At 39.8% G+C, this 55,237-nt stretch overlaps 3 protein-coding genes, 1 long non-coding RNA gene and 1 pseudogene across 4 annotated transcripts; 3 read left to right on the top strand and 2 right to left on the bottom strand.

Moving 5' to 3' along the window:
- Positions 1 to 2,807: 2,807 nt before the first annotated feature.
- Positions 2,808 to 14,388, top strand: LOC119723004 (annotated as a pseudogene).
- LOC119723005 lies at positions 13,657 to 32,809 on the bottom strand. Its single transcript, XR_005270507.1, has 3 exons — positions 32,678 to 32,809; positions 25,401 to 25,504; positions 13,657 to 13,743 (listed from the first exon to the last, which is right to left on the bottom strand). It is a non-coding gene; the product is annotated as an uncharacterized LOC119723005 (long non-coding RNA).
- Positions 15,989 to 34,797, top strand: LOC119723003 (integrin beta-1-like). Its single transcript, XM_038193458.1, has 24 exons — positions 15,989 to 16,248; positions 18,804 to 18,931; positions 23,067 to 23,185; positions 23,616 to 23,723; positions 24,024 to 24,108; positions 25,034 to 25,165; positions 25,421 to 25,517; positions 25,886 to 25,970; positions 26,265 to 26,354; positions 26,600 to 26,683; positions 26,828 to 26,908; positions 27,301 to 27,396; positions 27,634 to 27,723; positions 28,648 to 28,835; positions 29,177 to 29,261; positions 29,489 to 29,637; positions 29,878 to 29,959; positions 30,151 to 30,232; positions 30,385 to 30,512; positions 30,882 to 30,968; positions 31,975 to 32,101; positions 32,425 to 32,550; positions 32,695 to 32,918; positions 33,420 to 34,797. Exons 2-24 carry the CDS (start codon positions 18,847 to 18,849, stop codon positions 33,480 to 33,482), a joined length of 2,493 nt encoding a protein of 830 aa, XP_038049386.1. The 5' UTR covers positions 15,989 to 16,248; positions 18,804 to 18,846; the 3' UTR covers positions 33,483 to 34,797.
- Positions 34,798 to 39,975: 5,178 nt separating this feature from the next.
- Positions 39,976 to 43,469, top strand: LOC119723002 (protein PLANT CADMIUM RESISTANCE 3-like). The gene is made up of 3 exons (XM_038193457.1): positions 39,976 to 40,491; positions 41,609 to 41,677; positions 42,351 to 43,469. The coding sequence occupies exons 1-3, from the start codon at positions 40,279 to 40,281 to the stop codon at positions 42,390 to 42,392; spliced, it is 324 nt and encodes a 107-aa protein (XP_038049385.1). The 5' UTR covers positions 39,976 to 40,278; the 3' UTR covers positions 42,393 to 43,469.
- Positions 43,470 to 47,546: 4,077 nt separating this feature from the next.
- On the bottom strand, positions 47,547 to 53,486 carry LOC119723001 (nuclease EXOG, mitochondrial-like). Its single transcript, XM_038193456.1, is given in 6 exon segments — positions 47,547 to 47,709; positions 47,712 to 48,078; positions 48,308 to 48,499; positions 49,607 to 49,746; positions 51,985 to 52,152; positions 53,131 to 53,486. Coding segments are annotated over 6 exon segments (1,065 nt in total). The 5' UTR covers positions 53,204 to 53,486; the 3' UTR covers positions 47,547 to 47,584.
- Between the last annotated feature and the right edge of the window lie 1,751 nt (positions 53,487 to 55,237).

The following is a 55,237-nucleotide window of genomic DNA, read 5'->3' as shown; positions in this document are numbered from 1 at the left end:
ATGAACGAAGCACTTTTCCTAACACTGCGCGTGCTGACTGCAAGCACACACAGGCTTGGTACGGAGGAAGTAGGATCTATTTTATTGTTCTGTATCATTTTCGGATTAGAACCATAATCTCTGCCGACATCGTCAGACAAGAACACTCACATCGACGAGGCATTCTAGCGAGGTTTTTTTCAAGTTGGGAATTAGGCAAGAATTTGTAAAGTCGCTAGAACAAGACCACGCGAAGTGACAGAGGAATCAAAACGGTAACTTTGGCGCTACCACAATAGTCTCCATCGGCGGTTAAAGGTAGGTGATAGATTGTCTTGCTCAGTATCAAGTATTGTTATACCTCCGTCTTGAATACTGTATTTTCATTGGCCTAGAACGATCTAGTGTTTAGTTTATAAAAAGTCATAGCACACTCCCTGTGGGATATCACGTACGTGGTCTTACTAATGGAGATCAATGGATATTCCACAGGGAGTGTGCTATGACCATTGATCTCCATATGGAGATCAATGGCTATGACTTTGTGCGAACGGTACGTACGCGTACGCGTTTCACACGTAAAACGCAGCGAACTTGCAGACTATCAGCTGTTTCGAGCACGCGACATGCATGTGAGTTGACGTCGTATCATAGTCGTGATTTTTACGTCAAAAAAAGAAAGAAAGCAAGACATAGGTATAACAAGGGGCGCATAGCACCCTCGGCTTCGCCTCAGGTGCTATGCGCCCCTTGGGTATTCGAAACGTCCATTGATCTCCATATGGAGATCAATGGAAACGTCATATCCCACATCACACTAGTCAACAACTGTTAAATGTGCTCATGTTCATGCAGTTACTTTGTTCTGTGAAATTAAGTTATTTATGGTACAGTACGATTTCCTCTTCAGGTTTCCTGAAACTAAATATCTCTGTACACAGTATATCCAGCGAACGAGTGCACGGAATTGCGTAAATCTATATTGTGATCGCTTTGTCGATAATTTGTGTATAAACACACGTTCGATCACACATACAATCTTACAAATTATACACAGCAACCCAGTTTGTGTAGCAGCACGCTAAACCACTGTGGACAATGGATTAATGTCCCACTGCACAAACCTATGTAGCATTACTGTGCAAAAGGCCGGTGGATACAGAAAGTGAGAGGATATATGTGATTGAGGAAATGAACGATTTTACATGTAGCAATGAATTCATTCTCGAATATTGACAAACAACTACCCATCCAAGACTATGATATTCTTTGGGTGAACAATAATGGTTTCCAGAACAAAGTCCGTTCCTCTATACGGCAAAATGGTGCTTCAGTGAGCACCTTAAGTTTATACCATTAACTACTCCTGATCAAAAATGATCACTTTTTCGGCTAATTAATACACTGGATTTCGCGTAAAAGAAAAAAAATTGAGAGTAGACGTGAGTGAGGGTGGACAACTTGAAATAAATGCATGCTAAAATGTAGAAGTCATTTGCTTCCTTGATGAACTTCCAAGTGGGCTTACAGTTTCCGGAGCATCCGGTTGAAGTGGATCCAGGAATTTAAGGCCAAAAGAACCAACCACGATTTTCCTTTCCTCTGTCCTTAAACTTCTTCATGATGAACAGGATCTGGGAGCGCGGTTTTTGGTTCACGTGAATTGATCGTGTTTAGTATAATAACATGTACTGCTGTACGCATCGTAGCTTTCGGTGCATCTTGCTATCGACTGAAGATAAGTGATGAACGACCAGGGGCAGAGTCGCGCACTGTTACGCTCGCTAAATAAAAATAACAGGTAACCATTGGAATGTCGTCTTTTAGGTGGAAGGGGTCTTGTCTTACTGAGACACTTGCTTCATAAATTGTCATAAACTCTAAGACTATAAGGCAACAAATTCAGCAATATTTAATTTGAAATTTTGCGATAAGGCATCAAACGCAGCATGCAGCTCTATTTGGATTAACTATGAAACAAAGCATGTTATAGAATGTCAGTTTCACTTCCTTATAAGGACACAGGAGACTAATTAATTAAACAGCCACACAGGCTCAGTTTGTTTTAATGAATATTTTGGGGGGAAAAACCCCGAAACTGCTTTTATTCCAAAAATGTTTGTCCTTTTCGATTAAGTATTATTATTAAATTACTTAAAGGGGACGTTTTGTCGTCATAAATTACACCTTAGGGGGGCACCGGACATTAGGGAGACACTTCATTAATGTCACAGCTCCTATTTAAGGCACAAGTTTACCGTCGCTAATAGGCTAGAGATCGATCGCTCGTGGTCCAAAACGTAAATGTACCCAAATTCGTGGGGTAGGATAAGGTCAATTTGGGGTTAGGTAGCATTAAAGATGTAAACATTTTGTGCACAAGAATATGGGAATGTCTCCCAAATGACCCATTTCCCGTAATAAATATTTATAATAACATGTACATTGTGTATTATTATGATTAGTTCGATCGAAAAAAAATCACAAAAACAAAGATGGGCCAGGGGCAATAAAAGTAAACAAAATGTCCAAAATTTGTCATAGGGTACAAACCGGCTGTATTAAAAAAAGTTCCATAACGATATCAAATATGGAATATAAACATTACTGAACAATGATCGGGCTCCAAAAATAGGACAATAGACTGGAAATATGTACCGAATGGTCCAAAATCTTCAAACCGCGTCTCTATTAACATCCATTCCAGACACCTTCTCTCTCTCTGAATTGTCATTATTTAGGTTCTTTAGCCGAATAGATGAAACTGAACCGCATAATCATTGATGAACATTTTTCCTGTGATTATTTTGACAGTCCCCCGGAGAGAAAAGAACTGCCAGCCAAACTGTCAGCAGACATGGACGGGCGGTACAGATACAGACATTTAAGATGGGCCACCATGGTGCTAATAAGTTTGTTATCAACGATGTGCAATGCACAAGGTGAGATTTTTTTGTAGTCTATAATAGTTGGTTTTAGTCTGTTTTTAGTTAAAGAGCGCTAGCTTACTATCTGTGGAATATCAAAATTTCAAAATTTCTACAAATGTACAAAATTAACTGCCAATTATATAGAAGAATAATATTTCTCTATACAGTGTATTAAACTTGACTTGGATATTATTATTTTTTTTGAAAAAGGTATCAGGAAACAGAAACACAAGTTCCTGATTTTTAAGGAACAAAATCTGGTTTTCTTCCCACGGGACTTTTCTGTTTCATTTCTCCTTTTGTTTTTCCAAATATGGTCCTAGTGAAGTGTAAAAATGACATCATTTTCTTTTATTCGTGTGAACCACCAACTGTAGAAACGTCTCTTAACGCCACAATTGGTAATTAATTTCGATCATCTTGGCTATTTCCTGTTTTTGCAGTTGGCGGACGAATTACTAAAACCTTTTATTTCCAACACACAACACGTCATGTAAAACAAGGAAGCAGAAACACTGTGCTCAAACATACCAAAACCTTGGGATTTTATTTTAAACTTTTGTTTTATTTCCCCCATCAAAATAATACTGACAGGCTCGGCTCTAAACTGCAGAAATTAGATGGTTATATCGGTTACCAAACTTTTAGTGTTGGAGTATCGGTATCGTTCTTGGAATATTGGGAAAATCTAATACTTTCGTTGTTAAAAAAGGAAGAAAACAAAAACCCAATTCCGATATTCAAAAGTTTGCAAATTATTCTTCATACATGACGGCAGAATCTCAGGAAATGCTAGCTGGAAATGATGCGATTCGGGGCTAGGAAAATATGTGCATGTATATGGGGGGAGCATCCCATCCCCGCCCCCGTATAACAAAGCCTTTACCTCTATCCCTTTAATTGTTTATAGGCATATAGGATCATTTGCATTTACCCAAAAGTAACTTAGCAATTTATTATTAAAGATCGTACTGGTACTACACACCCCCGTGAAATTATTTCGTCTGGCTCGCTGTCATTTAGACGAAATCGAGACATGTAGGTGATTTTCAACGATCAGTCAAATAGACTATGGAAATGAAAAATGTAAAAAATATCCTATGGAAATGAAAAAATGTTCTATTGACGAAATCGTGTTTCGTTATCAAAAGCCTGCTGCGGATGTTTTTATCACTGTTTTCTCGAAAGTGTAATATCCACTAAACTGGGCTGAAACTTGAACATGTTTGGTTTTGAGCATTCTCCTTTGGATTGTGAGTGTTTCTATTATTGGAAACGAAAAAAATGCACGAAAATCAAATTATCCTATCTGCCTTCAACCCTTCTTCGCGTTATCTGCATGTTTCGCAATCAAGCATAATTTTGCTCATGGCATTGTTATGTTCATATTTAAAGCAGTTACAGAGCCACCGTCAATCGATCCCCAAGACTTAGAGGATAACATCTGCTCAGCGGCAAGGACTTGCGGGGAGTGTATCGCTCTGGATCCAATGTGTGGCTGGTGCGGGGATCAGGTCCGTGTCTGAAATCCTACACTATTATAACGGTGTTAAATTTACACCATGCAGAATCTTTATTGAAGCTCACCTGTAATAAAGATAGCACGTGGTGTTATTTCGCAGTGCAATTGTACCTCTTTATAGAAGTTTTAAATATCACTTATTGGCAAGCACATCTAGTTGAGGACACGACCGGAGATCTCTTCTCTTTCTTTCTGGAAAAATAAAAATGCAGAGAGATGTAATGGTGTACCAATACGCTATACTGGATTCGAATTTGTGTAGATACCAGCAAAATTGGTATTGCACTACTAAGCACCTGGTCTTGGGTTCGTGGGTTTCTAATAGGCTGTTTTAAGCAGTTCTTTCGGGAAACAAAGGCCTTGTTCATAAAATTTACTTCCTCTCAATGTATTTTCTCTTTTATACATCCTTGTCGTCATCTTTCTTAGGGTTATGCAGAGGAGACGAACTTTCGAAGATGTGATTTACAAGCCAACTTGATGAACAAAACTTGTCAAGATATTACATTCCCTGCAAGCAGTGTAACAGTTGTTCAGGTAAGTTACCCCACCGAGTGATTCAGGCAAATAAGGATTAAATTTTGGTTATTTTGGCAAGACCTGAAAGAAGATCGAGCAATAAGATATTACGAACAGGTCACTATCCGCCGTACGTCTTACTGCGACACAGAGATAGGGGCAGTATATATATTTGTATCAAGCCATTCCACCGATACAGATATTACGTCCACAGTTTGTTGAGAGTACGTTTGTGCGTTATGTGTAGTGTACGGTGTACCAGAGTTTGTTTCTGCATTCCAAAGGGGACGTTGAACAATCGAGGACAGTAGGGTCCCCAATTCCCGAAGGTCCCCAATTTGGCGATCGTGTACAAAACATGGGAGGTCTTCGTGTACAAACAAAAGAGGGAAAACAGGGGTCCCCAATTGAAGGCAAATACACACTTGTCTAAGTTTGTGCAATGTACATGTAAATCTGAATACATTTAATGTTGTTGTTGAATTGGTAACTCCTTCATCACTTATCTACTCCACAGAATGATCCTTTAAGCGACGCCGGTGAAGGGCCATCTAAGGAAGCCGTGCAAGTGGCGCCCCAGAAGATCACGTTGAAATTACGGCCAAGTAAGTTGGGCGCCGTGGCCCGGTCGATCTAAGCAAAACCCTTTTCAACACATTATTGAGCAAATAAGGTTATCTGCCTCTGTTGCATCATCTTCATTTCTACATTATATTCAGTGTTTAACGTATACAAATTGTGAATAATGCGAATAATACTAAACAAATGTTCAAAAACCAACAGTTAAGGCAGAGCGTAAAAAAACATCCAAAAGAGAGCCTCGTGATGCTATTCAGCGGCAAGGGGCACTCAGGGAGACAGCACAAGATGCTCGTGTTTTTGTATCTAGATCTTAAAAGGGGTCGTGACTTATATCTCTCCAATATGTTGTCGAATGTTGATACTGGGCTGTTCGACTTAAATTATTACTGCTGAATAATGAGTTGACCTCAGTGGTTTGAATTGATGCTATACTGTGTATTCGCTGCGTGCAATGTGTGCCCGATTCCTGACGCAATATACAGTGTATCGATGATTTATTGATTGTAACGATTTCTGCATGCATTTTTGTGACATACCAATTTTGTTGTTACAGATGCGATTTTTTTTCACTTATATCAGATTTTGTGCGATAATACACACTGACCGTCGATTTTGTTTTGCCGATTATTGTATTGTTCTCGATCGAGCGAGAATTACTTGATATTGTACTCACGAACGAGATTTGGTCAAATCGACGGTACTAAATTGTGAAACCTCTTTTGAGTTGTATTGTTAAATGAGATGAACCAGTCAGACTCAGTTAATATCGATTTTCCATGTCAATTATTTCGATCATTCGGTTTTGTCCGTTTCGTGTAGAGGAAACAGCCGATTTGACAGTATCGGTACGGCAAGCGAGAGACTACCCAGTGGATCTGTACTACGTCATGGATCTGAGCCGATCCATGCAGGACGACTTGGACAACTTGAAAGAACTGGCTACAACATTAGGTATGGATCCCCGGCATATACGCCCTCAACGGTAACAATGTAACACATTTCTGATAGTGAATTGAAGGACGCTCGTGCGTTCACGCTTATTATGCGCGTTTAGCATTCAACCATGACGCTACAGGCTTAACTTCTGCTGTACATGTAGATTTGTAAGTTAAAAAAAATCTGGTCCTGAATCTACCAAAACTAGACAAACAAATTTAATGTCCACAATTAAACAAGAATATCGACAATTAAACAAGAATGTAAAAAAAAATATCTACCTTTCCTTGGTGTTTTTGCAGCGCAAGAGATCGGGAACATCACAAGAAACTTTCGTCTAGGCTTCGGTTCATTCGTCGAGAAAACGGTGGCGCCCTACGTCGACACTGCAATTAAAAGGTGAATTATGTCCTCTTAAAATAGAGCCTATCATTGCAATTATAATTTAAGATTACGTTTCTAATTACTAGCCTCTTTATGCCCTTCAACTGTAGCTTCTCTTACAAAAATTAACTCATCCAAAATAAGGGTCTTGGATTCGGTTCTATATTCTTTTACATAAACGTGGAAGCAAAACCTCTAGTTTTTCTTCCATTACATTGTCTTCTTCCCTTCTTTAATATTATTCCACAGTCTTATGGAACCATGTCCAGGTTGTGAAGCTCCCTATAACTTCAGAAATCATCTACCCTTAGACATCAACACTGACTTATTCTCGGTGAGAAAATTAGCCCTTGTGCAGTAAGATGCCTTCGTATTTAACTAAATGTTTATATAAGGCCTTAGTAAACGGTTCTGATTATGCTATTTTGATCTTTATATTTATTGATATTTTAGTAACATTAGCAAGCTAAATAAGTCGTGAACCAGCCACACGCACTACAGAACGTGTGACAGTTTTGGCTGGTAAACCGTTTTTGTAAAAAAAAAACCCCACTATTTTTTGTGGTTTTCTTTGGAAAGTTGTTTTGAAATCATGACAAAAATGTGTTCCATTGCTTGTTCAGCAAAGAGTCAACGAAACATCATTCTCCGGTAACTTGGATCTTCCCGAGGCTGGCCTTGACGCCCTCATGCAGGTCACAGTATGCAAAGTAGGTGACGCCACTGAAGGTTATGAATAATCATGCATTATCAAGTGTATAGCTATTAGATTCGACAATTCTCACATCTGAACAAATCAATGACTTCCTAAACTAAAAAGAAATTAATAAGTCCATATTTACCCCGCATTGTTTACCATACACTGTAATAATTGAAAGTGTACCAATTTACAAATCAAATTTACATTGTAAGAGAAATAATTCCTGGTGATGGCATTCATTCTAATTTGCATGCTAGGATCAGATTGGTTGGCTGCCGAGAGCGAGGCACATCGTCGTCTACACTAGCGACGGATCATTCCATTTTGCAGGTGATGGAAAGGTAGGGCATATATATATGTATTTTAAATGTACTGTTGAGGAAAGCAAAAAACGAGTAAACTTTTGTGTGAATCGTGTACAACTAAACTATAACATTTTGTGAACCTTTTCAATGCTTTTTGATTCAGCTTGGCGGCGTTGTACAACCAAATGATGGGAAGTGTCATCTCAACCCAGACACGGGCTACAACACAAAGGCTAATGAATATGTAAGACCATTATTCGTTGTCCATGAGCAAGTCAATTTAACGCAATTGTCTCTGTGTATCTCAGGAAAGCAACATCAATGGGTAGGATGTTCTCTGCAGTTGGGCCGACCATCGTCTTTTTTTGCTTTTTCAAATACTGCCCCCAATTACCAAATTCAGTTATGCACATCTTGTTTGCAATCGGTTACACATCCGTGAACGGGTGCGAGCCAGCTAGTCTGGTTCCCTTACCTTGCAATTAGACTACAATTGTTTTAACTACAAGAATACAGAGCATTTTTCCTTGTTTTTTCCATCTATAAACACACACCTTTAAACAGGTCAGTGTAACAATAATATTTGCTATAAAATGCTAACGCCGAAATCCATCCATTTCTGAAAATTACAGCAAAAGCAAATGTTGTATACCTTTTCATTTGTTTGATAAACAATTATGTTGCTTGTTGCGGTAACCCTCTAACGTTACCAATACTACGCTAAATCTGTATGTAGGCAAAGTGTACAGTTAGGCCTCAGTATCCTTCATGCTAACTTATAGCATTACCCAATGCTCTTTTTCATTTCACGATAGGATTACCCATCTATCGGGCACCTGAACGTCAGAATGAGAGAGCAGAACGTCATTCCAATCTTCGCCGTGACGGCCAAACAAATGAGCTTATATCAGGTAATTATAAGGCAGTTTTTTCCATGTTTACTTTGTACAGACCTGACTTTGCCAACAGTTTTTGGCAAAAACGGGTTCGTTCAAAATCGCTTCATTATCAGGATAGGAGCGGTTAGACCAGAGGGCCCACGGTTCCTATCACCCTCAGTGCTGTGTGAATGTTAACTGATTCATTTTGTGAACTATGCAAACAGTGTAACCAACGCCAAAAGGTAAAACTATATACTACACCAGATATTAATGCGAATCTAAAACGTAGAAGAGACATCTGCTTTAATAACTGAACATTCTAAATTGTTTTTAATTATGTCCTCTTCACGTACAGACTCTCGCTCGGTTTATCGAGGGCTCGACTGTGGACACGCTGGCTCAAGATTCTTCAAATGTTGTCCAATTGATCCAGGACAACTATGAGGTAAAAATGTAAAGCTTAAAAAAGTTTACATATTTGAAAAAGAATACAAGGTTGTGTTTTACAGAGAGATAGTAAGTCATACAAATCAAGTTATATCTCGTGGTCACGTGAGGATACGTCTTAGACCAATGAATTTGTTTCTGATAGTCACGTGAGGGTTAAGTGAACTAATAGAATAATCACGGAAGTTCAAGTACAGTAATACATGTACATGAGTTTGCAGTGTACAAATAGCAACATGTACATCATCAGGATGTGTCAATGTGATAAATCCTGATAACGAAAGGCTATAGTATCCTACAGTGTCCGAGTGTTTAACTAACACCGTCTGGGAATTACACGGAATGGCTGCTCAATATAAAGATCGCACAGTGTTAATCTAACTGTGATCGATTGCCCCAACAGAAAATCACATCGCGGGTGGAGATCGTGGACAATTCCCCGGAGAATCTTGCCGTGAGTTACACCTCACGGTGCCTGGACGAGGCACCGAGACCAAACTCCAAGGTCTGTACGGGGCTACGCCTCGGTGAGACGGTCAGCTTTGATGTCAGCGTGGAGGCTACGAGTTACCCGGACAATAACATACAAAAGTATGCTACAAAGCTCATATTTGTTCAAACTGAGCTGCGAGTAAAGTACAAAGCTGAAGTTTACACTTTTTTCTCTCTTATAGCTATACTTATATAGGTGTTACCGATTACTCTTACCGTTGTACCAAATTCAAAGGAAGTGTACTTTAATTTCGTTCCACCAAATCGTAGGGCTTTATAATTGCCAGTTTCAATGTCAAATTTGTATCAAATGCTTCGGCAAATTCGTCTAATGAAATAGGTGTATGCTTATATTAAAAAGGCCATTCCGTCTTTTGCAATTTAAGTTATTGTCTAAGTATCGACAAAATATATATGTACCCTTTTGTACGTTGAAATTGATTCGATTCATGCCGTATTCCCATTTGGGTCGTTATTCCTAGTTAGGTTCTTCATTGGGCCGATTGGATTCGACGAATCTATAGAGATCACGGTCGAAGTTGCCTGCGAGTGCGAGTGTGAGGCATCAGCGGTAAGAACATCATTGACGCGTTCCAAAATCGAGATTTCACTCGCCAAAAAAACGTTTGTTGGAGTCTCACTATAGGTTACTGTGTTATTTCGCAATCACCTCTTCAGATTGCGAAAGGCCGACATAACACGCATGGAATGAGTAATTCGACACAATGTTTTCTCAAAACAAGGGAATGACTCAAAAATTTGAAATTCCTCTCTCGTCTGCAGGTTCCTAATAGTGAGTACTGTACGAATGGTAACGGCACCTTATCGTGTGGTCAGTGTGCGTGCGATCCTGGACGGTATGGTAAGCAGTGTGAGTGCAGCAGCACTGACGATGCAGGCACGCCATTCAGGGATAAGTACGAGAACGTCGCATCGTGTAGAGCGTAAGTCAATCATCTCTCTTTGGTCTGAAAAAAAAACCTCTTACGCACAGCCTCTTGAGGGCACTCTCACACCACGCATATTGAAATTACAACTTCGGGAGATTACAACTTCGGTGTATTTTCAAACTGCTTGACTTGTTTCCTCATAGGAACACCAATTCGACATCTTCCATCGTGTGCTCGGGCCGAGGTGAATGTATATGCGGGGAGTGTGCCTGTTTCGAACGCCAGGTAAGGTTAACATACACTGAGTGATCTGTGTTCCTACAATACCACCTTGCCCCTAAAGCCCCAATTGGCGAGAGCCTGTGTCAATCATACTGACCAAGTTGAAGCAAATACGTACTCGTCTTTCGAGCCCACATCCCGTGTACTGTTCCCGTGGACTATATCATAATACATCGTTTAGTCAGTTCTTGCTCCGAGGCAAACAAGGGAGGAAATTTATTACGATTTGTTAAATCTGTCTTATATATTTTCAGAATCGCAACGAGATCATTTCGGGACGGTATTGTGAATGCGACAATTTCTCGTGCGAACGATACGATTCAGAATTGTGCGGAGGTAAGCCTTATACATAAAAACCGAAGACGCTTAATGCTAAATGTACCAAAGTTTTATTGAACATTTCCGTGTATTTCAAATATTTCTTATAAATATCACTTATTTAATTGTGGTTCTTGATCGTCTGATTTTTTGCCCGCCATTTTTTTTGACAGGGCCAGATAGAGGCGAGTGTGTGTGTGACGAGAAGAAGAGGCGTAGTGCGTGCAAGTGCAGACCCGGCTACGTTGGTAACGCTTGCGGCTGCGCCACGTCAACAGCTGCATGCATTGCTTCCAATGGGGTGAGTTGAGTATTAACTGGTACCCTGCAATGATTAAATGATACTCTACATTGATGACTGCATGGCACCCTGCTAGCTGACTGGTACCTTGCTGGTTGACTGGTACTATGCTGGTTGACTGGTACCCTCTCTAGTTAACTGGTTCCCTGCCTGAACAACTGCCTGAGAGGCATGATTTGAGTGAGGTTTTTAAGTGACTGGAATTTGTTTTAAAAATCGGAAAGGATTTTGGAAAATTGCATGTTTTCTCTTTGCACAGTATGAGCATCTATAATGTCCTTCTTGGCATGACTCTCTTACAAATTCTACTCAAGAATATAAGTACTTATTCACTTGTCAATCTTCTGTCTTTTCAAAACGTCTTGTTTGATCCTTTGTTTCAGCTTATATGTAATGGGAGAGGACGGTGCAACTGCAACAAGTGTACCTGTGAGTCGCCATTCCAAGGCGAAACGTGTGAAGTCTGTAAGGTTGGTGCCTGGGAGTATCCTTTCTTATATTATTATCCTCCAGAAGTCAATTTGCCTAATGCTTTTGACACGAAAAATGTTCTTGCAATGACTTAAATTTTTCAGAAATTAATCTTTACTCAACCAACGTGTGTCTCTGTGAAAGCCCCTATTTTGCACGAATAAATACAATTCGAAAAACGTTTGTCGTTCCGTGCGTGTGGTGAGATCTTGTTTCTAATAGGTTGTCCATGCATGTGAGTATTTATCAGCTTGGCGTGATTGCTTCTTTGATATAAACTGATTTGAATTTGGTATTAACTGCTTTAGTTTTGGTATAAACTGATTTGATTTTATTATAAGCTGTTTATTTTTGGTATAAACGATTTAGTTTTGGTATCAACTGATTTCATTATGGTATAAACTGATTTGATTTTGGTATAAACAATTTAATGTTGGTATCAACTGATTTCAGTTTGGTAAAAAATGATTTGAGTTTAGTATAAACTGATTTGAGTTTGATATAAACTGATTTTAGTTTGGTATAATCTGATTTGAGTTTGGTATAAACTGATTTGAGTTTGATATAAATTGATTTGAATTTGGTATAAACTGATTTGAGTTGGGCATATTAAATTGATTTGATTTTGGTATAAACTTCCCGATTTAATTTTGTTTATCATTTTCTTCCTAGATTTGTATCGGCAAATGTTCGTCCTACCGACCCTGTGTGGAGTGTCAGGTCTACGGTGTAGATATCTCACCCGCGGATTGTAACAAGTGCAACGTGGCTGTGGTGATCGAGAGGGACTTACCAACGAGTAGGTGGTGGTTTATTTTTTTCAGTGTAGTTGGTGCCTTAGTGTATTTCATCACGGGAAAAAAACATAACTGTTAATGGGTTTATGAACAAAAAATTAATAGAATTGACACAATTAGAATGACACATTTTGCTAGAACTACATTTTGTCTGGCGCAGGATTTTTTCAGATTTCGAACGATAGGAACTTTTCATCATGCATCCGCGTTTCACCTTTACTTTTACAGGACCTTCTGAAACCCATTTTACGTGAGATTTAAAGTGATTGCAAGAAACTATGAGCATCTTTGTAGACAAATAAACGTTGTTTGCGAGTTACAGAGTCATGCATTTCCGATTTGTCATGGTCCCTGAAGTATTCCTTGCAATTCTGCTGGTATGATATTTTCCTACCGTAAATGACTTAAATGTTTCTTGATAAAATCCCAAATGTTACATATCTATACTTTTTCAAAACATTTTTTCAAAAGCTTTTTGATGTTGCAAGTATGTGATTTTTGACATTGTACCGTTTCAATCAATGCTACAGTAAACGGATCCAGTCTGTGCGTGTTCCCTGTACCCGAAAGCCACAGCAAATGCTCCAAGACGTACAGCTTCGTGTACAAGACACTCAGCAACGGCACCATACTAGTTCACTTGGTAGAACCAGGAGGTAAAAAGAAAGTTTTCACAAAAGCTTTAACGTTTCTATAATAATTCCAATTAACAGAATATCACAAGGGTTAAGATAAAAAGAGCTTTATAACACGATAATGGCGGAGTTATTTTACTTACCTTTTTTTAAACCAGAGTGTGGAGGTGATTCTGGGAGTGGAGGAAACGACGGCGATGGCCCTGTTGTTGAGAAAGATGCTTCAGGCAGCGTGATATTTATCTTTGTCATCTGCACAGTAGTTGCCATCGTACTGATAGGCCTTGTACTCCTGGCACTCCTGAGAGCGGCTACTTTCTTGCACGATAAGAGGGAGTTTGCGCGCTTCCAGAAAGAGCAGAAGTCGGCAGTCTGAGATCAGGTAAGGGATAGAATCAAAGATTCATTCACTCGAAATGCAAACTCTTAATAAAGATATAGATAAAAAGGCAAGGCGTGGTTAACGCACAACAGCCAATAAAAATAGGGCATGGTGCGTGCGCGCACTTCACGCAGGCGTCTGGAATTTAGCGCGCGCGTGCATACTCGATTGGTTGTGCACAAATTCGTAGCGTCTGGTGTACATGTGCGAGAGGGCCTGTATAGTTGTATGTATTAATCGTGCTGTACAGTCTTCCTAAATAATTGATAATCTTTTTTATTTTTCGTCAGGCGCAAAACCCTATCTACAAGCCGTCGACGTCTACTTATGTCAACCCATTATATGGGAAATAGCGTGAAGCACGGACACCACCAACCGAGGGTACCATTTAGTGTTAACATAAAGGGTTAGACACGCGCGTTCTACTATGTAAAATTGCTTAGTGATGCAGTTTACCACCGAGTACCTGACTATTTAATTAAGCTCTATGCAGTTCTGAACTAAATTTTGTAAAGAAAAAAGACAATGCTTTTGTATATTAAACCAAAACCGTGAGAGTTATAAACCAACAAAGATTGATTTTACCCTTCAATGGGATACGTGACAAAAGCGACCAATGAGCGAGACATTTTTTTCCACTCATATTTTCTACCCATATTAATCCATGTAAATTATTTGTCCAAGCAAATTATTGTTCTTGCCATGTTAGGTATTTTATTTTAATATTGCTGATGTAGTACTTTGAAATGACTAATGCGTTACAGAAACATGGCATCTAGGCCTACTTCTTGTAAAAATGCTGATACTTCTTTAATCTTTCATTTTTATCGACGGAACCATTTTAAGCTTAGCGCCCTCTTTTGACCTCACGGACAAGTTGTGCACATAATTCAAAACATAAATCTGCAGCAGCATTGTTGAGATGACCAATGGGCCGACCCGAGCCATTCAGCTGAAATAATTATTTGCGTGGTTATGCCTTGATCAACAGAGGGCGCTCTAATGTATATAGCTTTGAGGATACTTTGAAAAGTGTACAGATTTGACCAAAGCGCTTAGTGCCAATATTTTGAGTATTTTGAAGATAGATTGTAGATAATTAGCACAAAAGAACATTGATTAAGAGGAGAGCATATGTGAACTGAAGGAGGAACAACAACAAAACCGTGCACCTTATTGAACTCACGTAATTTAGTGGGTTATACGGAGTCACGATTGTGCGTTAAACAACACCGGGCCAGCCTTCGAAAGCTTTAGCATGTTTGGAGAATAGTTTTTAATAGAGAGCAACGACGCAAGTGTTCAATACATACATGTGCCTAGTTTTAATTGTGTGCGTGAATTGGTGTTGTGATCTATATCTGTTTGTTTGTTTGTTTGCTTGTTTGCTTCTTTGTTCGTGTGTCTTCCTGTTGTCAGTATGACTGTCAGTTTTGTTTAGAGGATTGACAAGGTGAATTGCAATGTCGCAGCGTCCGAAGGTTTTACAAAACACAGACGGTTGTTAAAATGCACGTGGTCACGTGCGCCCACCTCATTGTTCATAATAGAGGGCGTGCTGCGTTGTTGGCGGAATTTGTGTGTGAAACAAACGAAGAGAGCATATATCCCGTAGTTCGAAGACTAATTGTTGCTTTGTTAAATTTTGGATCAACGTAATGTTGACTTTATTTAAATATGTCTATGACGTAGAGGCTTGGGATTTCAGCTGTAATCTAAGCAATTTTAACGAATTGAAATATTACCATTTTAGAGCATCATACACACTTCCAGTGTTTTATGTGGGTTTTAAATGACCGATTCCTCACAACTGATTAATGTAACACATATAGTTAAAACACAATTTATTATTATACCTAATTCCGTTTCGGGGCTTTGTTTCAAGACTGTAATTGTAGTAGTAAATAGCTTTAATCAGTTCTTACTAAAGTCAACATTTCATATTTTATGGATTTTGTACTGTTTAGATTGCTAATTAAAAGATGTTTATACAATCCTGTTTTTATGTGCGTTTTATAATTCAGACCGTGTAACCGTGTACTGGACGAAAAATTATCTAATACTTTGTCACTTTCCTCATCCCCCCTTCCTATCCAGCCTGGCCCCACCCACTCATTCAAGCGTCGGAAACATGTTTCACGTCATGGCTGTGATGTCAGAATCATGTACCAGGTCAAGGGCCGCCAAAACGTAGTCCAGCATACGCTGGAAATAAACGAAGCACTCTTCCTAACACTGCGCATGCTGACTGCAAGCACACACAGGCTTGGTACGGAGGAAGTAGGATCTATTTTATTGTTCTGTATCATTTTCGGATTAGAACCATAATCTCTGCCGACATCGTCAGACAAGAACACTCACATCGACGAGGCAATCTAGCGAGTTTTTTTTAGGCAAGAATTAGTATAGTCGCTAGAACAAGACCACGCGAAGTGACAGAGGAATTAAAACGGTAACTTGGGCGCTACCACAATAGTCTCCATCGGCAGTTAAAGGTAGGTGATAGATTGTCTTGCTCAATATCTATTGTTATACCTCCGTCTTGAATACTGTATTTTCATTGGCCTAGAACGATCAAGTGTTTAGTTTATAAAAAGTCATAGCACACTCCCTGTGGGATATCACGTACGTGGTCTTACTAATGGAGATCAATGGATATTCCACAGGGAGTGTGCTATGACTTTGTGCGAACGGTACGTAAGCGTAAGCGAACTTGCAGACTATCCACTGATCTCTATATAAAGACTGGATAACGGATAAAGCATTGATCTCCATATATACATTGATCTCCTGTGTATATGGAGATCAATGGCTATGACTTTGTGCGAACGGTACGTACGCGTACGCGTACGCGTTTCACACGTAAAACGCAGCGAACTTGCAGACATTCAGCTGTTTCGAGCACGTGACATGCATATGAGTTGACGTCGTGTCATAGTTGTGTTAACTGCTGTTTGTTTTCGTGATTTTTAAGTCAAAAAAAAATGCAAGACATAGGTATAACAAGGGGCGCTCGGGTGCTATGCGCCCCTCGGGTATTCGAAACGTCATATCCCACATCACACTAGTCAACAACTGTTAAATGTGCTCGTGATCATGCAGTTACATTGTTCTGCGTTATTAAGTTATTATGGTACAGTACGATTTCCTCCTCAGGTTTCCTGAAACTAAATATCTCTGTACACAGTATATCCAGCGAACGAGTGCAAGGAATTGCGTAAATCTATACTGTGATCGCTTTGTCGATAATTTGTTTATAAACACACGTCCGATCACTGGTACAATCTTACAGATTATACACAGCAACCCTGTTTGTGTAGAAGCACGCTAAACCACTGTGGTCAATGGATTAATGTCCCACTGCACAAACCTATGTAGCATTACTGGGCAAAAGGCCGTTGGATACAGAAAGTGAGAGGATATATGTGATTGAGGAAATGAATGATTATAGCAATGAATTCATTCTCGAAAACTGACAAACAACTACCCATCCAAGACTATGCTATTCTTTGGGTGAACAATAATGGTTTCCAGAACAAAGTCCGTTCCTCTATACGGCAAAATGGTGCTTCAGTGAGCACCTTAAGTTAACCACTCCTGATCAAAAATAATCACTTTTTCGGCTAATTAATTCACTGGATTTCGCGTAAAAGAAAAAAAATTGAGTGTAGACGTGAGTGAGGGTGGACAACTTGAAATAATTATGTGCATGTTAAAATGTAGAAGTCATTTGCTTCCTTGATGAACTTCCAAGTAGGCTTACAGTTTCCGGAGCATCCGGTTGAAGAGGATCCAAGACTTCAAGGCCAACAGAACCAACCACGATGCCGCATTTTCCTTTCCTCTGTCCTTGAACTTCTTTCTTGCATGATGAACAGGATCTGGGAGCGCGGTTTTGGTTCACATGAATTTATCGTGTTTAGTATAATAACATGTACTGCTGTACGCATCGTAGCTTTCGGTGCATCTTGCTATCGACTGAAGATAAGTGATGAACGACCAGGGGCAGAGTCGCGCACTGTTACGCTTACTACATAAAAATAACAAGTAACCATTGGAATGTCGTCTTTTGGGTGGAAGGGGTCTTGTCTTACTGAGACACTTGCTTCATAAATTGTCATAAACTCTAAGACTAAGGCAACAAATTCAGCAATACTCAATTTGAAATTTTGTGATAAGGCATAAAACGCAGCATGCAGCTCTATTTGGATTAACTATGAAACAAAGCATGTTATAAAATGTCAGTTTCACTTCCTTGTAAGGACACAGGAGACAAAATAGTTAAACAGCCACACAGGTTCAGTTTGTTTTAATGAATAGTTTTGGGGAAAAAACACCCAAAACTGCTTTTATTCCAAAAATGTTTGTCCTTTTCGATTAAGTATTATTATTACATTACTTAAAGGGGACGTTTTGTCGTCATAAATTACACCTTGGGGGGGGGGGTACCGGACATTAGGGAGACACTTCATTAATGTCACAGCTCCTATTTAAGGCAAAATTTTACCGTCGCAAATAGGCTAGAGATCGATCGCTCGTGGTCCAAAACGTAAATGTACCCAAATTCGTGGGGGTAGGATATGGTAAAATTGGGGTTAGGTGACATCAAAGATGGAAACATTTTGTGCACAAGAATATGGGAATGTCTCCCAAATGACCCATTTCTCGTAACAAATATTTATTACATGTATTATTATTAGTTCAACCGGGAAAAAAAATCACAAAAAAACAGAGTTGGGCAACAAAAGTAAAAAAATATGTCAACAATTTGTCGTACTGAATTGGCACAAACCGGCTGGATAAAAAATAGTTCCATAACGATATCAAAATTATATGGAATATAAACATTACTGAACAATGATCGGGCTCCAAATAGGACAATAGACTGGAAATATGTACCGAATGGTCCAAAATCTTCAAACTGCGTCCCTATTAACATCCATTCCAGTCACCTTCTCTCTCTCTCTGAATTGTCATTATTTAGGTTCTTTAGCCGAATAGATGAAACTGAACCGCATAATCATTGATGAACATGTGATTATTTTGACAGTCCCCCGGAGAGAAAGGAACTGCCGGCCAAACTGTCAGCAGACATGGACGGGCGGTACAGATACAGACATTTAAGATGGGCCACCATGGTGCTAATAAGTTTGCTATCAACGATGTGCAGTGTACAAGGTGAGATTTTATGTAGTCTATAATAGTTGGTTTTAGTCTGTTTTTAGCAAGAGCGCTAGCTTACTATCTGTGGAATATCAAAATTTCAAACCAGGATTTAAAATGAAGATACATACATGTATATCTATTCGTTTAAAGTTTCGATATCCTTATATTTTTAGGTTTGGATGGAAAACGATCGATTCGAAATGTGGCTACTTTAGGATTATGGTAGCCTTAAGTTTCATTCTGAAAACGGATTGCCATTTAGAAAGAGTAATATGTAAGTATGTAAATGCATTAAACTTGACTTGGGAATACATTTTCAAAATGTGTCACTGTCAGTAAAGTTCCTGATTTTTGAAGAAAAATCTGGCTTTCGTTCCAAAGGCCGTACATTTCTGGGTTTTTTTTATGGGATTCCTCTATCGGTTTCATAACTCTAGGATTTTTTCAGTTCCACTTTTGTTTTCCAAAAATATGGTCCTATATAGTTTTATAAAATGACATATGTAATTTTAATTCGTAAGAACCAACAACTGAAGAAATATACCACCAAATTATTATGAAATACCTTACTGAACTGTGTTAGTGAATGACAGTATAAAGCTTCCTGCAAAACCAAGGCACCTGGTGTGCTGTTCATTAGAAAAGAGGTATTTTGTATCAATTTTCAACCCTGGTCGCCCGGCCAGCGTTGAAAAATAATACTGTTTTTTTTTTCAAATACTGCCCAAAATTTACCATATTTTGTCAGTCCGCATTTTACTTGCAATCGATTACAAACCTATGAACGGGTACAAGCAAGCTAGACTGGTTCCCTGACCTTACAAAATTCCCCGACGTCTATTGCTCCGTTTCATCTAAAGTGGGGTCAGGGAACCAGACTACAGGAACATGATTCTTTGCTTTGTTTTTCCAGCATCTATGAACACAAAACTTCAAACAAGTCAGTGTAACTTAATATTTACTATAAAATACTAACCCCCGTATCCATCCATTTCTGATAATAAATACAGCAAAAGCAAATGTTGTATTATTCCCTTTCAAGCCGAAAAAAAGGAACATAAATTCGATTTATCTTGGCTATTTCCTGTGTTAGTCAACACAGCAGTTGGCCGACGTAAAAAAATACCATATATTTTCCAACACAAAACACGCCTTGTCACACGAGGAAGCAGGAAACTGCAAACAGACCAAAACAACTTGTACAGGGTGAGTAAAAACAAACAAACAACAAAATCCAAATGTCGGGACCATTGTTTTAGTGAAGTTCTGCATGTAGCACTTTTAAAATATAGGATATAAAAGCCCACTTCATAAGCTTTCTTTTAGTACAAGATTCATTCAAATCACTTATGTACTTTTCAAGTTATACTGAGTTTAACCACACCACTGTTTTAAAGTTCTGTCCACGGATCACAAAAAAGGTGTGTGTGAAATCAGCAAAACGAAAACCATTCACACACATCCTTATTTGATTTGGTTGTTTTTTTCGTTTTCGTTTTGGGTTTCATTTTCTTGACTCACCCTGTATTATAGAAAACAAGTGTATTAGTTTTATATTTCCCCATCCAATCCATGACTTGGCTCTGTAGTACAGAAAGGTAATAGCGGTTATAAAACTTTCATTTTTGGACTATCGGTATTTTCCCGGAAATTTGGAACGTTGATTACTCGCGTGGGGGAAAAAGGCAACCAAAAAAACCCCAAAAACCACCCATTACGACACACCGCCGACATAGGGCTGGATAGCTCAGTTGGCAGAGATCCGGAACGGCAATCCAGAGGTCGCAAGTTCAATTTCCGCTCCGGTCAATGTACAATGTGATTACATTGTTCAACTTTTAAATTATGAACAACATTCCGATAACAAATGATTCTTAATAACAGCAGAATATCAGGAACTGATTAAATTTGGAGGAGCTAGGAATATATGTGCATGTGTTGGGGCGAAGATCCCATCCCCGCCCCCGTATCCGCTCCGTTCACAAGTACCCCCTCATCACCGGCAAAGAAGGAAGAGTTGGGGGTCATGACCGACCGACGCCATCTTGCCTGACTGTAATTCATTTGCCGCGAAGCGCGGCCACTACGTGTAGGTAGCAGACCAGTAAATAAACTTCCATAGACCCCAATGGTAAATGCTCCCACTTCAAAAATTCGGGAAAAATACTCACAACTCTCCAAGGTGCTCGAGACGCACATCAAATTTAAGCTTATTTCATCATCTTTCATTTTCTTTTCAATTTTTGGGGGTCAACTGATGACTTTTAGGGGAAATTTCCATCTGAAGATGATCACCCCTGAAAATAGTACTGAAGCCCATCGCCATTTTGAAAAACGATGCCTACACTCCATTGCAAAATAGAGCGCTTTTAGGGTCCAAATTACATCAAAATTACACAGAACTGCAAGCTCCCAGTCCTGTGCACGGCTTCCACCCATATTTTTTACAAACCCTCAAGTTCATGGCCCAAAGCATGCCCAAATACCGAAGATTTTGAGGGCATGCAAATCGTGATTTGGCCGGCGCAGGCAATTTCGGACCGATTTACTGGTCTGCACCCTATAGAGAAGCGAGGTTTTGAAAAATTTCCCCAAACCACTTGTACGGCACGAGGAAGGATGGATGACTCATATTTCATCCAAAGATTGCAAGAAAAAAATCTCTGACTGCGATTTCTGGCCTGAAAACAAGCCCTCTGTTTGCGGCTTCCTTACTGTAGGGCGTCCCCAACGGGCATTAATTGAGTTTTTGCTCTTTCCGACCCCAAATTCCCCCCCCCCCCTTGTTCGCTCGAAATTGCTGTGATCGGACGACGGTCCATCGGCCCTATTCAGATTTTGGGCGCATTTGTTGCGGAACCGCCATTGGTGACCCGGTTTTGAAACGCTGCCCCCCCCCCCCGGTTCCGCCCCCCTGAAAAAAAAACACTCCGCAAACATTTGACAACAAACGATGGAAGGCGCCATTTTGAAACTACAGGTAGCAGACCAGTAAATAAACTTCCATAGACCCCAATGGTAAATGCTCCCACTTCAAAAATTCGGGAAAAATACTCACAACTCTCCAAGGTGTTCGAGACGCACATCAAATTTAAGCTTATTTCATCATCTTTCATTTTCTTTTCAATTTTCGGGGAGTCAACTGATGACTTTTAGGGGAAATTTCCATCTGAAGATGATCACCCCTGAAAATAGTACTGAAGCCCATCGCCATTTTGAAAAACGATGCCTACACTCCATTGCAAAATAGAGCGCTTTTAGGGTCCAAATTACATCAAAATTACACAGAACTGCAAGCTCCCAGTCCTGTGCACGGCTTCCATCCATATTTTTTACAAACCCTCAAGTTCATGGCCCAAAGCATGCCCAAATACCGAAGATTTTGAGGGCATGCAAATCGTGATTTGGCCGGCGCAGGCAATTTCGGACCGATTTACTGGTCTGCACCCGTAGGCCATTGATCTCCATGAGATCAATGGTGTAGGCCTACAAAGTACAAATCCCCTGGTGTACGTGCGTCACACACAAGGAACGGTGCGCGTCAACCAGCGAAATGTCCCGCCCATGGGACGTCGTTGCTAGGTAAAAGGGCGCCCTCTTTCGTCGGCGCACGGAGCCCATAACAAAGCCTTCTCCTCTAGCATAGTTTATTAGGCATATTCAATTCCATGCAAAATACTTTATTTATCCATAAAAATGCAATTACATATGGTTGGACAGCTCACTAATAAAAAAATTAAAAGTTAATTATACGTCAGTGACGTCATTTAGGACCACTTGTATTTACCCCAAAAGTAACCTACCGAAATATTATCAAAAAGCTTAGTTTGATTGAAGATCCTACTGGTATACTAAACACACCGTGAAATTATTCCATTTGGCTTGCTGTAATTTAAAAGAAATCGTGAAATGTAGGTGATTGCCATTTTTGGAATAAAGATCGAGCTATAATGATCAAAAGGTTGTGCATAGTTTTCACTGTTTTCTAGAATAGTGTAAAATCAACTGAGCTGACACTTCAACACCAGGTTAGGTTTTCGAGCATTCGTCTTTGGATTTTAGTGTTGTTATTACACCTTTAATACATGCATTTGTTTCCTTGCCTAGTATGCATACTCACTAAACTGTTTTGGTTCCTTTTTTGAAGCAGTTACAGAGCCACCGCCTATCGATCCCCAAGACTTAGAGGATAACATCTGCTCAGCGGCAAGGACTTGCCGGGAGTGTATCGCACTGGATCCAATGTGTGGCTGGTGCGGGGATCAGGTCCGTGTCTGAAATCCTACACTACTATTATGGTGTTAAATTGACACCATGCAGTATCTCTTATAAAGCTCACCTGCCGAATGGTTCCATGATCCACTTGGTGTTATATTTAACGGTATTTCCATGTTATTGGTTTCTCTTGTTCCTCTTTATAGACTTTTAAAAAACTCAGCAATCAGCAAGCTCATCTAGTTAAGGACACACCCGAAAACCTTTTTTTCTTCTGGGAAACAAACTTTTCAGATATAATTAATGGTGTACCAATGAGATTCGAATTGGCACAAGGAATTACCAACACAATTGAAACTGCAGTAATAAAAGACAGCTGCACTAATAAGAATATGGTTTTGGGTTCGAGCCCACCCTGCTTGTTTTGTTTGTAATAAACTGTGTAAAGCAGCCTTTGGTTTTATCTTATTTTCAACTTTAGGGTTATGCAGAGGAGACAAACTTTCAAAGATGTGATTTACATGCCAACTTGATGAACAGGACTTGTCAAGATATTACATTCCCTGATAGCGTTGTAGGAGTTATACAGGTAAGTTACTCTACAAATTGACTCTGAAATAATGAAGTCATTTTGGTTATTCTAGCAAGACTTGCAGAAAGATCACGCCAATATATTTCGAACTGGCCGCTGTCCACCGTACGTAAAATTACTCTTATTGCGACACAAAGGTAGGGAAAATCTATAGTCCACCGATACACATGTTACTTACACAGTTTGTGTTATGTGCAGTGTACAGTGCACCAGAGTTTGTGCAATGAACAGGTAAGTCTGAATAAATCCAATGTTCCGTTCGATTGGTAACTCCTTCATCACTTATCTACTCCACAGAATGATCCTTTAAGCGACGCCGGTGAAGGGCCAATGGAAGCCGTGCAAGTGGCGCCCCAGAGGATCACGTTAAAATTACGGCCAAGTAAGTTGGGCGCCGTGGCCCACTTAATCTAGGCAGATGGACGTGGGCCGTATTCATGAGATGGGGATTTTAGATTGTACCCCTCAAATTGATTGTACATGTTGGACAAGGAAGGTGTCAGACTGTGCTACATCAGTGCTTACCTCGCTTAGAAATATAATTCCTTGATGCATTTTGAGCACCAAGAACTGTTACATGAATTTCTGTTTAACAAATATCTATTTTTTTCTTCGGAGCAAAACCCGAGGTTATCTGCCTCTGTTGCATCATTTCTACGTATAGGGCCTATTCAGTTTTTAACGTAAAAGAAATGTGAATAATGAGAATACCACTAAGTAAATTTTCAACAACGAACAGTTAAGGAAGGGAGCCAAAAATAACCAAATAGAGCCTTTAACGTTGTTAAGGGGCACTCAGGGAGACAGCACAAGACGTTCATATTTTTGTGTCTGGACCTCATGACATTGTGACTCCTTAGCTTTGATATATTTTTCAATGATTATAATGAGCCGTTCGCCTTAACACCGCAGAATATCAAGAATGAGCCGTGTATTTTCTGCTTCTGTGAGCATGATTCTTATGAGTATGACACAAGATATATTTGTATCGAGATTTATTCTTTGATTGTATTAAATATTGTAAGGAATATGATGTTCAAGCCTATGTTTGTTTGCTTGGTTTTTTTTTGTTTTTTAGATATTTCATTCGAAAATAATGCGTTATGGACGCCAAATTCTTGACAAAGTACTTTTATATCTTTTGGCAGTTGCATTGTGTTTTAATGATTGCTTTGAATTTTTTTTTTTTAAATTTCATCAGCTTTGCATTGAAATATCAATGAAAAGAATGTTTGAGATACCTGATTAAATAATCGATTACTTTTGATTAATTTATACTATTATTCGGTTTTGTCTGTTTCGTGTAGAGGAAACAGCAAATTTGACAGTATCGGTACGGCAAGCGAGAGACTACCCAGTGGATCTGTACTACGTCATGGACCTGAGCAAATCCATGGGCGACGACTTGAACAGGTTGAAAACACTGGCTACAACATTAGGTACGGATCCCACGCATATACGCCCTCAACGGTAACAATGCAACACATTACTGATAGTGAAGGACCCTCGTGTGCACGCTTAGGTGCGTTTAGCATTCAACCATGTTTAACGATTCAATTCGGCTGTAGATGCGCGAGTTGAAACAAATCTGGTTCCGAATCTACCAATGGTAGACAAACAAAATGTCGACAAGAATATCGACAGTTAAAACAAGAATGTCAAGACAAAACCTACCTTTCCTTGTATTTTTGCAGCGCAAGAGATAGGGAACATCACCAGAAACTTTCGTCTAGGCTTCGGTTCATTCGTCGAGAAAACGGTGGCGCCCTTCGTCGACACTGCAATTGGAAGGTGAACTATGCTCACTTAAAATTGTCGGAATTGATTTAGAATTATGCAGTGTCAATTAATGTGTAAACGACATGAACAATATCAAAGAAAATGAAAGGCTTACCCTCAAGGGAAAGCCTTTATCCCCTGTTCTTTATTTCCCTCAACTTTTGCTTCTCATACAAAACTTTACCCCAAAAGTTGGAACCTGAGCTGTATTACATTTAATATAGCTCTATGGTTGGAACTCGGTTCGATCTGGCAATGTCTTTTTACATAATTTTATGTTTGCCTGACATAACTACAGTCTTCCTTTACATAAACGTTGAAGCAAAACCTCTAGTTTTTCTTCCATTGCATTGTCTTCTTCCCTTTTTTTTATTCCATAGTCTTAGAGAGCCATGTCCTGGTTGTGAGGCTCCGTATAACTTCAGAAACCATCTCCCCCTAGACAACAATACAGACTTATTCTCGGTGAGAAAATTGGTCCTTGCTGTGAAGTAAAATGCCGTCATACTTAACGAAGTTTTCATGAACGGCTATTTTATAAACTGTGTCAATTGGCTATTATAATTGAACTGTATTTAAGTTCAAGCAATTCGCAAACAAAACAAGTCGAGAACAAGCCACCAGCACTGCACATTGTGGGGCAGTATTGGCTGGTAACCCAATTCCCTCATTTTAAAGTATTACGTGCATTTGTGCAAAGTTATTTTGAAATCAAGACAAAAGCTTTAAATACTGTTGATTGTTCCATTGTTTGTTCAGCAAAGAGTCAGCGAAATCAAAAACGTTTCCAAAAACGCGGATCATCCCGAGGCTGGTCTTGACGCCCTCATGCAGGTCACAGTATGTAAAGTAGGTGACGTCACTGAAGGTCATTAAAAGTCATAACCCACTGAAATTATGTCAAATTGTTATAAATGTATGTCAGTCAATCATTAAAACTCAATGACTTCCGCTAAAATAAAATAAATCAAAGAAAGTAGTTATTTCCATTCACTGTAATAATTTCAAAAACCAAGTATAGCATTTTAATTTTCTATTTTTATAAACCAAATTTATTGTTTACAATACACATGTAATACATTGTAATTTGCTAGGATCAGATTGGTTGGCTGCCGAGAGCGAGGCACATCGTCGTCTACACTAGCGATGACTCGTTCCATATTGCAGGTGATGGAAAGGTAAGGGATAAATTAGAAACAATTGTAGGCTATACTGTTCAGGAAAACTAAAAATGAGTGCAGCTCATGAGATGTACTATTGTGTAAATCGTGTAAACATAAAATATGACATTTTGTGAACTTTCTCAATACTTTTTGATTCAGCTTGGCGGCATTGTACAACCAAACGATGGGAAGTGTCATCTCGACCCAGACACGGGCTTCAACACCAAGGCTGATGAATATGTAAGACCTTTAATTAGTGTCCACGAGCAAGTCACTTTACTGCAATTGACTCTCTCCAACTAAGGACAGTAATCTCAATGGCTTTATAGGACTGTGCTATGTGCAGTAAGATTTCTTTTCTGCTCGGGGTAATGCGTGAACGTTTTGAACAGCTAGAGGAAAATAAAACGAATCCCTCTGAATCATAATAGTGAGAAATTCGATGGATTAGTTAAGGTCAAACATTTTGCACGTCAGACCTGATGACTTTGTTTGATAAGCTATGTCGCTTGTTGTGATAGCTCTCTTATATATTTTACCAGTACTGTCCTATTTCCGTATATAGGCAAAGTGCAGAGTATTCTTGAAAGCTACCTTGGCAGTGTGTAATGTTCTCATTCATTTCACGATAGGATTACCCATCTTTTGGGCACCTGAACTTCAGAATGAGAGAGCAGAACGTCATTCCGATCTTCGCCGTGACATACGAACGAATAGGCTTTTATCACGTAAGATAGCTTTTCCATTTTTTTTCCTTCTCGTACAGACCTGAATTTGTCAACACTTTGTTTAGACAAAGTGCTGGTTGCATTATACCGTTTCATTCTGTGAACCATATGCAAACAGTGTAACCAACGCCAAAAGGTTGAACTGCACACCAGTTAATTTAAAACGTATAAGTAGAGACTTTGCTTTGATAACTGAACATTCTAAACTGTTTTTAAGTTTGTCCTCTTCACGTTCAGCCTCTCGTTCGGTTTATCGAGGGTTCGACTGTGGGCACGCTGGCTCAAGACTCTTCAAACGTTGTCCAGTTGATCAAGGACAACTATGAGGTAAAAAGGCAAACCTTAACTTTAAATGTTTACATGTTTTGAAAAAATGGCCAGGATTGTCTTCTACAGAATCCAAGAACCCAGGTTTATCACGCCAATTAAGTTGCAAGTCATGATCACGTGAGGATACGTCTCAAACCAATCAAGTTGTTTTTGATAGTCACGTGAAGGTTGAGTGAACCAATGGAATATAATATAATAATAACGGAAATTTATACCGCGCCATTATCCGCCATAAATGACGCTCATGGCGCAAACAAAAAATATATCAAATCAGAAATAACAAAACAATTAAATTTAACTAAACAAGAATATTCTGAGTGGTCTGAAACAAATAGGTCTTGAGGGCAACTTTAAATTCAGAAAGCGATGAGATATTGCGAATGGCGAGGGGTAGTTTGTTCCAAAGATGAGGACCTGCGTGAAAAAAAGATCGATCACCCCAAGATTTGTGAGTGTGAGGGACAACCAGCAAAGAAGCATCAGAAGATCTCAATCGCCTGGATGGATTATATGGAGTTAATAGGTCTATGTTGTATTCAGGAGCTGAATCATGAAGGCAATGAAAAACAAGCAGTAACAGTTTGTACTTAATCCGGTCAGCAACAGGGAGTAAATGCCTCATTGTTAGTATACATGTACTGAATAACCCTGAATAATCAGGGACGGTCTTACAACTGTACTTAAGTTCAATTCCTCAATGTGAGATTGTGAAATTTTACTCCCATGTAAAGCGTTCAAGTTTGCAGTGTAGGCCTACAGAAAGCAATGTGTACATCATCAGGATGTAGAGAACGAAAGGCTAGTATCCTACAATGTTGCAGCATTAAATTAACAGATCTGAAAATTGTCATGACACGGACATTGTTGCTCAATATGAAGGTCACACAGTGTTAATTTAAAACTGATCGATTGGCCCAACAGAAAATCACCTCGCGGGTGGAGATCGTGGACAATTCCCTGGAGAATCTTGCCGTGAGTTACACGTCACGGTGCCTGGACGAGGCACCGAGACCAAACTCCAAGGTCTGTACGGGGCTACGCCTCGGTGAGACGGTCAGCTTTGATGTCAGCGTGGAGGCTACGAGTTGCCCGGACAATAACACACAAAAGTACAGTACAAAGTTTCACATTTTGTCTTATAAGTACATGTATACTTACAATGAGGCCCCTGTGGATTTTACTGCAGTAAACATACTAGCTGGGTACTCAGTTGTACGAACATTCTTTGAAAATGTAATTTAATTTCGTTCCACAAAATCGTCTGTCTTAATTGTTAATTGGCAATTTTCAGATTTGCACCATATGCAGTTTTACCTACGAATGCAGCATTTTGATTCGTAGGTTGTTTTTTTATTGGCTATGGTATCAACTAAAATATCTTTACGCTATTGTACTTGGACATTGATTGGATTCATGCCGTCTTCCCATTTGGGTCGTGATTCCTAATTAGGTTCTCCATTCGGCCGATTGGATTCGACGAAGCTGTGGAGATCACGGTCGAAGTTGCATGCGAATGCGAGTGTGAGGCATCAGCGGTAAGTGATCGTTAACGCGATCCCAACTCCGAATCGCCATTATTCGATCAAAATCGAGATTTAACTCGTCAAATAAAGACTTGCTGTCGTCGCTACTACTACTGTGTTATTTCGCAATCATCTCTTCAGATTGCGAAAGGCCGACACGCATACAATGTGTAATTCGACACAAATTTCTCCAAACAAAAGATTGACTTAACAATTCGAAATTCCTCTTTCGTCCGCAGGTTCCTAATAGTGAATACTGTACCAATGGTAACGGCACCTTATCGTGTGGTCAGTGTGCGTGCGATCCTGGACGGTATGGTAAGCAGTGTGAGTGTAGCAGCACTGACGATGCAGGGGATAAGTACGAGAACATCGCATCGTGTAGAGCGTAAGTCAATCACGTTATCAATGATCTGAAGAGAAAAAACTCTTATACATACATATTGAAAAAGTAGCTTGTCAATATAGAATCAGACACGATAAAACGAGATTTTAACCATGGCACTCTACTCTCGATGAAAATGCCTCTTTAGTTTCACGTTTAATATCCTCAAGATTTTATCTCATGGAGTTGAAGAAGACAACTTAATTCAGTGTGGTTTCAAATATTTCCCCTGGTTTCCCGCAGGAGCATCAATTCAACATCCTCAGTCGTCTGTTCAGGCCGAGGGGAATGTATATGTGGGGAGTGCGTCTGTTTTGAGCGACAGGTAGAATTTGGTGAACATGAACTTACCTTTGTTGATCAAGTTACACTAACTGACAGAACCCTAACTGAGTCCCATGGTAGTTCAACACTTGTATCATTTTGTTCTACATTTGGTGATAGTCCCTCCGTAGATTAACACAGAGGAGCAGTATACCGATTTATCATTTATATTCTACCATTTTATTCTTTTAGGATCGAAACGAGATCGTTTCGGGACGGTATTGTGAATGCGACAATTTCTCGTGCGAACGATACGATTCGGAATTGTGTGGAGGTACTGTTAGCATTATACGTTTAGAGTAAAAGAATATGTATATAATGCCAAATGCACCAACCTTTTACTGACACCTTTCCGTGTATTTCAAATATTGTTTATTAAATTGTGGTTCTTGATCTTCTGATTATTTTCCCGCCATTTTTTGACAGGGCCAAATAGAGGCGAGTGCGTGTGTGACGAGAAGAAGCGGCGTAGTACGTGCAAGTGCAGACCCGGCTACGTTGGTAACGCTTGCGGCTGCGCCACATCGATGGCTGCATGCATTGCTACCAATGGGGTGAGTTGAGTATTAACTGGTACCTTGCCATGATTAAATGGCCGGTACCCTACATTGATGACTGCATGGTACCTTGCAAGATTATGATGGTACCTTGCTGGTTGACTGGTACCTTGCTGGTTGACTGGTATCTTCTCTGGTTGACTGGTTCCGCGCCTGGTTTCCCTGATAGAGCCGGCTTGAAGTGTTAGGATTTTTCGTTAAATCGGGAAGGATTTTGGAACATTGCATGTTTTCTCCTTGCCTAGTATCAGAATCTCCTTCCGGGCATGATTCTCTTACGAATTCTCCTCAAGGAGAAGTACTTATTCACTCAAAATTGTCAGTATTTTGTCTTTACAAAACGTCATGTTTGATGCTTTGTTTCAGCTTATGTGTAATGGGAGAGGACGGTGCATCTGCAACAAGTGTACCTGTGAGTCGCCATTCCAAGGCGAAACGTGTGAAGTCTGTAAGGTTGGTGTCTTGGAGTATCTTTTCTCCCATTAACATCCTCCTGTGAAGTCATTTTCCCTCTAATATGCTTTTGACACACACACAAAAATGTTGTTCTTGCATTGCCTTATATTTTTCATCAAGTCACCTTTACTCAACTAAGATGTGTCTCGTCATCAAACATGAAACCCCAGTTTGCACGAACACATACACTTCGATGTATGTTTGTCATTCCTTTTGAAAAAAAATCAAACATCTCTATCACTTGTGCGTGCGTGAGATCTTGTTCTTACAGACGTGTCCACGTGAGTATTGATTAGTTTAGCGTAACTGTCATTTTTATGTAAACTGTATTTTGTTTGGTATAAACGTAATTTAGCTTGATATAAACGGCTTTAATTTTGGTGTTTCTGATTTGATGTTGGTATAAACTGATTCAGTTTGATATAAACTGATTTAACTTTGGTATAAACTGACTGGATTTTGGTATAAACTGACTGGATTTTGGTATAAACTGATTGCAGTTCGATATAAACTGATATAATTTGGTAAAAACTGATTGGATTTTGGCATGAACTGATTGATTTTGGTACTAACTGACTAGATTTTGGTATGAGCTGATTGGATTTTGGTATAAACTGATATAAGTTTGATATAAACTGATTTAATTCTGGTAAAAACTGATTTGATTTTGGTATAAAGTGATTGGATTTTGGCATGAACTGATTGGATTTTGGTATAAACTGACTGGATTTCGGTATAAACTGATTGGGTTTTGGTATGAAATGATTGGATTTTGGTATGAACTGATAAGAGTTTGATATAAACTGATTTAATTCTGGTAAAAACTGATTTGATTTTGGTATAAACTGACTGGATTATGGTATAGACTGATTGGGTTTTGGTATGAACTGATTGGACTTTGGTAAAAATTGATTGGATTTTGGTACAAACTAATTGGATTCTGGTATACGCTGATTTGAGTTTGGTATAACTAATTTGATTTTGTTAATAATTTTCTTCGTAGACTTGTATTGGCAAATGTTCGTCGTACCGACCCTGTGTGGAGTGTCAGGTCTACAGTGTAGATATCTCACCCGCGGATTGTAACAAGTGCAACGTGGCTGTGGCGATCGAGACAGACTTGCCAACCAGTAGGTCGTGCTGTTTTATTCCATTGTAGTTGGTGCCTTTGAGTATTTCATTACGGTACTGTTAATGAGTTTGTGTACAGAAATGAGTGTTTTGTGGCCATTAAAATTGACGCATTTGGTAGACCTGCGTCTGGTTTGTGCAAGATTTGCTCTTGAAGGATAGGTATTGCACAGGTTTTCTGGAACCCATTTCGCGTAAGATTTAAAGAAATCGCAGGAAGGAGTCAGCAGCTTTGTAAAGAGATACATTTTTCGAAAATGTTTTTTGAAAGCGCTTTGATGTTGCAATGTGATTTTGACATTGTACATTTTTAATCCTACAGTAAACGGATCCAGTCTGTGCGAGTTCCCTGTACCCGAAGGTCACAGCAACTGCTCCCAGACGTACAGCTTCGTGTACGAGACACTCAGCAATGGCACCATACTAGTTCATTTGGTAGAACCAGGAGGTAGGCCCTACAACAAGCTGGGAAAAAATGTTCTTCCGTTTTTATAATTATTCTAGCTAACAAAATATCACAGGAGTTGCATAGTAGGATTTACAAAAAGTATTGTGGAGGTGTTTATTGCACTTACCTTTTTTAACCAAACAGAGTGCGGAGGTGATTCTGGGAGTGGCGGAAACGACGGCGATGGCCCCGTTGTTGAGAAAGATGCTTCAGGTAGCGAGATATTAATCCTCATTATCAGCATAGTAGTCGTCATCGTGCTGATAGGCGTGGTACTCCTGGCACTCCTAAAAGCGGCTACTTTCTTGCATGATAGGAGGGAGTTTGCACGCTTCGAGAAAGAGCAGAAGTCGGCAGTCTGGGGTCAGGTAAGGGATGGAAACGAAGATTCATTCACTTGAAATGCAAATTCATAATGATAATGAAGGAAATGTACATAAGGCAGCGTAAGTCTGGTTAACGCACGACAGCCAATAAAAAGAGGCATGGTGCGTGCGCGCACTTCACACGCGCGTATTGAATTTAGCGCGCGCGTGCATACTCGACTGGTTGTCGGTGCACAAACCCGTAGCGTCTGGTGCACTTCAGATAGGGAGACCCACCTGCAAAGCGTTGGGGCGCGACAGCAATGGTGCTGATAAGTCTCCGTTGATAATATACTATTTTGTTGGCATTTTACAGCTGCATGATGAAAAAAGTTGTGCGCGCAGTTCTTGTGCATGTGTACGGTGTCTGGAATTTCGAGATTTGCTCTCACAATTTAATTTAAAAGATTTCTTCTCGAGATTTAACAAAGAGATGTTCTGTATGGATTAATCATGCGTATGTACAGTCTTCCTAAGTGATACTTTGTTTTCATTTTTCTTCAGGCGCAAAACCCGATCTACAAGCCATCGACGTCTACCTATATCAACCCAATATTTGGGAAGTAGCCGTAAGTATGGACACCGTATACCGCCAGCCGAAGGTACCAGTTAATGTTAAAACAAAGTGTTAGTTACGCGTGTTCTTCTATGTATATTGTTCCTTGATTATGCAGTTTATTGTCGGTTCCCAGACTATTTGAGCTATATGTTCTTCGTGAACTAAATTAGGCCTAGAAAGCTAGAGAAAGTTAAACAAAGCTTTCTGAAACCATGAGAGTTACAAACTGATAAAGATTGATTGTACCCTTCAATCGGGTACACGACAAAAGCGACCAATAAGCGAAAATTTTTTGAACATTTTTCTTTCATACATATTAACCCCCTATATTAATCCATACATGTAATTGTCAAAGCAAGTTATTGTTCTTACTACACTCTAAAAAAGAAGTGTAAATTTATGTTGTGTAAAACTGTTGTGTAAAAAAATTGCGTCATTTCTGCCCAATATTGAGCAAAATGAAAATTTCGCTTGTACCTCCTACTTGTGTCAAATGTGCTACACATGAAAAGAGTAAAATAGTACCCAACATTGACTACAAGTCCCTGCAGCACAGGCAAAGAGTTCAAATCATGGTGTTATTACCCAAGTGATGGGTTAAAGAAACTGGATTTACCCCACCGCTGTGTAACAATTATTTCATTGTACACGTTGAAGAGTAGAATTTACCATTACATTAGTAAAATGTTACCACTGTGTGGGGTAAACTGACGCACGTGACAACGTTTACCCAATATTGTGCACGCGTCATCACTCATGTACAAAATGGCCGCCGCTTGTGAGACCTTCAACAATGTGGGGATTTTGATGACGTGATTTCTTTGTTCCAGGTAAGTCAGTGAAATGAATTTCAGTGTTGTTTCCTCCAAATGGGATGCTGATGTATGAGGATTAATATCGGGGAGATTAGAGAAGTAACATGCTTATTTTTTGGACATTTATGTGCAACTTGGACGTCACGACTCAGCCAACCACGATTCCATGCACGTGATGCATACGTTTCATGTACCGTATAGTGAGTGTTCTCAGATCTAGAAACACGGAGTAAAGTGACCGACATTTGGGAAATTGTTTTTGAATGAGTTGATTGAGGGAAATCCTAACACCCCTGCCCATCATTTAGCCCACGTTCCTCGTAATAGTCCTTATGCATCAGCACCATATTTGGGGAAATATCATCTTATTCATTTTACTGACTTTCCAACCCAGGACTCAGTTATTGAAATCCCTCGCGATTGCTGTCTCTATAGCATGCAATTCACATTGCAGAGTTCAAAGTTGAATAAAACCGCAAGGATCAATAACAAAGGTACACAACAACTAATTAAAAAACAACCCAAGTGATGGGTAAATTTAGAACCCAATTGTGCAGGGTAAAATTTAGAACCCAATATCTGGGTAAGAAACTGACACAACACTTGGGTAAAAGGAGGGTTGGGTAAAGTTTACCCAATAATTGAGTAAAAAGGGAACATGGTCGTCACATGGGTAAACTTTTTTACCCAACTTTGTTGTGCAAACACGTAACACAATTATGGGTAAAAGTTACACTGAAATGGGTACTTTTCTGCACTTTAGCTGTTGTGTAAAAAAAAGTACACAAGTTGACGACCATGTTCCCTTTTTACTCTCGAAAAGGTAGCAATTTTACCCAATATTGAGCAACTATTTTTTAGAGTTCAGTATATTTCACAGTTTGCTGATGTAATACTTTAAAATGACTAATGAGTTTCCAAAAACATGAATTTTTTTTGGTAAAAAATGGAGGTACGTCTTTCATCTTATATTTTTATTAACGGTTGACGGAACCATTTCAAGCTTTGGCGCCCTCTTTTGACTTCAGGCAAGAGTTTTAGTATAGCAATTTAAAAAAAAATGGCAGCAGTATTGTTGTCACGATTGGTACCATTGAGCTCAATTACTTGATTGCATAGCTTATTAATATCACTTTATCAAAAAAGTGCGCTTCGCCGCTTTGTCTAATGCCGGCAAGTTAAGTCACGATGACCTTGACGAAAGGCTACCCAGGAGTATATGTATGGGTACCTGTGAGGGTAGAGGACAGAATGTGTGCTGATATCGGCTGCCGCGTGGTCTCTCGGCCTGTTGAACGGGTAAAAATAATATTTTGTAAATCGCTTTACTATTGTTGATACGATGAAAAGCGCTATACATACAGCTTACAACTTTATTAAATTTTGATTAACGTAATGCAAATGTTGACTTTATATATTTACTTTCATTACGTGTATTATGTCCATGGCGAAGAGGCTTGGTATTTCAGCTGCAAAAGCAATTTGACAACTGAAAAAAAGTATTCTATTTTGTTGCATCTTACATAATCCATCGTAATACATAGTTACACAATATCTAACACTTAAAACACATTTTATTATTATATACCGTATGTATGAAAGATACATAATTTCATTTCAGCGATTTATTGGGGCATTGTTTTGAGACTTTAATTGTACTAAATAGCTGTAACCAGTTCTTACTAAGTCGTAATTTCATTTTTTAAAGATTTTAGTACTGATGTTGAGATTGCCAATAAAAAGATGCTTACAAAAAAATGCGTTTATGTGCGGTTTATAATTCAGATTTAACCGTGTAATTTAGAATGGACGACCAATTATATTATACTTTCCCCTTTTCCTCATCCCCCCTTCCTATCCAGCCTGGCCCCACCCACTTTTGAGGCAATTTAAAAGCCATCGTGAATCACATGCCTTGTATCCAATCATCACTGTACCGGAAAGTTTGTAGTAGGGCTTATTTTCACCTAAAAAAAACCCTGCGAATTCTTTATCAAATGGCAATAACGGTCAATACCTGTGCCGAGTAGCCTATACGGTTGTCATAATCGTACCGAGCCCGCACTGGGTGCTGGCTCCGCGTTTTTCTGACAGTCTAAATTTGCCGGTGTCACGGTCTCACTTCTCCGGCGTGCTAGCTTCTCCGGGTGGATTTGGCGGGTAATTGAGCACGTTACAGTGCGCGTTACATGAGCACAATTCATGCTCATGTGTCCGCTGTGCTAACTTTTCCTCGGGCTGTGAGGGACACCCAAGAATGCGTTATGTAACACTTCCTGTGGGTCAAGTCATATTGCAAGCGTTCTGAAGTTGTGTTCCCATCGTCATTGTGTGTGCGTTAAGGAATAATTAAGAACCGTTCCTTGCTCGGTCGTGGTCCATCACATGCATGTCCAATTTGTAACCACGTTCAACCACGGTTTAAAATAAATGTGCATCCTTCAAGTCTTTTTGGTTATTATTAGGATGTTGGTTAATAGTTAATTGCGCGCTAGGTCTGCATGGACTCGATGGTACACTGTGACGTATACAAAAGTGCACAAGTACAACCCAAAGAACTCAGCACACAAATAAAGTTGGCGAAAGTGAGCACTATACTGCGCAATTTTGTACATGCGTGTTGAAGCAAAATGTCCAACTTGGAGAAGCTAGCACGCCGGAGAGGTGAGACCGTGACACCGGCACGGTCACAGCATTGAAGGCTTGCCTACTGCTGCGCATGCGCGCGGCGCTATACGATCGTTGCCCGGGCGACTCTGCCTTTGGCTTCCCAGTGTAAACTTTTCATTCACTGTATTGTATTGTGGCGGCAACTTCATGCACCAGAACCTTTCCAGCGCCCATCTTTATTCCACTCGCTCCCCGTGTGGTACCGCTATTCAAATTCCCCCATTGTACGGACAAAGCGCCAAATCCTACTGAGTTGCGCAGATTACCATGTTTCAATGAACTGTGTAGGCGTACATCGATCAATTTTTTTCCTGCCTAACTGACAAACTAGAAAGGAGACGGGTTTTCATTCTTAAAAAGGATCATCTGTCGTCGGATATTGAACGGTTTCCCAGACTTAATGTAATTATCGTGGAAGTCTGTAGCAGAAAGACAATGAGAATTCGAGCTGAAATCTTTTCAGGATTATAGATTTTTGTATTTTAATCCCGCCCAATCTTGATTATCGTATATCATATTTCATTCAGGAGATACAGAATAGGCCTACTTTCGAGCTACGAAATTCGAGTGATCCAAAGTAGGAATTTTGATAAGATAACTGAAGAACTTCCCGCGTGGTTTGAACTACATGTCTTTTTCCCATGCATTTTATAACACGCTTAACTCTTGATTTCGTAAGCGATATACTAGAATAAAGAGAAACTACAACAAGTTACAGCATTTATTTAAAGGGAATATACAACATTTGCAAACATCGAAAAATAAAACTACCACGTTTTTGCGAAATACCTTAATAGGATGTTGGTAAATGACAGTCTAAAGCATCCTGTAAAATTATGGCGCCTGGTATACTGTCATTTTCAAGAAAAGTGGTATTTTTGTATCAATTTCCAACGCTGATCGGCCGATCAGCGTTGGAAACATCTGGCTTTTTTTTCAAATACTGGCCCCAATTGACCATTGCACTTGTTTGCAATCGATAACAAACCTATGAACGGGTACGAGCCAGCCTGACTGGTTCCCTGACCTTACAATTCCCCAATGTATGTAAACGGCTCTGTTTCTTCTTATATGGAGTCAGGGAACCCGACTACAGGAAAATGATCGTTTTTCTTGGTTTTTATAGCATTTTCGAACCATAAACCTCCAAAAGTCAGTGTAACTATATTTGCTTTATATTTCCAACCCCCCAATTCCATCCATTTCTGAAAATTACAGCAAAAGCAAATGATGTATATTCCCTTTAAACTTGCAAGACAAGAAAATTGACTAGCGCGTGAAACAACCAGTCCAAATGCGCCTACGTTGCACACGTGAAATAATGTCTAAAGAAATGGCACGAAGTCTATTTCGTACATCTTCTCTCAACATATTAAACAGTGGTCGGGTATGGTGGATTCTATGCTCTTCAAACTTTATTACTGATAACATCATCACCTCGTACCAAGTCCTCCGTCCCCCGCCCCAGGCTACAAAGGCTTCATCAATCTGGACCGCGACACTATCAACGGTGGACTCCACACTATACGAACGAATCAAACAATCGTAGAGTAGTATCTTTAAAATTGCAAGTTCGTAGAATCTAGTAATGTGTCAATCTATTTTTTCTTTAATTTTGCTTCAATTTGGATTCATTATCATAACCTCCACCAAGGAGGCTATGTTTTCATCGGATTTGGTTAGTTTGTTGGTTGGTTGGTTGGTTTGTCTGTTAACAAGATAACCCAAAGTGTTGTGGACGGATTTGCATGAAAATGCCCTTGGTACAAGTACAAATCGATTATATTTTGGAAGTGATCTGGATCTGGGTCTGGATCCGGGATTTTTTTTAAAGGATTCTTCTTAATTCACCATTAATGTTATAGTATACAATATGGCGGGGAATTGTTTAGCCTTGGCGGGGGTTTGCGCTCTCTGAGTGTTTTCTAGTTGAAGTCTGCAACTGCCTAAGCCTGGAACTTTGCTTGTGTGAGCGTATCCACACACGACGCGACGTAAACACGTAGTAAGTTCAGTAAACAAAAAAAGAAACTGGCCTCATGAAGTACGATTGCAAAAGAGGATTAAGGGCTGAAGTTGCCCTACTTGTTTCTGAATTACAATGTACTTTAAGGGTAGAAATGTAAAGAGTACTAGTGATAAACAGCATAAACCACATGATATTTTGGCTGGTAACCCAGCGTTGCAATTTGTATTTGTTCAGTCAATATTTGTCTCTGCATGTGGCATCATCGTCTCCGAGGTGAAGAATGTTTGGCCAACAGATGAGGAGACAATAACATGACAACAAGCAACATCTTATCATGATGAACAAATACAAATCAAAGCCTTCTACAAACTCACAGAACCGTAAGACATTTCACATAAGTTGTACTTTATGCCTTCTCCCATCACAGCAATGAAACTCAGGTTGCTCAAGCCCATAATAGTACTGTTCGCTCGTCTATCTATTTCTTGGACAATTTCGCAAAGCTTCCACATTGATAATTTCTTCATGAGCACAGACAAGTTTTGCTCACGTGATATTGCTTGCTTCTGGATCTTAAGCTGATTTTGCTTTCTTCAAATTTCTCAGATATTTGTTTCTGTGTATAGTTCCAAAAAAAATTCTCAGGAAAAATATCCTTGCTTTAAATTACGGAGATAGGCCCTATCACTAAACTATACTTGAATATTATGAAGTTTCTAAAATGAGGATGTTACACGTTTCAAACTTAAAGTAATGGGATATGGTATAAATGTTTTCTTCAGAATGTACACTTCATAAACTTGACATAAAACTGCAGTTCTTGAGGGGCATTTCGAATTATGCAGGTAAAATAAGCATCTTCAGAAATCAGAAATTTCATCTTCTCCACAGTCAGGGCTGATAATATCCCGTACGTTCGTGCACGAAGGCTACTCGTTGATTCAGAAACCACTGCATTATTTGTAATTCAGTGGCGATAACACTATTCACTCTCACTGAAGCAATTTTTTTTGGTTTTGCATAACAAATGAACTGAATGGCCAATCAGCGTGATTGTTAGGAAGCATCTCCACAACAAGACATGATTGCCGAGCACCGTGCCCAACGGCAACGTGTACATACAGAGGGGTGTCGCTATAGATACGCCCTTCACTGTAGATACTGCAGTAAGCCTAGAGACCATAGTGTATGCGTGTATTCGCGTATGCCGAAAAGAATTCGCGCTCATAAGTTAACTTCGATTCAGAAACGCACATTGTGTTACAGCAAGTCCACAGCGAAAGCAACTTACAGTTAACCACTCCGCAGGGATATTTTTTAGCCTCCCCGATTTCACATAAATCCTCCAAGATGGGCGAATGGTCGAATGGTCTCTTCGGTTGCTTCAGCAACATCGGTCTGTGCGCGATTACCTACATCGCGCCGTGCTACACGGCCGGTAAGGTCGCCGAGAAGAACGGGGAGGATTGCATGAAGTACGGTATCTTCTCCGTGCTGGGCTGCGTGGGTCTGTGGTCCATGACGAAAATCCGCGGGATGACGAGAGAAAACAAAGGCATCGATGTAAGTCAATCTACTCTCCCTTTACCTGCTACAAAATTAAAAACATTATAGGGGGCCTAACTACATGTATTGAATTTGAAATTTTAGTCACATTTAAGTTTTGGAGTAGGCTATTGGTGAACTAAAAAATTCGATCAGTTCATTAAATTTGGGCAGAAGTTCCTAAACATGTTAACCTTACAATTTCCAAGTCATTGACATTCAGTTACCTAGTTCTAGCATAAAACAACATAGTTACAATGTACAAAATTTCTTCCTTCTTCAAAAAATTATAAAGATTTCAATTAATTTCCTCGTAAAGTTTTTACTCGTGTTCCCGAAGCGGTGGAAGTGCACAATTTCCCCGCTTTTTTGCATTGTATAAAATTGGTGATTGACTGTATCCTTTACAATTTGAACCGAAAGGAAATACAAGCTCAATAATTAAAAACAGGTAAATTCGGCATAAAACACAAAAGTGCGGTACATCTCCAAGGAAAGGATCTTGTTTTTCAAAGTCAACATTGTCGTTGGGTCTAAAATCGAATTTGAATATCGAACGGTTGAAGGAAACTATTACGTAACCGCTCTTTCACTAAACCTAAGATCTCTCAGAGACCGTGTACTGAGGTCAGGAACGACACACAACAAATCGATTTTGCACTTATAATTTGCCACGTTTACACCGACTATTCCTAACTTTTATATACACAAAAATGTTTTAATTAGTTCGCGCCTGTTACCCTTTTTTAAACGTAATAGTTAACTCCGATTGTATTTTCACATAGCGTTTGACTATTTTTTTGTGCCTCCTTAATAAGATAAGTTTAGTTTTTATTGCCCCCCCCCCAATGTTGCCCCACCCATCATTATTATTCTTTGTCGTATCACAGATAGGTATTAAGAACCGAATCTTTGAAAATAGCAATATGTTTTTGTCTGCCATGCCGTTTCAAATACTACTTCAATCGAAAAGTAGAAAGAGAACCAGCTTTGTTAATTATGTGACCTCAATCACATAGGCTATTGTGCCCGAACCACTGTGATGATTTGGAGCAAGATTAGTCCTCTGAAATCATTTTTATGGTTATCGTTTTTTAGTGATTGACATTTTCTCCTCTTTTTTTTTTGCTTTCAGGGAGACTACACAAAAGACTTGCTAATGATTTGGTTCTGCACATTATGCGCTCTCGTTCAGGAAGCACAGGTAAACCAGTTTAACTAAAAATGAATTGGGGAGGTTCGATTCCCACCAAAGCACGGGTTTTATTTTGAACGAAAGCCACGCAATTCCTAGGGGGAATAAAAGAAATGGATGGACACAATGGCATCCTTCATTAGATAGAGTGATGGTATATGCGTTTTTGGATAGGCAACATTTTGCACATTCCACTGTATAAAAAAATTCCGCATTGGAAGCAAGTTCCTCTGCTTATTGCCAAAAATTGTCATTATTTCAAGAGCGCCCTCTATGGGGTGTGCATTACGCTACTATAATGTAATAGCCCATAATAGAGCCGATAATGTAATGCACGGTGTAGTAAAGTTGGTCACGAACCAATGTGGCCCATCAGGCCGGCGTTTATCTCCGGTTTCATTGGCATGAAACGACTGCGAATATTTCTACTCCCCTGGATGAGATGCTAGTCCATCCCAGGTTACTCCCCAGCTAATGCCGGTACCAATTTATACTCCTGGGTGGAGAGAGGCAAGTGGGGATGAAGTGGCTTTTCCAAGGACACAACATAATGGCCATCAGCTGTATTCGAACTTCTGACCCACTTATTATAAGTAACAAACCCTAACCATTGGGCCACACTCCCAACAAAGGCACGATGTACAGGTGTATTTATTATATTTCCCCTTTTTTTGCATCGCAGGAATGGGAAGGCCCCGCTGGCGGTTCGATTGCACGTGAATAAACCTCCGATGTTTTCTACAAAATCTGAACTCTTGTAAAGGATGCAGAGGACTCCTAAAGATAGCTGATAAATTAGACACGACTTGTTCCAACGGTCGAGATGTAAATTTGCATTTTAATATCTTTCGGAGTCTCCCGCTGCCGTGTACATATCTACCGGAACTATTTTCGCACTACTTTTTTGGTTTCTTCATTCTGCTAATGGTCAACGCCACTTGGAGAGGACGATGAACGTTGCCGCTGATAACCCACAGGATTCCTAGCCTTTGGGAGGCCAGCGTCGCAACTAAATGATGGCATGAGCGTATTCCTACAGGCTAACATGGGATAGGATGCTTGATTCCGTGACAAAAATATAATCACTCCACATGTAGTATTACACGTGTCTTTCATTCAAAAGGCTTTTTCACTAATGTTAGGAGAAAAAATTACATGTAATTTAGTTCCATGGATAACTTGAGTTAGGTTAAATTTTTGTCGATGGAGGGCGAGTCTCGTTTTGAGTCAAAAATCATCATGTCACTGCTTTCACCGACAGAAAATTCTTTTTGCACATTTTGTGCGCCTGTTTTTAAAATTACTACTTTTAATAAAAGTTGTTTGAAGAGTGTGGGTCAGATACCCAATCCTTTTATTTAATTACGTTCTATGTAAAAAAAAAAAAAAAAAAAAAGTCTAAGAGGTAAGCATCGGAAGGGGTATACATGTAATACATATTCTTCATTTTAAAAAATACATTTCGGATGCATTCCACAAGTTCACAATTCTGGCTTACGAAGACAAGATTTTTAAAAAAAACTACTATTGACGGAGAATGCAACAGTCCAAAAAAGTAAAACGGAACTTCGTAATATTTTGTTATAATTATTTTTTAATTGAAGATAAATTGACAAAATAAAAGAATTTGAAAAGGATTTGTACATGATTTTCCATTAAAGAATAGTACTGAAATAAGTGGTCACAACAGAAATCCGTTTTAGACATCTTTTTCAATTGGATCCCCCAGTGATCCCCAAATTAACTCTTTCCCGCCTTTTTGTGCTGTGGTTTTTTGTGTGTAAATAAACCTTCAAAAAAGAAGAGAGTTTGGGTTTTCTTTCTCTTCTTATGCGCTTGAGATTCCGGATATATTACGATCGTCTGTTTTTCATTAGATTTTCTAACAATATTTCTGTACTTGTTTAATAAGCTAGAGAACCTCTCCATAGGCGTAGCCAGCGGGGGGGGGGGGGGGGTAAGGGGGTATTTACCACCCCACCCCCCAATATTTTGTAAAGACTGCCTTTTTCCATTCAAATGCCCTTTTTCAACGGCTTACCCCCCCCCCAATAATTTGTAAAGAGTGCCCTTTTTTTGTACGAAGTGCCCTTTTAAGAAAAGAAGTGGTGCCTTTTTTGTCATCTGCCGTTTTGGTGCTTTTTCTGAATTTATATTGGCCCTTTATGTGCATAATCGTTGGTTTTGAACAGCGCCCCCATGGACAGATGGTACCAGCCCCCCCCCCCCCCCCCCCCCCCCCCACCCCCCCACTTTTTGATTTTATGGAAGCCAAGTGTCCGAAGAAAAAAACCTGTCAACATTCCACCACGGGTGTGCAAGTGCCCTTTTCGAACATTTTTACCACCCCCCCCCTCCCCAATAAAAATGACCGTGCTACGCCACTGCTCTCGCCTGGTTTGAGTTGTTGCAGTGTAAAAATGAAACAAGGGCGTTTACCTGCCTTCACGAATGAACACAAGTTTGCACAGGAAAACAGACAAAAATCACATCATTATTTGAGAAAAATAGTTTCTTATATTCAAGACACAAAATCTGACAGTAAAAATAATGTTCAGTCTTGACAACAAATATAAACATCTCATTTGTATCTGAATGCCTGTGCGTATTCACCCAGCTCATTACCTTGACATGGTATTCTATGGACAGCAGTAAAAACAGATTCTTTTTTTGTAAAAATATGCAAAACCTCTCGGAGCATGGATCAATTTCAGTAGTTCCTTTTTTCAAATGAGTGGACGAACATGCTCGGTTAATATATGCTTCGTTGGGGTGTCAAATGTAATTGCTTTTTAAGGAAAAAAACATTAATCCAGGTCACTTTCTTTTTGACTCGCCCAGTAAATAGGAAAGACTGCGTCAAACTAGGCCTACCAACATGACCTTGAGTCAACAAAATGTTGCACACACAAAAACCCCAAAATACGCGAAAGTATTTTTAAAAGAGGTCCAATTTGACTTATACACAATGTACTTTATTCAAACCATATACAATTTTTTCAACTTAACACCATCCACGTACTCCCGGAACTTTTGGTGGATGGGATTATAATTTTATGCTTGCCTAACTTACGACACCAATTATACATTCTGCGTTGTTGTTATGGTAACGAGTTGAGATGCATTAGCAATATGGGAGCAATCAGCGTCGAGAGCTTTCTGCGTGTCCCGTGTGATATTTTACGGAAATTGAGCAATTCTAGTAGAAGTATGGCTCTCCATCTCTTTAACAACCTCATTATTACAGACTGACGGTTGGTTGATAATGACTGCAATTACCTGAAAGGAATGGCATTCCGTTTTGTTATATCTGCAACACTGCCAGACTTGGTCCCAAAATGACGATTATTCTCTTCACTCTTACAGAATACACGTAAACGCTTTCCCAATGACTCTTTTTTTCCACTTTCAGTTGTCCAGATGCAAATTTCGCACACAAAATTTAAGACAACCCTATTTTGTTTGGTTACTTCCTAGAAAGTTACTATACATGCATGTACATTGGAATCTCATAAGTCAAGTCTCAGGGGAATTGGCTCAAATTTAGAGTTATAAGCAGAGTTTGAGTTATCCGATGGATTTTCTATTCAACAACAATTGACGGGAATAAGTTTTTACTTTGAGTTAGAAGGGTTTTAGAGTTAACATGTTTTGACATCGATATCTCACTGTGTCTAGAAGATTAGCCATGCAGAAACATATTATAAAGTCCCCGTCCTCCCACTTTTTCGCGGAGAAATATTTGTAGCAAAAAGAGCTAGAGAAACTTCGTGAAATGAATGCATTTATTTATAAATTATCAAGTGCGTAAAGAAGCCTGATGGAAAATTTTAAACCATTTTGAAAGGGCAGTATATGTATTTTCGTCCGGTTTGAACAGTGCCCCCATTGGAAGATGGTACCCGCGGCCCCCCCCCCCCCCTTTATTTTACGGAGGCCAAGTGTCCGGAGAAAAACACCCTTGTCTACATTTCAACACGAATGTGCGAGTGCCCTTTTTACGAACTGTATGCCCCCCCCCCCCTAAAAAATGACATTGCTACGCCTCTGGGTTATCGGTGAAGGTGCTAAAATGTTAAAATTCTAGCCATCTTGAAAAAGCCCACGGTCAATCTGGCGATGATTCTTGTTTGTTAATAGCAGGACGTCAAAGGTTTTTGCATCCTTAAATCGATGATACAATTACAGTCAACGGTCGTTATTTTCTACGTCGGTCCTTGCCCTTTAAAATCTAACTACAGTCGAAATGCCTTCTAAATGGACGGACGATATACAATCAGCTGCGCATGCGTCATACGTCAATGCGTGACCATTGGTCTACCATTGAGGGATTACTTTTTGGCGCAATTCCAAGGCGCTCTTTAGAAACGTTGCAAGAAATCGATTTCCTTAATCCCGTCGTTGTTGGCAACAGTCGCAGGGTTTTCGTTGCGATTGGGCGACAACACGCAAATCCCCCACCTAATGCTCTGGAAAAGACCAATTGATTTGCAGACAAATTGACAGCAGACAAATAAAAACATCCTGATGAATAAATTTACGCACACACAACTAACAACCAGCGACTTCTATTAACCAAGCGGATAGGGCGCCTGTACATAAACTTCAGGTGTAGGCGTGTGTATGCCAGCAACAAGAGAGACTCGCAAAATGGTCATTCTAAAAAATGTGGATCCATAGTTCGATATTTGTCCTGTTGGTTAGGTGACTGCTTTATGTTCCGACACCCCTATGTTCCGACAACCCGCCCATAAGATTGTGCTAGCCTGTTTAGGGCGTAGGGTAAGGGTTAGTGAAATGAGCAGTCGGAACATAATAAGGGTGTCGGAACATAGGTGCGCAACCGTCCGTTACGGTTATTACTTCGGTACTTTTTTTTGTAATTTGCCATTCAAGCACATGTACTATTTTAAAAAAATAGCCCCTTTTTCCTAGAAACCTTCCTCAATCCTCCAAAATTTTGCACTTATATTCAAAGTGAAGGACACCCATGCCTCAATCCTTCAAAATCGTCAAGACAGTCCCGTCTCTCAAAGTGCATTCATCTTAAATCCTCCAAAATCCATGTTTCTTCTCAAACACCATTCATCCTCAATACTCCAAAACTGCGGAGGATTTTGGAGGATTGAGGTGGGTTAGGGTATTTACGGTTTTAATTTAGAGTGACTTCAAAAATTTTTTTTTTATATGTTGGGTTGGTAGTTTGCTAGATTCATAATCACTCTTGGAGGATGACTGCATTAAGTAGTGCATCAGAGTCATACAATCATAGATGCCAGATTTAAAAGGGACAGAGAAAAAGTGGACCCCAAATGTATAGAATGACCTATAAAAAAAACGAGAATGGTTTGAGACAGCTGCTTCCATAAAATTCCTGCTTTTTAATTATAAAATGTTACGATGCAAGGTAGAGAACAATGTGTCAAATGCCTACATGTCTGCTATCCTGGGCAGGCAGCATTTGAAGTTAGAAAATATTGAATCAATATTTAAAACATAAAAAGATTTAATCTCTCAAGAGGAATTAGGTGATTCTCAGGAGAACCAGGATCCACACACAATGTTTCAATCCGTATTCTTATATCATCTTCAAAGGAAACCTGTCACAGTTTTACTCCTCAAAATGGCAAGTTAAAAGTTTACTTTAAAAATGTTCTTTGACATATTAAGTGAAGAAGAACAAGTCTTGCAGATAAAAACAATATCTAAACTCATCTCCCCTGCAACAAGACTGGAGTTGCCGAGTTGAGCTAAAGGTCGCTCAGTCAGTCAGTATAACTCAGTCATTCAGGAGACATCAGGCTGGATCTTTTGATACAGCAACAAGATGCATAAAACCACCCAAACTTCTATGTGATTAAAAAAATAATTTTTTAAAAGTATTTAAGGGCTTGCAGACTTTGCTTCAGACATGCTTCATCTCGACTCTGACTTGCTTTGCTTCTCTTTTGTCTGCTCCTCAAGTTCCTCCTTCTTCCGTTGATATGCCTTAAGTAGATACTCATCCGGTTCGAGGTTCCTCTTTTCCATTCCCGCCAGCTCTCTTCTAGTCTGTGTATGGTCGTGGCATTCTCAAGACGTCTGCCGATGAAGTACAGCTGATGTTTCTGCTGGGACATCAGGCTGCAAGAGTCCACTTCACAGAGGTCCCGGATCTTGATACCGGCACCGAGATTCGAGAGGAACCGGAGTCCGGAACTCTCTGTCAGGTTCTCCAGAGGAACCTGGAAATCTTTGAGGGGACGTTCTTGAGGGATGTGTTGGTTGGGTACGACAAAAGCTCCGACTGCAACTGTCGCATTCATGCTGGAGTTGTCGGTCTGTTGCTTGTCATCATCCTCTTGGGAGAGAACGACGGTGATGAGCTTGTAAAGATGCGTTGGCACGGCAACATCGTGTTTCCCAATGACCTGCATATAACACATGATGAGCACAGTCAGAAAGAAATTGTCATTTCTCACTCACAATTTATTGTGGAAAGGGTTTTATTTCTCAAAAATCCAGCCCCTTGCCTTGCTCAGAGTTAAATGAAAGCTTGCAAAAAAAAAAAACAAATTTACATGCATGTTTTGACACCAGTTGGACACTCTTGAGGCAACATCCCAATCTGACCCTTCCTTGACCTTCTCCCTCCCTCACCTCATACTTGACATATTTCTTGCCCCCTTCCTCGGTGTTTGGTAAGACTAGGGGTCCGGTGGTGACCCAGACATCCTTGTAAGTCTTCACCAGGTTGCGACAGTAGACCTCCAGACGATTCCAGAAGTCCCTGTTATTGTCAATGTCCTGGGGGACGATGTTGGACAAGTAGAAGGATTCATCCATGGCCACCTGCAGACAAAAAGTCATCAACCTTTCTATGAATATTCATATCAGCCTTTCGGATATGAATGTTCATATAAGCCTACCCAACTGTGTTTATTATTTCTAGAAGTTGTCAGTTGGCCCTTAAACCATTTACTCCTCTTATAGGAATAACTATATCAGCCAACAAATATGAATGTTCAAATCAGCTGGATATGAATATTCATATTAGCATAAGTGAGTATATTATCTCCAGCAGGAGCCATTTGACCATCCACTCCTCTCATAGGATAATCACATCAGCCAACCAAATATGAATATTCAAATCAACTGGATATGAATATTGATATTAGCATAAGTTAGTTTATTATCTCCAGCAGGTGCCATGTGGCCCTTAGACCTCACTCCTCTCACAGGATATAAGCCAACCAAATCTGAATATTTAAATCAGCTGAATATTCATTAGCATACCTGACTGTGTTTATTATCTTCAGCAGGTGCCATGTGACCTCACTCCTCTCATAGGATAATCATAATGAGCCCACCTGATATGAATATTCATATCAGCCTAGATATGAATATTCATATTAGCATACCTGACTGTATTTTTATCTCCAGCAGGTGCCATGTGACCTCTAGACCATCCACTCCTATCATAGAATAATCATAATGAGCCCACCTGATATGAATATTCATATCAGCCTAGATGTGAATATTCATATTAGCATACTTGACTGTATTTATTATCTTCAGCAGGTGCCGTGCTAACTCGAGACCACCCTCTCCTCTCATAGGATAATCATAATGAGCCCACCTGATATGAATATTCATATCAGCCTAGATGTGAATATTCATATTAGCATACCTGACTGTATTTATTATCTCCAGCAGGTGCCATGTGACCTCTAAACCACCACTCCTCTCATAGGATAATCATAATGAGCTCACCTGATATGGATACTCATATCAGCCTAGATGTGAATATTCATATTAGCATACTTGACTGTATTTATTATCTCCAGCAGGTGCCATGTGACCTCTAGACCATCCACTCCTCTCATAGGATAATCATAATAAGCCCACCTGATATGAATATTCATATTAGCCTAGATGTGAATATTCATATTAGCATACCTGACTGTATTTACTATCTCCAGCAGGTGCCATGTGACCTCTAGACCATCCACTCCTCTTGTAATCGCTGTTTTGAGATGCAAAAGGTGGTGGGATGTTAGGGTCCATTACAAAGTTACTGTGTTTGCGATGAGCCAAGCCTGTAGATATGTAAAGAAAAAGTGAACCTTAATTAGTAAGTCTAAATTTATATGAAAACAAAATGTTATACATAGATATATAATAATGGAGTCTTATATAGCGCACGTATCTACCAACTATTAGGTACTCAAGGCGCTGGAGATATGTCTATTATTAAGAAAGGTAAAATCAAGTTGATGAGAGATGTGAGACCCATTATGTAGCACCTTATAAGGGTTTACAAGGTGCTGCGGCGCATATTGCAGCCACTGCCAGAAACACCGGGGCAAACCCCTTCTCTTAGCGATAAGTGCTACTGGGTTCTTTAACGTGCATTACACAACACACGGGACCTACGGCTTTACGTCCCATCCGAAGGACAAGCAATAATGGTAAAGTGCCTTGCTCAAGAGCACAAGCACCATGTTCCCACGGTCAGGATTCGAACCCATGTACCACGGCACACGAGTCGAACACCGTAACCATTGGACCACAGCACCCCATATAGGTACTACGTTAACCAATCTGGTTCGTTAGTGAGACGTTATCTCAATGAAACCCGGCGTACTTCACACAGTGTAGCATAATAGAAACGGAACAGGAAATTAACGCAACTAGAGCATTTATCTAAAAGGGCGCTGGTTATCAGTGATGTGCGCGCATGTATGACATTTTAACTAACGAACCGGATTGCGACAAATACTCAAATCTGTAATTTATAACAAAATTGTGTTCAGTTAGTATTTAAATGCCTTTTCTATATTGTTAATTGTTAAAATTCCCTAAACTATATGATTCTCTAAATGATTTTCTATGGTTCCCTCAAGTTTACCCTACAAGATTATGTCAACTGCAATTTTCCTGAAGCAACAAAACTGTTTAAATTAAGAAATTAGTCCTACAAATCCAAATATGTACATCTATGGTTTCTACAATGCTCAAATGCATTAATTAATATTCAATATTAGCCTTGAAAATGAGTGCATGCATATTTTTTGGCTTGGAATTAAAAAAAAAAGAAATTCAAACAATTTCATACTTTCTAACAAATCCTTCCAAAGTAACTATCCAGCACAGACTTCACAGATTGACACCTATACTCACCCTGAGTATTTATCCGGAGAGAATCGTCATGTTTTTGCAGTTAAAATCTGGATCATTTCCCTGACTACCAATGTAGTTCGTCACGATTGGCTAAATGTGACCTATCGTAGTCAAGATGAAACTAACCTGCGTTAGTTAAACACTGAAGACTCTCTGTGCCTATTAATACACCAAGTAAAAGTTCAAGTCGAACCTACATGACAAGTAACTGCGCCCTAACACTAGGCTACCATGAGAGGTTCAAATCCGGCTGGCTAAGCACTGTGTCCCTAAGCAAGCCTCTTTACCTCAACTTGCCTCCCTACCAATTGACCTATCGCGGTTTGCGATTTAGCCACACCCCTTAGACAATCCTATGGAATTTGTGTACGCTGAGTTTTGTTCGTCTCAGATTTTGCGTGTTCCGCATCCATTTGTGTAGCATGTAATTGGACAATATTCCACAAGCTGCGTTGACGTGATTCTAAAGCCATTCTACCGCGATAGGTCAATTCAACTAGTGCAGGATAATTTTCTAGAAGTACTGTACAATACATTTCCATGGAATGACATCCTATTTATTTCTTTTCTTTAAACTACGTATTTTATATCCCTATATTTGCCAAGGGCATAAGAGTAGACCTACATGTATAATAATTAGTTGTCATAAATAAACTCTTTTTATTTTAACTAGATACAGCATATGCCTCTAATAACACCATTAGCTGCTCATTATGTGATTGCTTCAAGAAATGCAGGTAGGTTTGTCACATCCCCTTTTGTAATACAACAGTAAAATTTTAGTACGTTTCCCATTTTGACTCGGCTTAACAATGGTTCTGTCTGGCTATGTGCGTGTGTATAATTAAGTCCATAACTTTCACTGTGTAATTTTATGCCATATTGTGATTTCTGGAGGATTTTGCAAGATTGAGAAATTGGTCACTCCTCCAAGGACCACATTCCAGAAACAACCGGAGGTTTTTGGAGGATTGAGGCTGTATGCAATTCTTACACGGAGGCAGTCGGAGGATTTTGCAGTATTGAGGTTGCACCCTAGCAAAAATGCCTCAAAAGGAAGTTAGGGCAAAAAAAAGAAGATATCCTACATAAACTGAATTTTTGGTGAAAATTATAATTTGTGCTGCAAATTAAAGAATAAGCTTAATTGTTACCTTCCAAGTCAGCTTGAGTGATGTGCTCTGCAACCCAGAGTGGAATTTTCTTAGACTGATCGTAAGACAAAGCGTGGTTGGTATAGTAACGGACATCCAGGCCTCTGTCAGGGGCTCCGTATTTCAAGAGGTTTCTGGACTCTACTGGCTCGGGTGGAACAGGAGTATCTGCAAGTTAAAAGGGATTTCATAGTTAGCACACTTCAGTAAAAAGTAAGTAAACTTCAGTACAACCATCTTCATTATTGATGTCTACTTGTACCTCAAGTGGCGTATATAATAATTTGGAGGCCGTTTTGAGGGTGAATTCTGATGTTTTTGTTGGGCAATATATTGGGTTTTTGGGTCAATGACAGAATTGTGTTGCTCGGCACATAAGGATTAGCTTGGACCCTACTAACTATCGCCAGACCATGTCCGAATGTTAAAAAGGCGATAAGTTGGGTCCAAGTTATAGTAACGGACGTATAGGCTACCCGTTCGAAGCTTACCCGGCTTTCCTCGTGTGGTGTAGTGTTGCCAAACTTCTTTGTTGACAAACCTCAAATTAGCGTAAAATACGCAGTAAAATACTAGTTTTTACCTTATTAATGCTTGCTATTTAACCTCTGTGAACAATTTTGGTTTCATAAAATTTAATCCGAAATTCAAAAACGGTGGCGTCCGGAAATCGGGCACAAAATGGCGGAGTGTTCTCTAACGTAGCGCACTTGAATAAATCTCCGAAAATTCCAAATTAACATTTAAGAATTTCTGTAAACTTGATAAATTCTGATAAATAATTATTATCTCTACTTACATACCCAGCAAGACGTTTGTCAGAAAATGTTTTTCTTATTTTTTCGGGGCATTTTCAAAGGGTTCACTTTGCACTTGAAAATAAAATGGGAAAATCACGCCAAAATAAAATTTTCTTCTAACTTTGTTATGGGTAAATAAAGTAGCGATTTATGAACAGGAGTGTTTAGAACTTGATGAAATTTCACTTTCTGTGAAATTTCAGTTAATTTCTTTTATTCTACGAACTTGGAAGGCGCTAGCGAAAAATCAAAATGCGCCACGTTAGGGGCCGCGCCATGAACAATACTCGGACTACCTAACTCTAGGCTAAAGCTGAATGTTTTCAGGCCTGCATGCAAGACATACCTTTGTTTCTTCTTTCTAGTTGAAGACGGGGTTGAAGACCAGGCTCCGACGGTTTAAGTACGTAGACATACATGCTGTACAAAGCAACTGAAGTCACTGCACCGGAAACAAATCCACCACCAAAATTCTTGCCGCCATTTTTCCCCTCGGTCGGTCGACTTTCTCAAAACATGTTTTTTTAGCACCACAAATTTTTCACGACGAGACCGGTTCAATGCCCTGAATTATTTCTAACATAGGGGTTTTCTCATGTTCACATTGGGTGACACATTATGAATGTTTACTACTAGGCTGTGCAAAAAGTGTGCATATTTTACCGGCGCCCGCTTCCGGTGATTAAGCGGAAAGCATCACAAGAGGGCGCTGTTCATTTCTGTGGCCATATACTGTGGCTCCACCCCATAGAGACTAAAATTCGGAATGAAGTTATCGTCTGAACAAAGAGTGTCAAAGAGACTAAAATTCAGAATGAAGTTTTCGTGATTAAATTAAACGCTTATGACTATTTTTTTTTAATCGTATTAAATGTATTCTCCCTTGGTTCACTTCAATTTTCAAACGGGTTGTGTCACATTTTAATGTCAATAATCGGATGCAATTTCAATCCACTGCATTATGTTGTTCTTGAGTTATCGCCTCCACAAAAAGTGTTGTATTTTTGTTTTAATGGGCAATTGTGGCCGCTTGCTGACCAGTGGTTGTACAATGTATAGGGTGCCCTCTTTATACTGCACAACAACAAAACTAGTGGCATCAGCTACTACATCTGCGCTTTTCTCCGAAGGTTTTAGGTCTATAGCGCCCTGCCGATTCGCATGCTGGTTGGCCCATTCATACGCTTCAAAACGGTACCAAGTTTGTCCAGATCCATGCACGTTAAGGTACCTTTAGGCTGCGATACATGGGAGCCAGGCGGGTTGGCGCTGACAGGCCTCCCTAGGGGACTTACTGCACAAAAACGAAACTAGTGGCATCAGCTACTACATCTGCGCCTTTCTCCGAAAGTTTCAGGTCTAGCGCCATCCCGAATTGCATGCTGGTTGGCCCATTCATCCGCTTCAAAACGATACCAAGTTTGTCCAGATCCATCTACGTTAAGGTACCTTTAGGCTGCGATAATTGGGAGCCAGGCGGGTTGGCGCTGACAGGCCTCCCTATGGGACTTACTGCACAAAAACGAAACTAGTGGCATCAGCTACTACATCTGCGCTTTTCTCCAAAAATTTCAGGTCTAGCGCCCTGCCGATTTTCATGCTTGGTAGGCCCATTCATCCGCTTCAAAACGGTACCAAGTTTGTCCAGATCCATTTACGTTAAGGTACCTTTAGGCTGCGATACATGGGAGCCAGGCGGATTGGCGCTGACAGGCCTCCCTATGGGACTTACTGCACAAAAACGAAACTAGTGGCATCAGCTACTACATCTGCGCTTTTCTCCTACAGTTTCAGGTCTAGCGCCCTGCCGATTTGCATGCTGGTTTGCCCATTCATCCGCTTCAAAACGGTACCAAGTTTGTCCAGATCCATGCACGTTAAGGTACCTTTAGGCTGCGATACATGGGAGCCAGGCGGGTTGACGCTGACAGGCCTCCCTATGGGACTTACTGCACAAAAACGAAACTAGTGGCAGCAGCTAATACATCTGCGCTTTTCTCAAAAGTTTCAAGGCCTAGCGCCCTGCCGATTTGCATGCTGGTTGGCCCATTCATCCGCTTCAAAACGGTACCAAGTTTGTCCAGATCCATTTACGTTAAGGTACCTTTAGGCTGCGATACATGGGAGCCAGGCGGGTTGGCGCTACAGGCCTCCCTATGGGACTTACTGCACAAAAACGAAACTAGTGGCATCAGCTACTACATCTCCGCTTTTCTCCAACAGTTTCAAGTCTAGGGCCCTGCCGATTTGCATGCTGGTTGGCCCATTCATCCGCTTCAAAACGGTACCAATTTGTCCAGATCCATGCACGTTAAGGTACCTTTAGGCTGCGATACATGGGAGCCAGGCGGGTTGCCGCTGATAGGCCTCCGCATGGGACTTACTGCATAAAACGAAACTAGTGGCATCAGCTACTACATCTCCGCTTTTCTCCAAAAGTTTCAAGTCTGGCG

This window comes from Patiria miniata, unplaced genomic scaffold (genome assembly GCF_015706575.1).
Source record: "Patiria miniata isolate m_02_andy unplaced genomic scaffold, ASM1570657v1 HiC_scaffold_16, whole genome shotgun sequence".
In the NCBI taxonomy this organism is placed as follows: domain Eukaryota; kingdom Metazoa; phylum Echinodermata; class Asteroidea; order Valvatida; family Asterinidae; genus Patiria; species Patiria miniata.
This window is presented reverse-complemented; position numbering and strand designations above follow the sequence as displayed.

Coding starts and splice junctions, on each gene's coding strand:
- LOC119723003 (XM_038193458.1), top strand. CDS start 18,847: ATGGACGGGCGGTACAGATACAGACATTTAAGATGGGCCACCATGGTG. Junction 25,518..25,885: donor GTCGACACTGCAATTGGAAG/GTGAACTATGCT, acceptor TTTATTCCATAG/TCTTAGAGAGCCATGTCCTG. Junction 26,684..26,827: donor ATATTGCAGGTGATGGAAAG/GTAAGGGATAAA, acceptor TTTTTGATTCAG/CTTGGCGGCATTGTACAACC.
- LOC119723002 (XM_038193457.1), top strand. CDS start 40,279: ATGGGCGAATGGTCGAATGGTCTCTTCGGTTGCTTCAGCAACATCGGT. Junction 40,492..41,608: donor GAGAAAACAAAGGCATCGAT/GTAAGTCAATCT, acceptor TTTTGCTTTCAG/GGAGACTACACAAAAGACTT. Junction 41,678..42,350: donor CTCTCGTTCAGGAAGCACAG/GTAAACCAGTTT, acceptor TTTGCATCGCAG/GAATGGGAAGGCCCCGCTGG.